At 31.5% G+C, this 72,089-nt stretch overlaps 4 protein-coding genes and 1 pseudogene across 5 annotated transcripts in view; 1 reads left to right on the top strand and 4 right to left on the bottom strand.

Moving 5' to 3' along the window:
- Positions 1–33, bottom strand: part of MP (Transcriptional factor B3 family protein / auxin-responsive factor AUX/IAA-like protein) — a 5,795-nt gene extending 5,762 nt beyond the window's left edge. Inside the window, exon 1 of the mRNA XM_088490160.1 lies at positions 1–33. This exon is cut by the window's left edge and continues 800 nt beyond it. The gene's annotated coding sequence lies outside the window, so the exon portion shown is untranslated.
- A 26,896-nt stretch (positions 34–26,929) lies between these two features.
- Positions 26,930–30,810, bottom strand: LOC148554391 (uncharacterized). Its single transcript, XM_088489727.1, has 4 exons — positions 30,511–30,810; positions 28,976–30,406; positions 27,633–28,036; positions 26,930–27,155 (listed from the first exon to the last, which is right to left on the bottom strand). The coding sequence occupies exons 1-4, from the start codon at positions 30,808–30,810 to the stop codon at positions 26,930–26,932; spliced, it is 2,361 nt and encodes a 786-aa protein (XP_088345853.1).
- A 25,867-nt stretch (positions 30,811–56,677) lies between these two features.
- Positions 56,678–57,928, top strand: LOC107645302 (SAUR-like auxin-responsive protein family). The gene has a single exon (XM_016349295.3). It carries the CDS (start codon positions 56,787–56,789, stop codon positions 57,255–57,257), a length of 471 nt encoding a protein of 156 aa, XP_016204781.1. The 5' UTR covers positions 56,678–56,786; the 3' UTR covers positions 57,258–57,928.
- Positions 57,929–59,067: 1,139 nt separating this feature from the next.
- Positions 59,068–60,767, bottom strand: LOC107646225 (uncharacterized). Its single transcript, XM_021103626.2, has 4 exons — positions 60,499–60,767; positions 60,151–60,219; positions 59,858–60,043; positions 59,068–59,724 (listed from the first exon to the last, which is right to left on the bottom strand). Exons 1-4 carry the CDS (start codon positions 60,598–60,600, stop codon positions 59,467–59,469), a joined length of 615 nt encoding a protein of 204 aa, XP_020959285.1. The 5' UTR covers positions 60,601–60,767; the 3' UTR covers positions 59,068–59,466.
- Positions 60,768–61,543: 776 nt separating this feature from the next.
- LOC107645301 (pentatricopeptide repeat-containing protein At1g71460, chloroplastic pseudogene) lies at positions 61,544–63,794 on the bottom strand (annotated as a pseudogene). Its single transcript, XR_015886059.1, has one exon. The product of XR_015886059.1 is annotated as a pentatricopeptide repeat-containing protein At1g71460, chloroplastic pseudogene (transcript).
- Positions 63,795–72,089: the final 8,295 nt, after the last annotated feature.

Below are 72,089 nucleotides of genomic sequence, written 5' to 3'. Positions count from 1 at the left end.
TTTTTGCTTTTTTCTTTCTTCTTATTAGTTACTACTCAATTCTCAAGCACTCATACCAAAACTCAAACACTATGATACGTGGACTATTCCTGTAGAGACATTTGACCCAACCAAAACTTTTATATTTTTTTAATTCATATTCTCTACTTCAATTTTACTGGCTAAAAAATTTGGATATGGAAGTAGGAGTAGTGTTATACCTTAATGTGATAATTTTTGGTGTTTTTTAAAATTAGGGGAGGTACATAAATCGGACTCTTCGATTTGTGTTTAAAAATTTTAAAAAATTTGGGGTACACAAATCGGACAGTCCGAATACAGAAATCGGACGGTTTAATTTCTGTACCTCTTAAAAATCGGACGGTCTGATTTGTACTCCATAAATTAAATCATCCCACATTTTTTTAAAATACCACAATAAATCACAATTTAAAAAATACCATTATTAACCCAATATTAAAATAAAAATGTGCAATTTTACGATACAAAATATTAATGTCATTAAGTCAGATTTTTACTCTTTATTAAAAATTACTCTTTTGTCTTCTCTATTTTAATTATTGGTTCAAAGAGGTACCATATATTAATGCATGCCTCCTGCTATGTCCTTTGTGTTGTGTATATTCTGCACTTTGCAGCTTTAGAAGCTAAGGCCATTTTTATATTACTTTTTAGATATAAATATACATATTCTTTTAGTTTTTAGAAATAGTATTTAAAAAATACATCAATTTTGTTAATTTTAGAATAGGAAATTTATGTTTTTGTTATTATATTTATAATTAAATATTTTCTTTTTTATTTCAATTTTAAAGATATTATTCAAACAAAATCTTAAGCTTCCTTTATAATCGAACTGAGTTATTTAGGGCTTGTTTGGGTGAGTTTCTAAGAAAAAAATCTGTTTTTGAATTATCTTATTTTAAAAGATCTTATGAAAAAGTAAAAGTAATTTTATGTTTGGGTATCTCATGTAAAAAGATTTTTTTTATTTATCAATTATGTTTGGGACTTTGGGTATAACAATATAAAAGTACTTTTTTGTTTATTTATTATATGAAAAACATCTTTTTTTAAAGAAAAAATATCTTTTAAAAAATATGTAAATTACTGCTTCTCAAAAAAGATATTTTTTTATTTTTCTAGTGCTTTTACTTTTACTACTAGAAATTTGCCAAACACGCTAAAAAATAAAAAAAATCTTTTTTTTATTAAAAAAAATCTTTTTTTATCAAAATAATGGCGCCCAAACAAATACTTAATCATCTAAAATTAAGAAACTAACTGAAGTCAATAATGTTCAAAGCTGAACTACTAAAGTAAGGAGTTGTGTTAAAATCAAAGGTTGATGACAAAATAAACATTCACATAAATGCAAAATATATATTATAATAATATTCTACCTTAGTTTAAAATTAAATGTCATTTTTTAGATATACTTAAATATAATTTAGAAGTATAAATACATTAAAAAAGTGTAATATTTATTTATGCAGATAGTAAATGTATGTAATAATATGATTATGATTATGATTATTGTTGGTATTTGTAATAAATGAAAATAAGAAATAATGTAAAGAAAAAGAGCGAACCAAAGAAACACGAAAGCACAGTACACCTACAGACTATGATATGCAGAGAGCTTAGCTTAGTTGGGAAAGTAATATTTAAAAACACTCTTTAAATTTTCTGAAAAAGGAAGCAGATGAACCCTGCCACAAGTCATTGCCTTCATACTCCCCCAAAGAATCTTTATTTATTTATTTATTTAATAGTCAAATTTATTTGGGAATGATCATTTGTTTTTTAATTTTGTTTTTAAAAACAATTAAATTAATCATATTAGTCCCTAAAAAAATAAAATATAAGTGAAATTATTCCTGTCATTAATTAGATAATGACTTATCATATTAAGTATTATGTGATATAATGATGTAGTAGATTAATGACACATATCACAAAATAATTAATTAATGTGTCAAGTCAGGAACACATGCCACATGGCATGTCTAATGTGTCACATATTATCTGATATATCATAAATTTATTTAGAGTCAAATTAATTCTTAAAAATACATATATAAATCATTTTTATCATTAAAATTTAAAAATTAGTCAAATTAATCTTTATATAAATTTTTTTTTTTGTTTACAATATTAAATTTTTAATTCTATTAATTTAATTTTATTTTTTATACCTTAATAAATAATTTTTTTAAATAAAATAATTAAATTATTACAAAATTATTTTTTTATATGTATTTTTAGATTTTACATTTTTAAGTTTTAGTTTTTTTGTAATGAATTTTTTATATAAATAAATTATATTTTTAAGTATATAATTAATAATAGTTTGATAAGATTATTTAAATAAAAAATTAAAATTTAAAAATATAATATTTTAAAAATACAGTTGATAAAATAATTTTTTTTATTAATATCTAAAAATTGTATTAAAATTAGTAGTATTAAATAATATTTAAAAATTAATATTATGTCAAAAAATAAGAGATTTATATAAGAGTTAATTTGATCAATTTTTAAAATTTTGAGATAAAAATAATTTAGTATATATTTTTAGGAATTAATTTGACTCTAAATAAATATATGGCCTATCAAATAATATATAATGTGCCATGTATCACTGATCTGATACGTCAATTAATTATATTGTAATATGTGACATTAAGAGAATTTTTTTTTATCAAATCGAACTTAAGTGAATTATAGTGTGAATTTTGCTAATAAAATCAAGTGTTTGATTGCAGAATATTTGTTGGCTAGTATTAATTTTGTGTGTATACATATATTGTACTTAATCTCAAATAATTTCACTCAAAACTTATAAGTCCAATGAATTACATGAAATAAAACTCGTTTATCGATAATAAGCACATTTGTACTTCTTTTTGGGTTACAATTGTAACTCATTTCTTTTTTCATCATGTAGTCACATCTGATTGTGCCACTTAGATACATTTTTTTTAAAGTAAAAAATAAAAACATGCATGTACCTAGCAAGCATTAATTTTGGCATACATACTAGAAAACAAACTAAGATGATTTATTAATGTATCGCCAATTTGTCACATCAATTTTGAAGATGTTCCAAATTTGCTTTGCTATTGCTGTTAATTTCACCTGCCCCCATTAGCATTTTCTTTGGGATACCCCCATTAGCATTACATCATCCTCATAATTGATTATAATTATATTTACTACTCTATTTCTTCGTGCCTTTTAAGGTATTTCATGATTATTGTCTTGGTCCAAAGTTATAGACCTTTTTACAACAACATTATTGAATTTACAGAAAATTATGTACTAATAACCAAGGTTATTAAGTTGTAATATTGAGAGTGAAGAACTTTTTGTCTATTTTTAATAAAAGATAACGCAACTGTTTATCAAATTAAAAGAGGATATTATAATATTCTGAGACAATGTACATTTTTTTATTAAAAAATCTGTTAAATATTAATAAAAATTAATTTTATAACAACTTATTTATAATTTATGCATATTTTATTAACAAAAAGGTGAATGTTTTCTGGAAGTAGTATTGTTTGTTTTGTGAAAAAAATTATTTTGTTCTATACATTTTTGTAATTTTTATATTGTCCTTCAATAAAAAATTATATATATATGGAATGATTATCTCAAATATTCTCCATTTTGAGATTCACATTATATACTAATTTAATTTTTCAGATTTCAATTATAGTATTATTTTTTTGAAAAATTAATCTCTATGCATTATAGTGTTTTTTTATTCATCAGTGGTGATTTAACAAATAAGATAATAAATCGACACTCTAATATTGTACTAGATACTAATAAAATAACGTCATTTATTTTTTATGCTCAATAAAAACAAATACAACATAATTTTAATATATATTAAAACGATATCATATATATTTTTATTGAACACAAAAAATAATAGACATCATTCCACCATGTCTAGCATGGTAATGGAATGCTATTTATCTCACTTTTTTTAATAAAGAGTGAATACTTCATCCGATGTTTAATAATTACTTTAAAAAGAAAACGAAATTTTTAAGAAAAAAAAATTTAATCTGGCCTCTGATCCTTTTTTTTTAGGATTGGATTAGTTTCTGTACCAAAAAAAATAACATTCATTTTTTTTTAGCACAGACACCTCATTGTCCTTTCGAATAATTTCAGAGATTGGGTTAAATTTTTTTTTATTAAGAATCTCGTTGTCTTTTGAGATAATTATCAGGGTCGCTTTTAAATTTTTTTCCTTTAATAAATCATGATTAAAAAGGGTAAAAAGATTATGGTATTTTGATATCAATCTTAGAGATAATAATAATAAATTAAAATTTTAAAAACTAAATCAATACATAATGCAAATCTCAAAAACTACTTTAAAATTAGTATATCTATTTCATAAAATTAGTATCACCACGGTTTATTAATATAAAATCCATCATATAATTCTACTTAACCGTTTATATTTTTAAAAAGTATAATTTCATGATATAATATTACAACTTATTAAAATTATAAATTTTAAAATTCAATATCTCTATACAATTTTTGCACGAGAAGATATTATTATTATATATAAAATCGAACATATATTTTACTTAATTTTTAAATATTTAAGAAGAATATATTTGCCTCGTAGCAAGTTTTGGTAAATTCAAAACTGAATAGATTTAGACAAGACATGAATTATATAATTGAATTAGAAAATATGAGAGAGAGAGAGAGAGAGAGAGAGAGAGAGAGAGAGAGAGAATGGGGGTGGGTTTACGTAGTTGTGATGTTTGACTGTGAATCACGCGTGTGGTTCACGACAAAGCTAGTGGGAGTGGGGCCTTCACTCATATGCGACACGTGGCACTTTTATGTCTATTCACTCACGGCGCCGTTTTCCACATTCCTCCCCTTTTTGACCCACCTTTTTCTATTTTTCACCTTTCACACCATTTCAAACTAAATACTAATATTAGCAAAACTGCTTTTATTACAATACACTATTATATTTGTTTTCTTAAATTATTAGGGGAAAAAAAAAAGTAAACTCTTAATTCTCACGCATTGTAAGTGGTTTTATTAAATCTAAGCTTTAAGTAAACTGTTCAATTGAATTTCATTTAAAAATATGTTACGCCCTAATAAAATAAGATTCGAATTTCTAACACTTATTTAAACAGATAAATAAATTAATTACTAGACTAATTTAAGTTAATTTTTACAATTATGAACTACAAGCAAGATTAATCAATTTGCTAAGATTCATATATAATTCACTTAAATTATTTAATGCTTGATCGTTTATTATAGTACAATGAAAGTACTATGATTTAAGGTGAACTCACCTGTAATATTAGATATTTAAATATACAGTACATACCATATAAAATCTCCACTTTAAGAATTGTGTTGGCATATATATATATAGGGGTCTGCTACACATACAAGTAAAAAGGCCGTACAAGTTTTACAAGTTATCAGCCCAAATTTCATTAACACGCGCATTAACTCATTTTGAATGGAGTGTAACTACATGCGCCCCACTCAAACGGTTCCTCTTCGTCTTCTTCTTCTTCTTCTTCTCTTCTTCTTCTTCTTCGTCTTCGTCTTCTTCTTCTTCCTCTTCCTCTTCCTCTTCCTCTTCGTTTTTTTTTCGATTTTCATGGTTTCTGAAATTCTTCTTGCTGCACATTCTTCTTCCTCTTACTCTTCTTCTTCTCCTTTTCTTTCGTTTCTGCACGTTCTTCTTCCTCGGTTTCCTCTTCTTCTTCTTCTTCTTCATTTACGTCTTTTTTCTCTGTTTTCTCTTTTTTTCGATTTTTCATGGTAAAATCGTTTTTGAAGAAGAAGAAGCAGCAGAAGATGAGGAGGAGAAAGAGAAAGAGTTCTGAATTTTCTTAAATCCTTTGGGTGTATTTTCTTAAATCCTTTGGGTGTATTCCTATAATCGTTTGCGTGAATTCTTGTAACCGTTTGAGTGTATTTTCTGTAATTCTTTGGGTGTATTTCTGTAATCATTTGGGTATATTTGAGTGATATCTGACTGATATCTATGGGTGTATCTGACTCATATCTATGGGTGTATCTTACTGATATCTATGGGTGTATTTTTCATTTCAGAAAAAATGGCAAGTATTACAGAAATACACCCAAACGATTACATAAAATACACCCAAGAGATTACAGAAATACACCCAAACGGTTACAGGAATTCACCCAAACGATTATAGAAATACACCCAAAAGATTACAGAAAATACACCCAAAGGATTTAAGAAATACACCCAAAATCATGCATAATTCAGAACTCTTTCTCTTTCTCCTCCTCATCTTCTGCTACTTCTTCTTCTTCAAAAACGATTTCAGAGCTTGATGTCAAAAAACAATAGAAATCGAGAATAACGAAAAAAGAAGAAGAAGAAGAAGAAGAAGGTGCAGCAAGAAGAAGAAAAAGAAAGAAGAAGAACGTGCAGAAGAAGAAGAAGAAGAAGAAGAAAAAGAAAAGAATGTGCAATGAAGAAGAAGAAGAAGAAGAAGAAAAGAAGAAGAAGAAGAGGAAGAGGAAGAAGAAGAGGAAGAGGAAGAAGAACGTGCAGCAAGAAGAAGAAGAAGGTGCAATGAAAACGTGCCGTAACAGTATGTGGAGGAACTAACGTCAACGACGAAGAACAAACCAGTGAGAAAGGGAGAGAAAAGAACGATCGAAAAAGAAGGAGAAGAAGAAGGGATGTAGCGCGTGTAAGGAATGTAGCACTTGCAGCGAATTTCGGAAATTAGAGTTTAATTGACTTGTAATACTTACAAGCCCTAATCGCTTGTACGCAGAGTTTTTCTCATATAACTAATATACCCCTTACATGACTAGTTATGACTTAATTATGAGTAACATACTATAAATTAATGAGTCTCGTTAACAAGTATATTATGTAAGAGCATTTTGAAAAGATATTACTAGTAAAAAAAATTGAATAAAAAAATAAATTAAATGTTATTTTTAAAGGCTTTGTATGCATTAAATACATGACATAGATTAAAAACTAATTATTTAATAGATGATATAAGTAAAGAACTTAAAAAAGAGGCATGAATATTTAAATAAGAAATAAAAAATATAACACACCCACACCAGAATACTTTTGCTTTCATCATTTTTCTTTGTTTCAGGATAGATATGAAGTGAGATTCAAATACTTAATGACACAATTCCACAAATTTAGTGCATAAATTGAAGACCAAACATACCCTTTTAGGGTTTCATGAAAATGACCTTATACTTACTAACCTATGTCCTAAGTATAGTAATAATCAGGATAACTTGTGCATAAAGAATTTATTTCTATTGATATTATATTAATATTTCAGTTTGCTTCATCAAGATTTGAGAGCATGCCAATCGTATACGCCAATCTTTTGTTACATTAGAAATGATAGGATTGTGCATAAAAATCTTTTCCTATATGTATTTATATCTAGCCCCTGCTTTTGGTCCATTTTTTATCCAAAATTAAACTTATTGTGTGATAAAAAAAAGTAGTAAAAATATTTGTCCAAATGCATGAAGATTTTCATCTTTATCCTATTTTCAAGTACCCTATATAAACCAAAAGTTACTTGTGAGTTAGATTCTACTATTGCTAGTTACATGTAATATACTAATATATCTAGGATCTGATAGCAATATTCCCTACCTTTTTTTGGGACAATTGGAAAGCTTATTGAGTAAATGCATGTTCTCATATATATATATATATATTCTGATTTTGGTTGAAATTAATGTTTTTAATTAAATTAAACCACTACACATATATATGTGCTCCTAGTTACTCTCTCTGGAAATATATGTACTTATATTTTTTAGGTTTTGTTAATAATAAGTATTCTTTAGAATTATACTTAAAGATACTGGAAGCAAAAAATTTTGAATTGAAAACAAAACTAAAGAATTTTTTCTCTTTATTATAAAATTATTTTTAACCTTTATTTTTAGAAAATTTAGTATTTAGACTTTAGAATTAGAATATAAGATATAGAATTTAAAATTTATAATTAAAAAGTTGCCTGATATTAGTTAAAAAATTTTTTAGTTTAACTCATATTAAAATAAAACAATTATGTTAGGTATATACCAAAGTTGGTTATTAAAATTAGTCAATGGTATAGAATACTGAATACACATTAAAATATAAAATACATATTAAAAATAAATTAAATTATACATATATTTATACACAAATAAATAATGACTAATTTTAGTGTACGAATAATATTCTTGAAAATAGAATTAGCAACACTTTTAAATTTACTTGGCAATTTTAATTTTATAAATACTACATATATGTTTTAAAGAGCTTTCTTTGGTAGAAAAGTATTTTCTGGTCCTTGATGAACTAGGTAATGAAATAAATTAATAAAAAATATTGGGATCGGTTCACAAATAAGTAAAAATAACGGTTGGGGATGAATATTAATTAGGATCTCCAGTAGTCAGGCTCTATCTCCAACATTCATCACATAAACATCTTCATCTTTCATTAACATCACAAGAACACAAGACCCCATTAGAGCAAACTCAGAATTCTCCTTCACCATCTTATCCGCCACGTCCAAGAAAACCTCCTCTGTCTTGCTAAGAGCTCGAGACAGAGCTTCCAACACATCCGAATGGTTCACCATCATGGATCCATTGGATCCAGTTAGCTGCTCCTTCAATCTCCGATCAAGTTTCACTCTTTTCCTGTCCCACTCGCACTTCCACCTCATCTTATTCTCCTCCCATTTCTTTGCAATGCCTCTGTACTTATTCTTAGAACTCCTTCCACTTCCACTTCCATTCCCACCACGCTTTTTTCTCTTCAAACCATGATCATCAAAATTAGAATCCCAGCACTACTTGTAGCACAAGATGATCCATTTTCATCATTTATATTATTATTCTGTTGATCAACACCGCTAGCACAATCATCGCTATCATCATTTTCAGTTGTCAAAATTGAATCTTTAACCCCCAAATTGAAATTTCTATCAACCCCATCATCCTATAGCAAACCCTTGAGCTCTTTGTGCACTGCGTTGTACAGATTCGAAAGCAAGTAATCAGACGCATCTGAGCCGTTGAATCCATCATAAATCCCCACACACACCCAACCGTGTTCCTCCAACACCATTACGTGGACACGGTCCTCCCTGCTTTCCCCTGACATTGGTGACCTTCCATCGCCGCCGCCGTTGAATCATTGTCTTCCAAGAAGCTCTCTTCGCTGCTGAAATTCACGTTGTTTTCTTTGTCAGGATTAGGACTAAAAGAGGCCCAAACCAAAGAACAGCACACCATGACCAACCCGATCCATCTCCCTGCAACTCAGCATCTATTACCGTGTGACACACCAAACTTGTACTTTTCATCCATGGCGGACTTTCAAAAAAGAGTAACAGCATTGAACCGGAATAAAAAAAGTAACTTATTTAGTCCAAAAAACAGCACACCATGACGAACCCAATCCATCTCCCTGTAACTCAGCTTCTACTATTTTGTGACACACCAAGCTTACACTTTTCATCCAGGGTAGACCTTAAAAAAAAGTGACAGCGTTGAACCGAAACAAAAAAAGTAACTTATTTAGTCTAAAAAAAAAAATAAACCGAATTTTATAACTCAAATCGAACCAAATTATGTTGAACCAATCTATAAATTTATTAAACTTTAGGTGAAATATAGAATTTCTAACAATTGGTGTACGGGAACCATCTTAGCCATTGAAATGATATCTTTTTATCTGGTCCATCAAGGTCCGAAAAATACTTTCCCCACCAAAAATATTCCCTTATTTTAACTTTACATTTAAATTGAAAAAAAAAAAGTTAAGTTTGGGGAAATAAAACTCCATCCCAGTCCAATGCTAAGGCATATTTCTAACTTTAGTAAACACTCTGCAAAGGTAGTACTAATTAAAATAAAGTAAATTACAATTAATCCTTTGAGTTAGATTCCAAATTGCTTTGCTACAATTAGATAAAAGAAAAAGAAAGGGATATTTACTATCACGTGTTTTCCACCATATACATAGAAACTATATATCATACATCTTTCTCTAATTTTCAAAGGAAAACACAAGTTAATATTTCTAAATTATACACTTTTATTAAAGAGATTCTTATGCTATTTGTACATAGTAAAAAACTAAACGTGATTAATGTGACTACAATAAGTAAAAATAAACATCAAATTATGTTCCTCCATGAAGTTTTCAAGGCGATGTATGTAGTAACTATTATACACCTTTATTGTTACTTTTATAACTATAGAGCATACGTATGTTTTCTTGTTAATTAGATAGAAGATTCTCTAAGTATATATATACTTATTCATTACAAAAATATATACTTTTAGTGACAATTTATTTATCTTTAGCAGCAGTAAAATATCATTAATACAATTACTAACGATTAAACATTTTTCATCTTATACTTTGTCATTAAAAAATTTTAATAACAATTATAACAATTGTCAATAAATAGTTTTTTAACGGTCTAAAAATCTTATAATTTATCATTATAATATATAATAATAAAATTATATAATTGTCAAAAAAGTAAATTAAATAAGAAATAGTAATAAATAATGCTAATATCACTAAAATTTACCACTGAAATTACTGGGGTGAGTACGGGTCGATTTGGTTGGGATTCATGGTAAAATTAGAACCGAACCAATCAAAATATAATTGGTTCAAATTTGTGTTTTTTTTGTACATGTACCCGAACCAAACCAAACCGATTAAGAATGGATTGGTTCGGTTCGGGTAATTGGGTACCCAATGACTTTGAAATTCATAAAAAAAAAAATCAAATTTTTATCTTAAAAATTCAACAAGTACAATAAACATGTGACATCAATAAAAATAATCCAAACATGTTAAACACCAAATACATTAAAAACTAAACTCATTAAAATCCAAACATATTAATAGTGAATAATCTTTGTCTAATGAAAAAGTCATATATTTTTTTATTTTTTTATTTAATTAATATATGATCGAATTTGCGGGTTGGTTCGGGTTTCACACCCTCAGAACCGATACCCGAACCAATCACTAACAAAGACCATCGGTTTGGTTCAATTGAACTCGATTATCCATTGATTTCAGAACCAATTTAATTGGTTCAGTTCGGATTCGGATAGGTAATCGGGTACCCGCTACCCGCGCTCACCCCTAGAAATTAGTTTTTCTTGCTAACTAATAATGGATGAAATTGTAAGGAGCAAAATTTTCAGTTTTTATATGAAAAATGGACAGCTTGTTTCAAAAGGTCAAACCAAATTAAAGAAATCATAACCTGCTTAAATTTAATTATCATATATAATTTTTAAATGGTAGCTACATGTCCTTATTTATTTATAATTAATTATTGTATAGTTGCCTATGAGAGAGGATCTATGAAATAAGATAAAAATTTGTATGTAGCACGATCCCACACAAATTAAACAACTTTTGAGTTAATTATATGTGTGACCAGCTAAAGTCAAGACCAAATCTAATCTAATCTATAGTTTGATAGAATGAGGGGCCATGAAGATAATTAGTGACCACACCCAATTCTCCACCGCATTAACCAATGATGTTGGAGCAACACCAACTTTCACCACCCTAATTAAACACAAGATAATGTTTTGATCCCTATTATTATTTTAATGCTACCTTAGAATATAGAGTTTATAATTAATTAAGAACAACAAAGGGCACGAACCTAGAAGTAATGGGAAAAAATATATATTAAAAGAAGAGAAATATAATATATATATTTTTTATCAATATTAATCTTCGACGAATATTTTATTTTTATACTATTAAAATTTAAAATTTAAAATTTATTATTTAAAATAAAAATAATAATAAATTTTATTGATCACGTATTATTACTATTAAAAAAAGTTCTTTTAGAGTAGAAACAAACTATAATTTGTTAGGCTTTGTGTAAGGTCCCACGTCGATTGGAGAGGAGAACGAAGCATGCCTTATAAAAGCGTGGATACCTCTTCCTATCATGACGCGTTTTGACGAGTGAGTGTGCGGGGTTTCGGTTATCATTATTATCGTCAAAAACAAAACTGTGAGGCCTTGTGTGTCAAAGTGGACAATATCGTACTAGCGGGTGGTCTGGGCTATTACAGATGGTAATAGAGCCGGAACCCAGATCAATGTGCTACAGATGGTATCAGAACCGGAGCCCAGATGGATGATTTTTTTTGGTAAAAGGTTTCATCATGATAGTCTTTGAAGCTGTTTAATTAGTGTTAATAATGTTGTCATGCGCACAAATTGGTTTTCTTAGAGATAATCATGTTTTTAAGTTGGTTTAGTTACGCCGTCTAATTAATTAGGTTATAAGGTAACAATTAAAGTGTAAGCCTTTGAAATAAAGGTAAGAAAAATACCCTTAACATGCACAACACTTGGAGTAGTGAAAAAAATAATAATAATAAAAAAAGGAGCAAATTAAGGACAATAAAATTTGGATTACATCAACAAATTAAACTTCACAAACCAAAACCAAAGCCAAATATATACGCATTTGTTAGTAACTTAGTTTACCTTTTTTTTTTCTTTTCCCTTCCAATTTCAGGTTTGTGATGATTGAGATTGTTGAAGATGTCATGCGTCCCAATCATGACTAATAATTTGTTGGAGCAACAAAAAGATAGGTCAAACTTCAGAATCAAGTGTTAATTCTTTTTTCTCTTTTTTTTAAAGAAGGAAATATTCATAGCTAAGGTGTAATCATCATCATCTCATTCCTTTATTTTTGGCAATAACCAACTTACACACCAATTACAAGATGTGATATATTCTTTTGTCTTTTAGTTGTTTCAAAGATATAATCAGTCAACAATAATTCATCTTAGCTTGAAGACTTTCAACTGTAACTACTATGTTCATGCATAGCAAAGTTTATTCTTGCATAAATTTCAAATGTATTTATATTTGCATTTACTTAATAGAAATTTTTTATCAAGTTTTCATAAGAAAATTTTATAAACCCTAAAAAATTTAATGCTATCCTACACTAAGCTACCACAATTTATTATCAGGGCAATTTACATAAATAAAATGAATAAGAGAAAGTATTACGCAAATACAACATTTTAAAAAATCAGATGAAAATGCAACAAACCCAATTATATGTAATCCGTGACACCCTAACGCGGAACCTGAATACATGTAATTCGCTACACCCTGTCGCGGATTAGTTGAGAAGCTGAAACACATAAATCGCTACACCCTGTAGTGGTTTATAAACAGATGGGCCAAAGCGTATTCTGCGAAACCCTGTAGCAGATTATAAAGGAGTTGGCTTATTATATAAACTGCGATACCCTACAGCGATTTCTTCACAACGTGGCTGCTTGGAAAATGTCTATGTGTGTGTTTGGCAAAGGCGTTGGGGAAAAGAGAAGTGATTCTTTCACTTCTGAACACACGTTCACGTGAAGCTAAAATTTGTCGCTTTTGCGTTCATGTTCATGTTTATAGGATGTAGCGGATTACGTGTATTCAGGTTCCGTATTAGGGTGTCACAGATTACATATAATTAGATTTATTGCATTTGCGTCTGGTTTTTCAGAATATCGTATTTGCGTAACACTTCCTTTCGTTCATTTTATTTATGTAAATTGCCATTATTTTCAAATACATATCATACATATTATTTCACTTCATTTAATTCAAAAAATATATAGTTGTCTATATTATTTGCACAAATTGAAGAGTGGTTTGAATAATTGAGACAAGAGTGGCTGAGTATATTGAAATTTGAATCAAATTATTGCTTGGAACTTATTAATGTGATTAAAGGAAACCTCCATCATGCGACTTTAATTTATTTCCACCGAGTCAAATGCTTAACTAGTTAGATATTTACTTGCATATTTATGCAACCTCTACCATACAACACTAGAAGGAAATTAAATAAGATAATGGCTCATAGCCTAGCAAAATTTGCTTATATTGTTCATGATTCTATATGACTTAATAAGGAGTATATACATTCCATTAAGACTGAATAATTCCGAGTAATTATACTAAATATAAATAAAGATAGAGATAAAAAAGTTAGATAATAATGCATTTAAAATATTAGAGATATAAATGTTTTGCTGTCTTTGTAATTTGTTTTTTGTCAAGCTATATAGCACTATATGAATGATCATGTTCGTTTACCTCTTCTAGTGGATTGAAAATATAACATAATAAGTAGTTAAAGTTATTATTAGTTTAAAATAAAATAAATTATATTACATATTGAATACTCAGATAATAAAAATATGTTCAAATAAAATCTTGATGCATAATACACATTAAATAGTTTAATCCAATATATTAAATTATTTTTAACAAAATTTAATAAAAAATGGAAATACTAGTGGTATATATCAGAGATGAGCACGGGTAGCGGATATTCGATTACCCGTCCGAACCCGAATCGAACAAATAAAATTGGTTTTAGAAGAACCAACAGATAATCAGGTTCGACCCGAACCAAACTAATGACTCTCTCTAGTAATTGGTTCGGATAACAGTTTTAGGGATGTGGAACCCGAACCAATTCGTAGACCCGACCATGTATTAATTAAATAAAAAAATTAAAATATATGTATGCCTTTTAAAATATAAAAAATTTAATGTGTTTGATGTTTAATATATTTGGATTTTAATGTCTTTAGTGTTTAATATGTTTAGATTTTAATGTGTTTAATTTTTAATATATTTAGTGTTTAATATATTTGGATTATTTCTATTGATTTTACATGTTTATTATACTTACAGAACTTTTAAGATAAAAAGTTCGTTTTTTTTTATGAATTTCTGTTTTATCGGATACCTAATTACTCAAACCGAAACAATCTGTTTTTAATCAGTTTGATTTGGTTTGGGTATATACACAAAAAAATATAAATTCAAATCAAATCAAACCAATTATAATTCAATTAGTTCGATTCTAATTTTACCTTAAATCTAAATCAATCTGACCTGTATTCACCTTAGTATATATAAATAATGAGTCCATTTTGGGAAGAGAGAGAGCATGGTATGAATTTGGATGCAATAATAATTAATGTGAAGTACATGTTGGTCAGAAACATAAGAATGAGAAAGAGATATGGAATGTAGGGTTAATACAAGTATAGAAGAAGAAGAACAATGGTGGTGTATATGGTGAGAACATACATAATAGAAGTAATAGTAGCAGTGTTGGGAAATGGCAAGAGTGTGGGGTCCACTTGTGAGAGGGCACAAAGTCCAAAGAAAAAGTGAGAGTGATGGAACCTAAGAAGGGAAGAAGAGAAGCGTGGTGTGAAGGAAAGAGCATGAATGAGTGAGTATGTAATGTAATGTAAGAAGAGCAGTGATTTGTGTTGGGATAAAAGGGGACAATCCCTTTCTCAACCTTTTCATCACACCTATCTTCATTTTGTCTTCTACTATATACCCTAATTCCTCTTACACATTCCAACCTCATAATATTAATCTAATCTAAACTCCTATAATAATCATAACTACTATCTTATTATCACACCTCCATTATTTTATCAATGTTACATACAGAGTAACTTTCTACTTTTGCCCTTGTCACAATTCTTTTTATCAGAAATTCATATCTTAGTATTCAAATAAAGAATACACAATTATTTATTAATAGAAGAAAAAATATATAAATAAATAAATATTACTATCTTATGATAAAATTTATATATTCAAGTTTTTGTTTATTCAAAATCTAAAAAAAAAAATAGAGATATAAACTAAAACAACTTACTGTCTTTATGATTTTAGTTTCTGAACATCTTCATTGTATATTTACAAGATAAAATATATGCAAAAAAAAAAAAATTTAACTTATAATTACATATCAAGGATCATTGTATATCTTTACCACTCATCAAATTTTACTACTTTAAATAAGTGTGAAACTATTTGAATAATTCAAATATTGATGGCTGATTTTTTTTGTTATGGATGCTGTGAATGTGTTGTGCATAGTTATAGATGTTAGAGGTGGTAGACCAATTTGTGGGACAGCTTTTGCTCAGATTTGGTGTTAAGAAATCGGACCTTCCGATTTCATTGTTGAAAATTTTTTGTAAGCAAATCGGAGGGTCCGTTTTGCATGGAGGGAATATCTGAAATTTACATGAAACTTATCAACCCTCCGAATTCTGCATGAATGAAAATTTTTTTTATTTTCCCTCAACAACTCACATGGTCCGTGTTGTAATTAACAAGTCGAACTGTCCGATAAGCCTCGCCCCACTCGCACCGTCTGATTTCTTACCTGCTGACACCACATGCAGGTAAAGCACACCTAATTTCCATAATGGAGCCCTACCCATTCTAACCTCCATAATAAAATTAAAAAGTGAATATTGATAGTGTATGTGATATATTTTCATTGAAATTCACAGAATAATATAGTAGGAAGCAATGAATATAATCCAAAATCCATGAGTAGTGATGTCTCTATCCCTCTTTATTTGTGGGTCTCATTTTGTTTCTCTTTGGTCTCTTTCTCTGAATAAGAGTGGGCCTTGTTTGGACTCAATTGCCCCTTTTAGAGGGCTTTCCACTGAAAAGAAAAGCAAAAAGGGAAACCTTTGCCCACTCTTTTTTTTCTCTTTTCTCACTCCTCCATTCATTCCTTACCCTCACTACATTCCTTTTCTTAATTTCTCATCATAATTCTTTCATTTTACTTTTTCCAAAAATGAAGGGAGAAAAATTTCAAAGAAAACTATATATTTCTTTGTTACATGCAACTAGGAAACTTTACAAAAATTATATATTATGATGGGGAAAGGGATTAGTTTATATCAATTATGAAAGGTTACATTGGGTGAAATTTAAAGGTTAATTGTGCTCTTTTTTTTTTTTTTTTACAATTAGGAGAAGATAACATGTGTTTAACACTCTTTTAGACAAGGTGGAAACTCAGGTACGGTCGACTTCACGTGAAGTTGATAACTAAGAGTCGTGAGATGATTTGATTGATTTGACTAAATTTTTATCTAACGGCTCTCAGTTATCAACTTCATGTGAAGCTGACTGCACTTAAATTTTCACCTTAAACAAGTGTCTCTTTTTGAGTTTGTTTTTATTTTTACATAGATATTTTTTTTATTTGACTTATGTTAGTTTTTTTTTATTTTTGGAATTTACTAAAATTCGAACTCTAGACATTTTAAATATAAAATTCTAATACCATGTCATGAAATCACTCATCTCAAAAAATTTAAACTAAAAGATAAAGGTAATATAAATAATTATATCTCTAATAATGGTGAATCAACTACTTTGTTGACATGCATTAATATAATACAATATTATTAAATGTTTGTGTAAACTTAAACATTTGTACATTAATAATGTGATGCAAATTAATGATAATAATTGTGATCTTTAAAATAATGAACACTAATATCTCTATTATGATAATATGAAATTGATGATGATGATGTGGGTTGTTAGGGGTTAACACAGGAGTAGGCAAGGCATGCAAATGCATTGCCCCTATAGTTATTAATTAGTGTGATTAATCAATTATTTAAATAATATGTGAATGCGATAATTGAAAAAAGATATTAGTCATAATCACTTGCTTCAACTTTTATGAAAAAAGTTGAAAAATTAAGCATGCATGCAAGCTAGCTACACACACTTAACACCAACCCCATTGGTTCAACTCAATCACTATCTTATTATGATTGTTTGATTTCAATTCTTATATTATTAGATTATTACAATTTCAAACCATTTACATCGCTTTTCTCCTTTCGGTGTAAGGGAAAAAAAAATTGTGAATTATTTAAGAAAACTTTTTTTAATGAGACTAAAGACAAAGTCAAAAAAGGTAACTGAAAAAAAGTGTATGTATTGTATGTTGTGTAAATAATGTTTGTATGCATATGAAGCCCATGAATACGCAAATTAATTAAGACTTGTATGAAAAAATTCGTCGTTGCATTAATTATTTTCCCAAAATATTAATAAGAGCAAAATAATTTCCTATATCTCTTGACTCTTGAGAGATAACTTAAGGAGATGATCCTCCTAATTATATTACTCCTTACACTCCTTTTTCAGAGAAAAATATTTGTAAATACTAAATAATAAATATTTATGTTAGAATATAATTAGGATAAATTAGAATTAATTATAATTATTTAGTATATTTAAATATTTATTATAGAATATTACGTTTTTATTATTACAATTCTCTTAGTACATATAAATACCCTTTTATATTGTATCTTTTTAGATAACTTGGATACATTCAATAATACACAAATTTTTTTTCTAATTTAGTCTCTTGTTTCTAACAATTTATAAGAGAACAAATTATTAAGAATTACAATAACACAATAATTATTTTTCTTGAAATTTTACACATTTCGCAATTATTAATTTAAAGTCATGACTCATGTATCTAAAGGTGAAAATAAAATAATATTATTACCACAAAGTTTTGAGAAAATGTATAACTTGCTTTTTGATCCATGATATTAAACCATTCTTCCTATGTCATCTTTTTTTTTTTCTATAAATAAAATTTGTTATACTTATCTTTTTTTTTTAAGTTTGTTATGCATATTTTTTTCTAACAGAATTATTTAATAGTTATTTTAATTATTTTAAAATTTATAATCAATTTAGTATACATTGTTTTTTATATCAAATACAATAAAAATATTTTTTTTTCTCATTCTTTCACAATTTTATTACATGGCCCTTACTTAAATACCCTTATTGTTAAATGTATAAAATTTATATTCAGAAACTAAAAAAACTAGAAAAACTCTATAATAAATAAGTTTAATTAATGTTTCATGTCTCATTCATCAGCAAAAAATCCTTGTTTTAATTCATAACTTAGTGTTTTCGTTCATATATTTCGTTTTTCCGGCCTATCAATAAAAATTGTATAGACATGAATGATTGAAAATCCTAATTTATCCTCTTAATTATCCTTCTAATACTTATTTAGGTAAAAATTCAAATTTATGTTATTTTTTAAAAACATAAAAGAGTAAAAAAAATTCAAAACCTTCTTTATTTAAAAATTTAAAAGAATAATTAAAAGATAAGTTAGGAGTTCTGATCATTATTCTTCATGAAATATTATCACTAAGAAAGAAGTACAACTTTTTTTTTTTTTTTTGGGAATAGAAAGAAGTACGTTTTATTTCCCTAATCAATACCCCTTTATTGAAATAAGAAAGCATTCTGTTTTTTCTCTCTCATGCCAAATCATGTTTTTTTATTTAGGGATTTTTCTTGGGTTGGGAAAAACACAAGAGGAGGGTTCTTTTTTTTTGGGCACACAAGAGGGGGTTCTTTTTTTTTGGACATCGGCCATTAAGGCCCAACTTACCCAACCAAACCCCAGCCCAATTTTGAAGTATATGATCTTTCCGAGTCCAAAAAAAAAAAAAAGTATAAGATCTTCTTCCTATCCTTTCCCTGCTCAACGCTCTAATTTACCACCGCAGGTATACTCTTCTAATTAGGCAATTAGTATGTTGAAGTCGTTGCTCCACTGTTGCTCTCTCCAAAACCTATATTGATATGTAATTGTGATTGAGACTTTCAGTTGGGTCTCCTCTACTGCCTACGCTCCGAATGAAGTTTCGACGCTGAGGATGCACAAACATGGAAGCTTCCGCTTCATCTCCTCTGAATTTGTAATTTTGATGATGCTGTGTTTTCCAATTCGCAGCCTATTTGCCTTGAAATTCGTTCCCTGCACCGAGCCTGCTCTCTTTTCTCTTGTAATCGACCTGCATTTTACACTTCTTCAAAATAAAGTTTGTTATATCAATTTGATTACATGTCTTATCTCAATTCAAATTGTTACTGCCGTTGAAATTTCACTCCCGCCGTTTCTGAATTATTGTGTTCCTAACTTATTTATTTATTTTTCTTTTCCAAGAGTTGTTGTCAACGTTGAGCTTCCATGTTGATAATACGCCGCATCTCCAGTGGTGGTTGCATACTCCAGTTCTGACGAAGGCAATCTGATGCTGCCATTTTAGTAACTGTGTGAGCAAGCTGGTTTTTTTCTCTGGGTGTCCAAGTTAGACCACAATTTGATAATCTTTTTATTAGCTCTCTAATATCCTGTAATATTACTTCAGTTTCTCCAATGGAAGTATTTGATTTTATGGTTTGGATTAGTTTTAAATTGTCTGATTCAATTAATGTTTTTTCCAAATCCAAATTATCAATAATAATAAGGGCTTGCCTAATAGTTATAGCTTCAGCTATTATACTTGAATATGTGCTAATTTTCCCAGAGAAGCCTAACATAATTTGGGCCATGCCGAACTGTGTTTTGCAAGGCCCAGTCTACTGAAATGAGGCCCAATAAGAAAGGAGCGACGAATTCAGGCCTTGGGCGCAGTTCTTTGAAAATGCTATTAGTGTTTTTAGTTTGGGCCTTCTCATTGAAAGGCCCATTAAATAATCATCCTTCATAAACAAAAAACATAGTCCAAAATAAAGAATGATGTCTTGCGCTCCATCTCTCCCCACAAAAATAAATAAATGAATAATAAAATAAAATAAAAATAGTAAAAAATAAAAAGAGAAAGAAAGAAAAAGAGAAAAGCAACACCATATATTCATAATCTATGACTCTATGACCTATGGCAAATGCACTATCATGTTTTAATGGGATTTATAAAGTTATCTTGCCATCTTTTTGGACCAGATTCATTGCTCCAAATTAAATGCGCATACTTGCATAAATATGAAAAAATATGTAAAATCTATTTAAAAAATAATACAATAATAAAAATAAGTCAAATATCTTTTGTTGAAAAAATTTGGGATAGTTAAAATATGACACAAATATAAAAATAAAGACTGAAAGATAAAATTTATAAACTCCATATATATTTATATATATTTCGACTTTTTGAAAAGATAAAAATGACACGAATTTGTATTTTATTAAGGCTGTTATAAATACTTATGTATAATTCCAAACATTACATGCAATATTACTAATTAAATACATTCATATAAATATATAATTATATTGCAAATTTATTTTGTGCGAGACAGCTACATGTTATTACAGATGTCGAGATTTGAAGAAAGTCTAATTTGCTTGCCAATCATTTTTATGAAAAAATTGAATAATAATGATGAGCATATTCTCCTATATGATTGGTCATTGGCCATTGCGGTTACCTTTTTATCTTTTCTTCAGCTCATGTGTGTCTCTCATTTTTTTATTTATCTTCATTTTCAGGTATGGGAGCTGTGATATCTATCTATCTATCAAGGGATGTTCGCGGTGCAGTTTAGATCGGTTTTGAGTCAAAAATTTATCCGATCCGAACACTATATTTATTTGCGGTGAGGTTTGGATTGGATAATTTTTTTAAAAAATCCGATCCGATTCGATCCAATTTTCGAGCAGTTTGTATTGGATTGGATTTACGGTTTTGTAAATTAAAAAAATTAAATATATATAACAAGTCTCAACATTAAATTTCAAATAACTAACAATGACATAACAAGTCTTAACAATATCTTAAAAAACCAACGATAACATAACAATAGAAATAAAATTATAGGTTAGTTAAAATAAATAAATAAATCACATTTTGAGCATAAAACATCTATTAAATAATAATAATAATAATACATGAAAAATATAAAAATGTACAACAAATTGAATATGTTATAAGTATAATTGTAAACATAATAATAAAATAATAATATTATAACACATTGTGCAGTTTGGATTGAATTGGATCGGTTTGTGAAAAGTAGATCCAAAATCCGATCCGATCCAGCGGTTTGCAAAAAATAATATCCAATTAAATCCGAATTAATTAGTATGGTTTTAATCGGTTTTCAGTTTAGATTGAATTGGATGAACGGTTTAATTTAGATCAATTTGAATTTAAACACACCTATATCTATCAATTAATCACACCCTCCCTCCTCTCATTATTTTTTAGATAGCTCTAATGTATCTGGGTATTATTATTTTTCAAAATTGGTGTTATTCGTTGCTAATTCTGTCATTTAGTTATATTTTTCACTAATTTATAAAAATTTATTAAAAAATCTGTCGCTAATTCAAAAAATTCTATTAATTAATAACTATACTTTGTGACACTTTTCAATGTTATATATAGTTAATCTTTTTGTTGTCGGTCAAAGCCCTTTACAAATGTTATTTATTTTCTCTTTTAATATAAGGTTTAATTGTTCTGTATCTATATAATTTTATTAAATTTATAATTAAATTTCTATAATTTTATTTTTTTAATTAATTCCTACACTATTTTAAATTTAGTAATTAGATTTTTTTGTCAAAAATATTAAAATTAACAGAATATTTTTCTAAAAAAATACGTCATTAAATATCTAATTAAGTTTTTAATTGTGAATATCTTCATACAAAAAAATATTCAATTAACTCCATTTTTTATACTAGAAATTACCTAATTACAAAACTCAAAGCAATGTAAGAACTCAATCGAAAGAAAAAAAAATATCAGAACATATAAAATTATAAATTTGATAAAACTGTAGAGATCAATAAAATAATTAAATCTTAATATAAAGCACTATTTATTTTACTAAGTATTTTTTATATGAATTGAATTGAAATTGAATTGCTTTTCATATGATTATTACTATATATATTTTATATGTTAATATTTGCATTAATTTATATTTGACGATAAAGAGTTAGAAAGAAGATGGTGTGTCTTGTTTGGGTTTGGTGAATTATTCTCTTGATCATCATCAGTAGCATCCAACCCCCATGTGAGGCCTTCAAATAAGTTGTAATTATTAATTAAAAATTAAGTTAAATTAATAATAGAAAAAGAAATTAAAGAAAGGACAAAACTTACTCCCTTATAATCCGGCATGGAACATGATTTGTATTTTGTAGTACTCTCTACAAATGCTATGTACTACGAAAAGCACCATTAGCATATATCCACCATTAATTTCCCACACTACACATTGTGATATTTGGTACAATCTACTAGCTACTATCTTCATCTCTACATGTATTATTATTTTTGGCCCTTTCTGCATGCATGTGAAATTAACCCACAAAAGATCCTCTATATCAATTATTCTACTTGTTTTTCCTTTTTCTTGTTGGGTTCACTTGTCGTTTTTCTTGTTCAATTTCTATATGTTTTTTGAGGTTTTGCTAAAAGTGCCCGTTAAAATTATGTACGAATAAAAAACTTTTATTAAAAAAATATAAAATTACAAGGTTTCCATGATATTAATAAATTAAACTAACACATTAAACGCTTAAAAAAATATTTAATTTTGTATTTTTAATGAATTGAAAGCAGAATTGTGTCATCAAAATTAAATCCAACGATAGTAAGAACCTCATTATTCTCAACTACCAATAAGATGAAATAAGCTAAAAATAAAATATTTTTAAATGTTCGGGATTTAAATTCCCAACACTTGTTTAAGTGGACAAGTGAGCTGATCACTCGACCAACCCAAGTTGATTGTTAGAATAATATGTTATTAGAAGAATAAATACTTTTAACGTGATCAAATAATATGATGGACTATCATTGTAGGTTCATTCCCAAGTTTTCTATCCTACGTCCTTGTAAGTCTCCATCATGTTTGTAGGTGTGAGTGAATTTTGTATATATTTTTTTATTTGTCTTGTACTAATAATTTTTTTTTTGAAACATAACAAGCCTTAAATTCTAGATTTTTAGGTGATAGAAATTCAAATATTATTACAGTTTACGAGAAGTAATTTTAATCTTACTTTCAAAATAAATACTATGTTATAAAATTATTTGTCCAAAAAATTAAGTTGATGAAAAAGAAACACATTGATTTTTTTTTGTCTACGGTATTTTTTAACTCGACAGGCTAAGAACTAATCCGTAACTCTATTTAAGAGTATGTCGTTGGCTAATGAATTGCTGCATATGCACAAGACGGAATTCGAACTCCTAACACTTGCTTAAGTGGACGAGTGAGCTAACAACTCGACCAACCCAAGTTGATTAAAAGAAACACATTGATGATCATATGTCTGATATTGAAGTTCTATATTGGAGGTAACTGATTAAGTAACTTATGTCGGTACACAATGTAAACAACAATTTATTTTCTAAGTGAATTTGAATGGTTCATTGATGTGGTAGTTAGTGCATGCCAATCATTTTCAATCATTTGATGCACTAAAAAAAATAGAATTTAAAGTGTTGTTAATGGATATGATTATTAAGGAATTGAGTTAATTAGGATGATGCCCCCACCCACCAAAATTTGTTCATCGCACATAAAATCGCTCTTCTAATGCTATTCAAGTCTCCTCTCTTCGCATCTCATAATATTTGTTAGCTTGTCATTTGTCAACCATGCCTAATAATTAATTCTTAATTAAAATATTATATAATTCATGTCAAAAGAGATATTCCGTAATTATCATTTTATACTTCATTAAATAGTTAATTATGTGGATTTAGAAAGAGAGCTAGAACGCTTGCAAAAGTAGATTGTGTGCATAGACAGCTAGCTAGAGCAACGTACTAATTCTTATTAAATATACAAAAATAAAATATCACTTTGAATGGTTATTTACCTACTATATATAGGAAAATAAAAACTATTAACGAATAATTTACGGTGAAAATTCAGGTGAAGTCGACTTCACGTGAAGTTGATATCTTAGAGCAGTTAGATGAAAAATTTGTTAAATCAGTCAAATCATCTAACGGCTCTCAAATATCAATTTCATGTGAAGTTGACTGCACCTGAATTTCCACCATAATTTACTTACCATGAATATATAGTTCATAAAAATAAAAGAAATTGTCGCAAGACCACAAAGCTATTTTGCCATGCTCATTTCAACCTTTGTCATAAAACATTGCTAAAAGTCTTTAGTGACGCTCAAATTTCCAATGATAAAAATAATGGTGGCAAATTATTTAGCGACGGTTATAACTGCTGCTAAATGGTATACTACATACATTGTCAAAAAGAAGACTTGGGTTTTTAATTTCTCTTCAATAAAACATTATTTAAAAGGGTGAATCTCTTGATTTCACTCAAAAGATATCAATCTAGCCACACTAAATTTGTCTGTGTAAAAAGCATTTGCTAACAGCATGTAGAGATATACAATGTGGTTAAAGTATGTTCATGGATTAAAAAAAAAAAAAAAAGCTTGCTTAAAGTGGTGAAGTATTAAAAGAAATTAAAGTGGCTATTAAACAGAGTGTAATGATGAGAAAATGGAGGACAATACTAGGCTGGCATTTGATTTAAATTGGAGTCATGAATAGTAAGAAATTCAGGTAATAATAATTAATGCATATACTTATACTTAATTAATTAAAGCCATAACTAAAAGGCATTACTTTTTGGTACGGAAATTTTGTTTTGGATTAATTTGTTTGGTGGGATGCTGGTGCTATTGCTATATGCAGTCATCACCTCCCAAAAAGTTTGCAGTTAGATAATAAGAAAAAGAAAATAATAACCAAGAAACTATATTATATTATCTATATATATTAGTATATAAAAATAAAATATCCATAAAAAATAAAAAGGTAGTAACAACAATAATATATAATGTGTATGAGCAACTTTGCCAGCCAATCAAATTGGTTAGCGGGGTTCCCAAGATGACTAAGTGTAATAGGAAGAATCTTTGGCCTTTAATTTGTAGTTTATGTAATTTGAGGAAGTGATTAGTGATTAGTGATTAGTATACAAGTAAAGATTCTTATCGGATAATAACACCGTCCATGTTATATTATGACTCAGAAAAGCTGCTATATAGAAGAGACATCATAGAAGCTTTATTTTGTTTCTTGGGGCCTAAATTTAAACTAAAGGGAAGAATTTACAACTGGAGGATTTGGTAGGGTTTGGCCACGCATGCATTGACATCATATATCATTTCATGATGTGAGAAAAAGGTACTTATTATTTTAAATATTAGAGTATTAACAAGAGATATAATTATTTATGTGATTTTTTTATTATTTTAAATTTTTAAAAAATAATACTGTGACATATATAATACATACTTAACTTGTTAATAAGTTAAGTAATAAATGTGAGAGACAATTTTACTTTTGAATTTAGTTATGGAAAGAAGAATGGTATAGAATGTAGTTATGGAGTGTATGAGTGTTATATGTAGTTGTGATGTCAAAAATTAAAATTGGACCGATCGATTTTTAAGTGGTATAAAAATCAGACCGTCCGATTTTTTGGTACACATATCGGACTCTTCGATTTGTGTACTTTAAATTTTTTAGAAATTTTTAAACACAAATCGGAGGGTCTTATTTATATATTAAACACAGTCCGATTTGTGTACATCCTACAGTTTTAAAAAACACATAAAATTACAATGCTAAGGTATATCACACATTTTACCTTCATATCTAAATTTTTTAGCCGAGACAATTGTCTCACATCACAAAAATAAAAAAAAAAATTATAAAATGAGAGACCATAAATTTAATATTTTAAGTTTTAAGTTAGATATGAGATCTTTTTATTATGTGTTTTTCAATTGAATTTTTAAAATTATATATATTTCATATAATCTTTGTCAGAATCATCAAATTATTTAGCAATAAATATTCTAATAAAAAATTAAAATTCATGATGTTTTTTTTTCTAAAGAAATTAGCTACTTTATTCCTTTTAGCAAAAAAGGAAATAACTGTCCAAATGTGACTTAGTAAAGACAAAAGAAAAGAGAGGCAATAGCCTCTCTAACACTCAGGCACATAGAGCATTAACTTAAAATTGCAATACAGAGAGATAAGATAAAAGAAGACCCACTCAGAATTGGAGTTCGTTGGCAGCTGTTGAGACCTAGCTAATCATCCTTCTCGCGAGGCCATCCACTTCTTGGAGAGTCTTGGCAACCTGTCCGAATACGTGGTCATTGCGAGACCGCCAAATACACCAGCAGTAAATCCCTAATGAAGCTAGGTCTTGCTCTTCAGTTGAGTTAAGAATTAAGTACTTCTTCTTCGCCTCCCAACACTTGAAGAACATATTTTCTTCTTCACCAGCAGTAATACCACGATAAGGGCTCCTGTTTCACACTTTTTTAGCTTTCTCACAAGAGAATAGGCAATGTATGATAGTTTCCGTGGCTGCGTGGCACCGCGGGCAGGTAGCCAAATTTGAGGGGGTCCTTCGGTGAAGCAGTTCCATAGTCGGAAGCCTTTCATGCTGAGCACGCCAGAGAAAAAGGAGGATCTTTGGTGGAGCTTTAGTCTTCCAGAGGTCACGCCAAATCCCTTATCTTTGCTGGAGGTGTGGATGCAACTCAGTTGGTTCGTGGTTGAACGTAAAGGCTATTCTGTAACCAGACGAGACTTCATATCTACCTGATTTATGGAACAACCAAGTAAGCTTATCCTTCTATTCCCTAATTTTTATTGCTAAAATTTGCTGGGTGATGGCTGGTGGAAAAATTGAGGAAATGAGTTGTTGATTCCACTCATTATTTTCGTGCATCAGGTGGCTGACCCGTGAGACTGGTTGATTTGTGGCAAAGGAGTTTAACCTAACGGGAGGGGTAAATTGTTGCTGAGGCGGAATCCATGGATCAGAGAAGATGTTCACCTCAGAAGTAGGACCTATTTGCCAGATTAAGCCTTTCTCGGTGACTTTTCGCCCTTCCAGGATGCTTCGCCAGTCCCAGGATGGTAAGTTCCCTACCTCCGCTCTCATAATATCTGTATATCGAAAATACTTGCCTTTTAGGATTCTAGCCAATATTGAATTAGGCTGTGTTGCTATTCTCCAGCATTGTTTGCCTAGAAGTGCCAGGTTTTGTGCCTTTAGATTCTTAAATCCCAAGCCTCCCTCCAATTTCGGCCTAGTCATCATGTCCCAGCTGACCCAGCTAATCCTCCATTCCTCTCCCTTCTGACCCCACCAAAAGCGAGCTAAAATGCCGTGAATTTCCTAAATTAACGAGTCAGGCAGTTTGAAGCATGACAGTGTATAGATAGGAACAACTTCTCCCACCGCCTTAATTAGGACATGTCTCCCTCTAGCTAAGAGTAGCTTGCGTTTCCAGCCTTCAACTCTTTTTCGAACTCTGTCTTTAATAGCCCCAAATGTTACCTTTTTTGATCTCTGGATTGCAGACGGCAGGCCCAGGTACTTATCTTGGGTCCCAATATGTTGGATATTTAGATTCCCAGCCAATAGGCTTCTGGTATTCTGTGGAGTGTTTTTACTGAAGAATATAGCCGACTTATTTAGGTTGAATGTTTGTCCACTAAAGCTTTCATAATCACCCAGTAAATCCAAAATATTATCATAACAATTAGAAGACGCTTTACAAAAGAGGATAGAGTCGTCTGCAAAGAGGAGGTAGTTGACAGACGGGCACCTTCTAGTGATTTGGATCCCTTGTAAACTCCTGTTTTGCTCTGCTTTGTGTAGCAAGAAGGAGAGTCCTTCCGCACAGAAGAGAAAAAGATATGGGGAGAGAGGGTCACCTTGCCGGATACCTCTACTTGGCCTGAAATAGCCAAATGGTTGTCCTTCCACAACAACAGAGTAAGAAACAATCGTAACAACCTCTTTAATCCACCCAATTCATCTTGCATCAAACCCTAGACGATCCATCATAAACCAAAGAAAAGGCCACTCTACTCGATCGTACGCTTTGCTCATATCCAGTTTTATGGCCATCTCAAATACATTCCCAAATCTATTTATTTTTAGGTAGTGCATAACTTCATGTGCAATAAGAACATTGTCCGAAATCAGTCTACCTTTCAGGAAGGCACTCTGGTTCGGACTAACTAAGAGATTCATAAAGTGTTGCAGTCTATGGACAAGGATTTTCGAGATAATCTTGTATACTACTGTAGATAGGCTAATGGGTCTCACCTGTGACATATCTTTGGCACCGGGGACCTTAGGAATAAGACAGATATGGGTATGGTTGAAGCTTCTTAGTAATCTGCCTCCTAAAAAAAAGCTCTTCATAGCCGAGAAAACATCTCTACCCACAATGCTCCAGAATGTATGAAAGAACTTAGCTGTAAATCCATCATCTCCTGGGGCGCTCTGAGGATGCACACTAAATGCTGCTCTTTTAACCTCCTCCATAGAGACTGGCCGCAGAAGTTTTCGATTTATACTTGGGGTTACCTTCGGTACAAACTCTTCAAATTCCTGTCTCAGATCCTGAATAGCAGAGGCAGAGAAGATACTTTTGAAGTAGTCCTTTACTACTTTCGCAATACCCTCGTTTGTAGTTGCCACCACCCCATTTTCACCAACTAAACTCCATATCTTATTACTGCGGCAACTGACTCGAGCAAATTGGTGGAAGAACTTGGTGTTGCGGTCCCCTGTTTTTGGCCACTTTATTCTTGACTTATCTTTCCAGTAGCTTTCCTCATTTAGGTAGGCCACCTCAAGCTGCTTTTCAATCTCCAGAACCTGCTCACCCCCTTGAATTCCAGAGGATCTCAGCTCTTCCAATCGGTCCTTGAGCTCCCGTATTTGTTGCAGGGAATTTGACTGAGAAGTTTGTTGCCATCGCACGAGTGAATGTCTGCATTTCTTTAATTTTTGGGCAAGAATAAACATAGGGGAACCCTCAACTTCCACTTTCCACATCTCCTCAACTATTCCCCTTACCTCAGCATTCCAACACCATTTCTCCTGGAACTTAAATCTGCATTTTGTTTTTTCCATAGGAGGATTAGAGTCCAACAATAAAGGGGCATGATCGGAGCTATCCTCTTGTAGTCTGAAAACTGTAGCTGTAGGGTAAGACTCACACCACTCCAATGTTGCCAGTACCCTGTCAAGCCTCTCTTGAATAAGCTCTTGTCCTCTCCTTCTATTTGACCAGGTGAACGGTCTTCCAACCATTCCAAGATCCAGAAAACTGTTGTCATCTATAAAAGAGTTGAAAGCTGTCATCGAAGGTTCCGAAGTCAAACATCCACCTTCCTTTTCTTGGGTATTCTTTATAGCATTAAAGTCACCAAGAATGATGGTTTTGCCTTGAAATTGTTGTAGGACAGGTTTGATTTGTTCAAATTGCTTATGCCGGATCTGTTCTATGCTACTAAAGTGAACACCAATTAGTCCCCATTCCTCCTGTTTAGTAACATCCTTGATTTTTGCAGCAATAAAAAAATCACTCGAGTTCGTTACTATCACCTCAGTGCCTTCTTTCCATGCCAAAGCTAGGCCACCTGCTGTGCCATTAGGATTGCCCAGAAACCAACCGCCAAAACCACATGCCCTTAACTTGTTCTCCACACAACAAGGTTGGTTTTTTGTTTCATAGATGAAACCAACCTTGGGGGAGTGGGATCTACAAATCCCTTTAAGATTATGGAATGTCAGGGGTCTCCCCAAACTCCGACAATTTCACGTTAGAACTCTCATGGCTCTTGGGGCACCGTTTGACGGCCGGTGCCCTCCACCTCCTCGCGAGTGTTTTGGATCTCTTCCAAGCAAATCCTTTTGTGCGGTTCTATATTTTCTTTCTCATTGAATTTTCTCTTCACCCCACCTTTGATGTGAGAAACCTCTATTTTTCTTCGTGCCATCTGCTTGAGCTTGAATCGCTCCTTTCTTTGTGAATCAGATTGATCGACATTTTGAACCTCTTCTACAGCCATAAGGCCTTGCACTCCCTCTTGTGTTTCCTTGGTACTTGCTGAGGTTATGTCTACCAAATTCGCTCCCGAATTCTCCATCACCGAGTTGCTCCTACCGTTTCTTTCATAGAGAGACCTGAGAGGCTATTAAGTAACCAGCTAGGCATAGGTTTTTTCTTTGGTCTGTCCCCTTGGTCATTCAAGTTAGAACCAGGCGCGTTATAACCATTGCATTCAATTTCAATCCTCCTACCCATCTGGTCAGCTTTTATCCAATCTCCAATTTTGTCTTGCCGCACTGAGTTCATTGCTGAATCCGTAGCGAGTAATTCACACCCCTTTGACTCGTGCCCTATCCGTGCGCAATAGGTGCAGAATCTCCCAAACTTTTCATACCGCACACCGATTTCAACAGCCTGTTGTTCAGGGCCAATCACACAGACGTGATCTTTGAGTTTTTTGAATGCATCCATTTCCACCCTTGCTTTGAGTATCCTGGATTCTCCACCCTTCATTTCGTAGAAGCCAACCTCTATAACCGCACCAATTTTCTCAGTAAATTTTCTTCCAACTTCTATAGTTTTATAGCATTCTGGCAAGCCCCAAAATTGAGCCCATACCGGTAAGCCTTGCATCTCACTCTCCTCCCTTCGATCAGAGTCGTTTCATCTCCTTACATGAAGGATATAATCTTTAAAGAGTCATGGAGAACCTTTTTCAATCCGTATCAAATCCTTGTCATTGTCAAAGAAAAATTGAAATTTGTTACCTCCTCTATCCGAGACTCTGAATCCTTCTGGTCTACTCCATATGGATCTGAAGGCGTTCTCCGTAGTTCCCACAGAGAACTTTTTGTTCGCAAACACACGGCCTATGAGGCTTTTAGCGCATGCTTCTTTTCCTTTCCTGATGTCCTCTTCCTCGATTAGTACCTCATTGTCGCTCTCTCCATCGCTACCTGAATTTCCTCCTCTGGCAGTTCTCGTTCCTGCCTCCATAATCAATTGTGTAGTCTGATCACTGCACAGTTGAAAAATTTTGAAGAGCCACTCCAAAGGAGCACAAAAATCCTAACAGGGCACCAGTCAACCCTAGCAGCCACTTAGCGTTTCTAATTTTAAAAATTCATGATGTTTAATAATTATATGATCAGACACCATTATAACATAAGATAAAAAGTTCGAACAGACACTAAAAATTAAGAGTTAATATTAATATAAACTAATTTATTTCATCTAATAATAATTAAACATGTCATAAATAATAATTTACTCTTTAATTAAGAGAGTAGATAGAGTCGGTTAAAATTTACGTAAACAAATTTACATTATTAAAAATAATAAAAAAACAATAATTTATTTTGGTGTTGTTGAACACTACGTAATGGTGAAAACTGTTGCATGTTTCGTCTTTTGATCTGAGAATAAAAGAGAACAGATAAAAAGAAGATAACATGCATGCACTAACTAGTCCTTTTACTTTCCAATCATTGATTATGGCAAAACCATCTTTATAGGGTTAGAACCGGTAAAAGATGAAGAATATTTAAATGCAACGAAATATATATATATATATATATATATATATATATATATATTTGGTGATGACGACATAAAAACACAAGAAAGAAAAAAGTTTTCAGAGGTAAGGTGTGGCTTTTTTATTTCCCATAAAGCTAAGTCACAACCGTAAATTGTTTCTTTTTAGAACATATTCCTCACCACAAAAACTATTAGAGGTTCAACTTTCTTGCACGTTCATGTACGTACATTTTTTATTTTTATGTTTTTGGTACATTCATCTTCATTTAGTTTAATTTTAATGTGATTGAGTTGATGGTTAACTCAAAGTAAATAAAAGATAGAAAAGATACAAAATGGAGTTGCACACTGCTCTCACAACCGTCCAACCGAAAAGAGGAAAAGAAGTTATTAATAAGTTTTATTATTACAAATTTTATATTTGTCAAGAATATACTTTTTAGATAATTTTTAAGTATGAGACAACTCTTATTATTCTAGAGCTAGTTTTTAGGTTAATTAAACTCACTCAGTCCAATCAAAATAATCATCAACATAAAAATAAAATAATCATCCGCATACTTATTAAAATGACCATCTTAAATTAACCATTAAAATAGAAGAAGAAGATAAATAAACAGAAAAAATTATTATTGTGGTGAAACATAATTTTGAAGGACTAGTCATGACAAAAACGGCACAGTTGTGAAGTATAGGACTCAAATCATGAAAGAAGCTAACCATGCTTTGATCCAAATAAGAAGAAAAATATGGTGGTATCATCGGTGAGAAGAAACTTAAAGGAATGAGAAAAAGCGAAGCCAATTTGGAAGAGAGGCATGAAAACAACGTTAGGCTGAACGTCGGAGGATAAAGCACATCAAACTAACTGGCGGAGGTGAGGACGGTGTCGGTAGAAGGATGCGGCATCCTCGGTATGGCCGGAGAAAATGACGGTGAGTTTTAAACGTGTATTAAAAATTACGGTGAGATTAGAAATAACTAGATATAGTGTGAATGAATTTAAATACTAATTTTATTTTTATTTTTTTATTTAATTCATTATATACATTGTATACAATTAATATTAGTTCCCAATACTTTCTCATAGTATTAGCCTCTATTCAATCCATTATCGTTGGATTACCTACGTGTAAATGTCTAAGTTTTAAATGATCATTTTTAAGGATGTATTATAAATCTCACATCTCTTAGAATTCATGCTATAAATATTTACGCTTTAGACAATTATTTTTTAAAATATATTATAAATCTCATATTTCTTAAAAGCACAACTTCTAAATAGTTTATAAATTTTTTTTAAAAAAATTAATTTAAAATTAAGTTTTGACGTTAAATTAAATCATTACTCAACGTGTAACAAGAATAATAATTTGTTATTACATGTTCCTTTCTCATTTAGGTATTAAATTTTGAACAGTTGGCTCTGCCATCTCTGTTCTTCATATAGTAGTATAGTTGACCTAAAATATATACAATCCAAGAATTTCAAGTGTATTGAGAACACCGGTATTCTAGTATTTTAATTGTTTATCTAAATTATAAAAAATATATAATATATATATTATTTAAAATCAACTGTTAAAACAACTGGAACATCAGTGTTCCTCGATATACTTAAAATTTTTCCTATACAATCCCCCATAATTGTAATATATAGTAGCAGTTCAATTTTTGAACACGTAACTATAGCAGAAAAAATGTGACAAATGATGAGTTGGTCACAGAGGCCAACTTCAAATGTATGTATAAATAAGCTGTACCAATCATTGATAATATTTTTAAATATGTATATGTATGTTCATTGTTTTATTAAAATTGTATATAGAAATGCAAGTAAGTGTGAACTCGTGTTTGCAATCTCTATAGCAGTACTTTAATTAGTACCATTTCCATTCAATATTTATTCACTTATTTTATTATTTTAATTCATTTTCGGCTGCAATTTTGTGGTCTTTTGACAATTGATAGGGCCGCGATATGCGGATCAAGATTAAAAAAAAAAAAAGTAAAAACTTAGGTGTAGTCGATTTCACGTGAAGTTGATATCTGAGAATCGTTAGATGAAAATTTAGTCAAATCATTTAACGGCTCTCAGATATCAACTTCACGTGAAGTCAACTGCACCTGAGTTTTCACAAAAAAAAAATTGATTATAATTAACTTTGGACAAATTAATGGGAAGAATCAGATATCAACTTCACGTAAAGTCAACTGCACCTGAGTTTTCACAAAAAAAAATTATTATAATTAACTTTGGACAAATTAATGGAAAGAAAAAAAAACATGTTAGAAATTAAAAAATAGATATATTTTACTCCATATTATACTATATATAATTTTTTATGATGCATGGTGTAATAATATTTACCAGTCATTCCTAAATAATCAAGGTATTTATTCCTAAATAAAATTTTGGAATTACTACAACATAGCAAAAAAAAAAAAAAAAAAAAAAACAAATTATCTGTTTTGTGTTGACCACATGACTTCCTGAATTTGAATTGGTTATGTAAGCTGTGGGCTTTTTTTATTCACTAACTAATATGGTAGATGTGTCCATATTTGAATTAAATTCTGATTTTTAAAAGTCAAAATCCGTGAGCGAGAATATTGAAGAAAAAATAATATGTATGTGTCAATATCTACAAGATGCAAATTAAATGCCAGCAGCACTGGATTACTATAATAGCCAGCTAGTCTAATTAAGTTAATGGGAATGTTTTTGTAAAAGGTTATGCTAAGTGTAAATCAAAATCAGTCATTAAAGTTAGTCACCAATATAAAATATATAAAATATAAATATAGAATAAAAATAAATTAAATCACACATGTATTTATATATACATTGGTGATTAATTTTAGTGGCTGATTTTGATGTACAAATACTCAAATAGCATTTCTCTTTTCTAAATTGTGTGTATATAGACATCTTATTACATTTACTGTACTACTTAACTATCTGAATGTAAGTAATTGGATTGAATTATTTTTTTTCCTTCTAAAATTAGTCCGGACCTAAAATACCATAGGTGTTCAAGGCTTTTATTAGTTTCATTAGTTAATTAGTCAATTTTTATGATCATGAGGATGACTTTTATTAGTTCTCAGTTAATTTGGCTCATATATATTTTATGGAAAAATATATAGAACCAACTTTAAATTAGTTAAGAATGAAACAACTTAATTAATTATAAATATAGTAATTAGTTTTATTTTTTTATGATTTAAAATATTAGTTATTAAATGTTTTACCATATTCAAATTAGGAAGAGATACGTTCAGTATCATTGCAATGTGAATCACGAAAACTGATTCAATTAGCTTCCGTCTCTTCATTCTTCTTCCCTCTTCAAATGCCTAAAACATGATAAATAAAAAAATAGGTTCAGAACCATCCAATTTACAAAAAAAAGAAACATCCTAATGCCTAGCATAAACACCATTCACCTAGAAATTTTGGATTCACCCAAAAACATTTGGCTGGTAATTCTTGTTTCCTAGCATTGTGGATATTTTATACATTATTCTCTCTTAGCTAGTATACTGTTTCGAGATTATAAGACTAATTTAATATTAATTAATGTGGTTCGTTATGATGATTATGTTAGATTTCACTTTATTTTAGATAATTACAGGTTATATATATTTTTGATGAATTGAAGTTATAGACAACAATATCAAATTGGGAATTATGTTAAAATTATTGTATAATCAAATTTTATATTTGGATTTTGTGGAGTCTATAGTAAAAAACACAGGGAGAAAACGTGATGATTTTTAATTATTAGCGACGGATGCAAAATTAAAACGAAAATTGAATGTAATTATCGACGAATTAAATTCATCATTATCATAATAAAAAAATTGGCACGGTTTTTTTATTCAGCTTAGCAATGGATCGTGTAAAAAATCTAGCGCTAAATTTAGTCACAAATTAGTGACGGATATAAAATTTCGCCGCCAACTATTAGTGACGCCATTTTTATTGTTAGATATTATCATCATTAATTCTGTTACTAACTCATAAAATTCGTCGAAAAAATTCATCGTTAGTGCAAAAGATTTTAGTGGTGAAATTTATTCATTAATTGTCTAAGATTATGAATCAAGATGTAATCGCATCCAAATTATTATTATTATTATTATTATTATTATTATTATTATTATTATTATTATTATTATTATTATTATTATTTATTCCTCTCCAACAAATTTTACTCCAAATCAAAACGAGCCTAAACTTTTCTCGTTTAAATAATAGCTATATAAATAATATACTCTTAAGTTGAGGTATATATGGAATTACGAATAAATAAATATTTATATATATTCATATGAGTCATATATTTGCATATATAGTTGGCTTTAATTTGTGGTTGCTCATATATATGTTAAACAATATCTATGAGGCTACTCTACTACAACCGATTTCCATTTTGGTGCATCATATTCCCACAAATCCCTCGAACCCTAACATATAGACAGGTCAAGAGAGAGAGAGTTAGGCATCACTGATCTTATTAATAACATGATGGACCTGTACTAATTAATTATTATAATTTGATTTATTCATACCATCCATTTTGTTTTCTTACCAGTGACTACCAGAAATCATATCAATATTAAAGATAATGAAAGAATCAAATCTCAATATATATTGTTGTTTTTATCTATTCATTTAAATTATTGAATTTTTACTTTTTATATATATACTATTAGAGATATATCTATTTATATTAGCTCTTTCTATTAATTTAAATTTTTTTAAAAAATAGTATTATAATACGATATGAGAGTTTGTGTTCAAAAAATTAAAGTTCGATTTTTAGCGACACCAAAAGAAAAAAAATAGTATAAAATAAATAAAAAAATATTTATAAAAAAATAAATAAATTTAAAAAAAATATTAGATATATAATTATTTATATTTTTTCATCAATTTGAATTTTTAAAAAGGATAGTCATGTCCATATCAGCGTGGGTGCTGTAGCTTATTTTCTGACAAAAGATTGGGCAGTATCCAATCATAATAATAATGTGAAAGCTTATCCCTAAGTTTGTATTTGTTTTTATTTTAATTAAATTCGTAGGTACTACAACACATGCCTATACAAATTGAATGCATGCATCCAACCAACGAACCGTTCATTCAAATCTCTCAAGAGTGAAATTCAATTCCAATGAACACCTGCAGTGCCAGCGCATGTGTGAATTAAAGTAATCATCAATTAATTTTTTTTCTAAAATAAAAAAAGAAGAACATGGGCATTATGTATATTGTAGAAATTGATATAGCCTATGATGATGATTATGATGATTATATTAGCGGCAAAATTAAAAAAAAAAAAAAAAAAGAATCAGAAACGTGGCGGTCTCTCAAGGACTCTGGGTATTGTATGGCACGCATCAAAAGTGTATGATGACTAAATACAAAGCATAAATATTAATCATTAATCATAATAATGTATAAAAGGAACGTAATGCACTACTGTATATAATTATGGTGGAAATTCCGATGGAGTTGAGTTCACATGAAGTTGATAGTTGAGAGTCGTTAAATGTAAATTTAGTCAAATCAGTCAAATTATCTAACGACTCTTTGTTATCAACTTCATGTGAAGTCGACTGCACTTGAGTTTTCAACTATAATTATATATAAAATTAATTTGTGCATGGCAGCTAGCTAAGGAATTTGGAATGCTGGGTACTATGATAATATATAGTATATTAGCATATAAACTTAAGGAGATTAGCATGTGTCAGCTACGTACTTAAGGCGCCTATTAGCAATTAATGTTCTTAATAAAATTGTATTAAGGAAGAAAATTCATTCTAATTGAGAGATTATAATATTTACATATGGTTTGCATTATATTTTTTGTTGTTAGTATTTTTTGTTTTAAAAATTTTCATAAAAATAATAAAATCTTAGCTTATTTTTTTATATGCCTATTTTTTTCTTCACAAAATTAAAAATAAATACTGAAAATAAAAGTATAAAATGAAACACAACCTAAATTTTGGAGGACCAATTCATCAAAAATATTCCCTTTTAGTCTTTTACTTATTACTTATTAGTTATTTGCTACAAATTTCTCCGTCACGAAAGTTGCTATAATCATTATTAACAAGAAAATAAAATAGAGATAGTATTGAAAAAAATTGTGATGGGATTTTTTATTATATTATCTGTGCATTAATCAATATATATACAAAAGTTTTTTACAAAATGATGATGACTCACCACAACTATATTAGAAAAAATGGTGTTAGGTAATATATATGCACGAAATTTGTAATATACAATTTTATTTGCATTTCTCTAGAAAACTATATCATATTATATCGACAATTAGAAAATAGGTTACTTAAATCATAATACGGAGAATCAATATTAGAAACTAAACCTACAGAAAAAATTTTAAATGTACCAAAAATACCGATGTTTCAATTATTTTAACCGTTAATTTTAATTAATATATATTATATATATTTTTTTATAATTTAGATTAACAATTAAAATAACTGAAACACCAGTATTTCAGATACACTTAAAATTCTTCCAAATCTATATATATTATGAACAAAAAGATTGAGACTTGGTACACAAGCATGTAGCTAATAGCAAGTAGACATATGGATGTGTCAGGTGTTATTTGTTGGAAGCATTTTTTTTAAGAGGACATTAATCTTTTGTCTTTTGTTGGTAGATTGATTTACGTAATATAGTTAGCACATGGTTTAGTGTGCCTCTAGGCATGGTGCAATGTATCTTCTATTATCCCTTTCTGTGCATTAATTGTTCCCATAAAAATAAAAATAAGTGAGGAGGAAAGTTGATAAAGCTAAGATGCATGGAGTATGTGAGTCAATAGCAATTTGCAATGCAATTTGCCTCTGCTTATATATAGTAGCAGTGTCAAACTGTCACAAAAAGTTTCATTAATTTATAGATACCAACTCTACCCGATCTAATCTAATATGTAATAAGATAGATAAGGGTTTGAAAAAAAAAATTGAACTAGAGTTACATTAAAAATTTAAAGATAGAGAAATAAGTATAATTTTAAAATAAAATTAGGATTATTATTTAAGTATTTGTGTTACAATTCGACAAGAGTTTTGTAATGATGGTCCGAAGTTCAAAAAATAAATACTTTAATACTCAAGTTAGGAAATAATATAAAGGTAGAGATCACACTCACTCTCATATAAATTCAACCTAAACTTAAAATATATTTTGTCAAGTTCAATTTTGAGTAATATTTAAAAAAAAAATATGAATAATTATATTTATAACATTTGAACGGTATTTTTTTCGATGAATAAATTATCATTTGTATCCATAAAAGATACAAACGCTAATAAATGTATCCATATAAGAATAAAATAATAATTGTACTCACGGAAGATAGTTTCTGTGTGCCAAGAATATCCTAACGGACCAATTGTGTAACCAACGTCCGGATACTCTTAGTACATAAAAATTATCTTCCGTGGTTATAATTGTCGTTTTATTCTTATATGAGTGCATTTGTTAGCATATATATTTTTTATGGGTACAAATAATAATTTATTTTTTTCAATTTATTTTGCATGAATTAATTTCAGAAACCCTGTTTTTCTTTCAAAGCTGACCGTACCAAAAAGTAGAACGGGACCGTAAGTTTCCGTGACACTATTTTTAGTGCAACCGAACCGGGACGCTCTTCCAATAAACAAAAACCATATTGAACATAAAATAATTGTACCAACTACACTTTTTCCTTCGTTTTTTTTTTTTTTTGTTTAAGTTGTGTAGCAAGCTTTATTTTTCTTATTTAATCTTGGTTTATTGTTTCACTCTCATGGTTACTAACTTGGCTTATTATTCAAGAAAAAGATATATTAATCTTTATCATAAAACTACCCATCTTAAAATTTAAACTGATAAAAAAATAATATAAATAATTATATTTTTAATATTCTTTCTCAAACAATTTTTTTTTTAAATTTGTTTATTTTTTACAATCATCAATAAAAAAAAACTTATATATATACATATATATATATAACTATTTCCATTTTAAAATAACTGTTGTTTTGAATTTTTTATCAACTAAAAAAAATATATTTAACATCTAAGTACATTGGATTTTTTAATGTATTAAAAGAAATCAAACTAACAATTATTTTGAAACAAATAAAGAGATTATATATGGGTGAATGTTATTAAATATAAATTAATTAATAAAAGATGATTAAATAAAATATATATTTTATATGAATTCTAAAAATGCATATTTATGTGAAAAAAAAACACACACACAGATACACACATATAAGTTTTATTTTATAAAAATTTTATATCTAATAAAAACTATTAATTATTTTAATATACTATACAAAATATCTACTCTGTTATGGCAAATATAATTATGTATATATTTTTTATTAATTTAAATTTTAAAAAAAAGTGATATCATTACATTTATAACCAAATGTAGTATAAAAATTGTTTTCAAATAGCACTCGGTTGTTTCATTATTTTCAGAAATACCATTGTTTAAATCAAGCAAATATTCTTCATATCTTTCGTTGCGATTTTTTGTCTAAGCACAAAACCAACGAAACAAATTTCCATGGAAGCTAGCGAACACATACATAAACAAGACAACAAACTAAACGAATGTCCTAACATATAATTGAGATGGTACAAATCTCATTTGGTTAATGGGAACTGGAGATTTCATTGAAAACATTGAACAAGGCACATAAATAATGCCCATGACCCATTGATCCTTGAAGTTGCTAGCAGGTGGGGTTGGTCGTCGTTCCATGGTCAACACGAATTATGCGAATTGAATGAATGAATTATGAATTTCCTTGGAGTTTGCACCAAGCTTCACTAGTGCATATACACTAGGACAAGTGATGTGTGACCCTAAATCTTAGAAAACTTTTAAGTATATTAGTATCTCGGTATTTTATTAAATTTTAATAATTAATTTTAATTATATATGTTATATATATTTTATAACTAAAATTAACGAACGGTTAAAATTTCTTTTTATATTATATATATACTCTATTTTAGAAAAATCTTGATATATAGTAAGATTACGAGAATCGAACTGATTAATGAACTGATAAAATAATTAATTTAATAATTTAATGGCCTAATCAGAGTTGAACAATGATTGAATTCGTTTAATTAATATAAAATTTAAATATTTAAATATAATTATTATTAAATTAATAAAATTTAAAATTTTACAATTTTATAATAATTTGTCTATAATTTATTATTAAAAATTCACAAATATATTTAAATATCAAAATTTATGACCAACAAAAAATCAAGAGGTATATAATTGACAAACACATCAGGTACCACCAACAAAAACAATAACAAACAAATTTTCTACAAAACAAAAAACTCCACTCATCACAAATTATAATCATAATCACATATCAGAAACCACCACGATCCGTTAACAATAATCTATCATTGTTAACAACAACCAATAATCAAAACCATTAATAAAAAAAACAACAATTAGTTCATAAAAAAAAAACTGAAGAAGCAGTGGAGGATTGGAGGCTTATCAGCAGTGACATGGAGCAAATTCAGAGAGAGAGAAAAAAAGAGAGAGAGAGAACATCAGTGATGCATAAAAGAGAACCACGACGCATTGCCGGTGAGAAAAGAACAAACGCAAGCTACAGGGAGGGACAAGTTCGCGACATATCTGAGACGTACCGACGAGAGCCAGAAGCGAATGAAACTGAGCGATGCTGACAGGATGATGATGCTAGTTTGGTGGCGTTGTGAGTTTTTTTGTGAAAGGGGCGTGGCTTTGTTGTTTACTCTGATAGGATTACACAAATTAGGATTGGATTGGATTTTGGGAGAGAGAGAGAGAGAGAAGAGGGGTTATGTTATGCTTCTAGCCTTCTGCGGTTCTACCTGTTTGAGGTTTTTTTTTTTTGAATCAAAATGTCACTGTTTTGATGTGGAATAGCAAACAAACCCTTCAAAAGAATCGATCTAGTTCATTTGGTTCACTGATTAATTGTTAGTTCGACTATTTTTTATTAATTTTTTACAAGACAGTTTTGGACATTAATCGGACCGACTAGAATATCAGTTTCCAATAAACTTATTCGAATTGGACGATTTGGTCTGATTTTTAAACCTTGATATATACTATTATATATAGGGTTTTGTGTAAAATAAAAAAGTATAACGTTTTATAGATAAAATATATATAAACTAATAAAATAAGAAAAAATCTAAAATTTACTTTTGTAAATTGATTATATAAAATATTTTGAGGTAAATACCAAATTGGTACCTGAAAGATTTTGGCGTTGACAAAATGGTACCTGACTTTTGTTATTGACAAAATAGTCCTTGAAAGATTTTAAAATTTGACAAGCGTACCCACGAGTTCACCGAAACATATCTCCGACAAGTACAATGCTGACATGGCCACTACGTTTTGATGATATGGCAAAAACCCTCCCCCATCCTAATCTTTCCCCTCCAACGCACTTCCCCTTCTCCCTCCCCAACGCACTCCCCCCTTCCCCTTCCTGAATGCATTCTCCCCCTCCCCAACCCTAATCCTTCCCTCCCCCAACCTAACCCTAATCCCCTCTCCCCAACGCACTTCCCCCCTCTTCAATCCAAAATCTCCCCTTCTGAACCCTAATTCCTTTTCTTTAACCCTTTGAACTCTAATTCCCTTCCTAACACACTGTCTCACACTCTCAACTCACTCTCCCCCAAAACGGTAGTGGAGCTCAACCTTCTCAGTCTTACAGTGTCACCGATACCGCACTGTCGCCATCTCGTCATCGAGTCTTCTGTGTCCGCCAGCGTCGTCTGTCTCCTTCGTCGATATTGTGTCATCTGTGCGCCTTCACTGCTGTTGCCTTCCCTGCTTGTATCTGCTTGCTGCTCGCCCCCAGTTGCTACCCTGCCTCCTCTGTCTGTGTTCCATCTTGGCTCCGTCATTTCGTGTCTCTTCTGTCTCTGGTGTTCTTCTTCTGGCCTTGTCTAAATCTGTTTCTTGTTTTGGTGGTGTCTGTATTAAGCTTTATTTTATTTTAATTTATTTTGATTATTGTATATGTATTTGTTTATTTTCTCTGAGTTTTATTGTTATTAATCCTTTTTAATAGTAAATTAACCGAAAAATTTGGGACAATTCATGATTTGGGACAATTTTGTTGATGTTGAGGTTGTTGTTGCTATGAGTGGTGGTGTTGAGGGAGGGAGAGGAGAGTGTGCATTGGGGAAGGGGGAGTGGTGGAGATTGTTGTTGCTGTTGATATTGAAGTTGTTGTTGCTGCGAGTGGTGGGGTTGAGGGAGGGAGGAGTAGTGTGCGTTGGAGAGGGAGAGTGGTGGAGGTTGTTGTTGCTGTTGATGTTAAGGTTGTTGCTGTGAATGATGGTGTTGAGGGAGGAAGGGGGGAGTGTGCGTTGGGGAAGGGGTTGTGATGGGGCGAGAGCTGCAATGGGGGGAGAAGTGTGCATTGAGGATGGGGCTGCGACGGAGAGGGAGAGGGAAGGGGAGGGAGTGTGCGTTTGGGAAGGGGCTTTGGAGGTAGTTTGCTAAGTTACCAAAACATGGTGGTCACGTCAGTATTGTGCTTGCCGGATATTTGTTCCGGCGAGTTCGAAGAGACGCTTGTCAAATTTTAAAATCTTTTAGGGACTATTTTGTTAATAACAAAAGTCAGATACCATTTTATCCACGTCAAAATCTTTCGGGTACCGATTCAGTATTTACCTCAAATATTTTTAAATAATCATCAAATAATGGTTGGTGATGATATTGTTAAAATTATTTAACTGTCAATATAAGTATATAATATGAATATATTTTAAAATATTAAAATTATAAATGATAAGATTATTAGTTAATAAGTTTTATTTATGTACATGCAGATAATAATAATTATATTACAACATCAATAAAACTAATTAATTTTCTATATTATTCCTTACTTGAATAGTCATTTGTATAAAGTTATTTTTGTATGATGATGGGAATATATTTTTTTCGATAGTAATTTTAATGCATAAAGTTAAATGTTTACTTCATACATAGTATAAGATAATTTATATTACTAAAATTAAGTTCATAAACATATTAAATAATTAAATAAATTTAAAGTATGTTCTATATATATCAATATCAAAATCAACTTTGCAAAAGTATTATATATAAAAAAAAATTTATAAAGTAAACATCATAAGTAAACTTATTCAATATATTAAGGGAAATAAAAAAAGAAAGTTTTGCAGCCTTGGAAAAATATATATTTCTTTCATAATATCGAAAACGATTTGTCTTGATTGTTATATTGTTGACAAATGTATGTCTACATCGTATGTATTTGTAAGTAACATTAATCAATAAACAAAATTATCATGAAATAGGAAAGAAATTAAGTAGAAATAATCTGATTGGGTAAGATGCTAAATATTGGTGGCAGGGGAATTAGAAGGGTGATTTTGGCAGCTTCTTTGGAGAAATCATAAAAAAAGGTTGAGATGGGGTAACCCCTCACATGGGGGTATGGTCAGATTTGGAGGTTATATATTAGAAGTTCATATTCAAAATAAGGTTTCTTTTGTTGTTAGTTACCAATAATATTATATTATAGTAATAGTAATAATAATTAACTTGTATGTTTCTTTACTTCTATTAACTATTTTGTGTTTGGAACTGATATTTTGTTTTTTATGTATAACCTTTACTTGAAATTAAATTACTAAAAATGAGGCGATATTATGCATACCATTATTTTTTTGGTGTGCATACCATTATTTGATTATTCGTTTTTTCTTAAAAAAAAAGGAAATTAATAGAGGGATGAAGAAAAAGGCATCTTTTAATTAATATATAGTTTTGGCAGCTTAATGTGTTTGCATGTGGTGGGGTTTCGTGTTGTTTTTAATTAAGTTTGCGGTTTGGTTTCTAAGAAGGTATGAATGAATGTATCATAAGACATTCACTTCGTGTGCTAAAAGAAGCAGCCTACCGCACGAACTACGCTGCCGCATATGCTTCCTATTATACATTAAGTTGGAAATTTGAGTTCAGTTAACTTCACGTCAAGTTGATAGTTTAAAATCGTTAAATAATTTTATAATTTTAATTAAATTATTATTTAATAATTCTTAAGTTGTGTTTAATTAGTGTATTTGAGACACATAAACACATACATAAATATATAAAAATATATAAATATAATATACACAAATTTTATAATATATTTAATAATGATGTACAAGACACATATGTATAAACTAAATGTCAAATTTATTCTCTGTGTCTTATGTGAAAGATATCAGAATGTAGCAAAAAATAATTAAAAGAAGTAAAGAATCAAGAAAAAAAGAAGAACAGAGAGGAAAAGTTGGAAGGTAGAGAGAGAAAAAAAAAAGTTTTTGAAAAAGATTTGTGTAACTGAATTAGTTGCTCAAACTTAGTTAGTTCAGCTCATTACATAGTGTGTAATATATAGCAAGATGTAAAGACAGTTGGCAGTATATTAGAGTAATAGAATTTAGCTGAGTGCTATACTAACTAACTCAACTAGTGCTAACTAATTCAACTAGATCTCATAACCTCTATTATGACCCCTGCTTTTTGACCTTCTCCCTTTCTTTAGTTTCTATCTCTTTACACACATTTTCATGCTCTATACTTTTCAAATTTTCTATATTCCTCTCATTGCCTGCCCTGTTGAATCTGTCATCACTCTTGCTGAGAAACAACTTTATATCAGCTATGTTTAGTTTACTTCGAAATTCCAGGAAGTTCCTATTGGGCAGAGCCTTAGTTAGGACATCAACTACCTGTATTGATTATGGTTCTAAAAATCGAACCGGACCGGCTGGTTCAACCGGATTAACCAGAAACCGGTCACCTAGCCAGTCCGGGTAAAGTCAGAAACCGCTTAGCAAAAAATTGGTAAAAAAATTGGTCAAACCGGCGGTTAATTGGTGAACCGACAGAATCGTCCAATTTTTTAGCGGGTTTTTGGTTTGAAAATATAACCCCGATACGGCGTCGTTTTGCCTCTATAAAAAAAAAGAAGAAAAGAAAGGCTAAACGAACGTGTAAACAAGCTGAACCCTAATTAGAATCACCCCAGCACCCACAGCAACAATCTCTCCTCTGTTCGCAGCCCACCGCCATCGCCACCAATCGAGCAGCTCGTCACCATCGCCACCGCATCCCGCCATCAAGCAGAGACGGCAAAGGCACCGCAACCACCACCGCGTCCTCTTTTGTCGCTGAGCTCGTCTCTCTTCGCAGCCCACCGCTGTCGCCACCAATCGAGCAGCGCATCGCCATCGCCCACCGCATCCCGCCATCGAGCAGCGACGGCAAAGGCACCGCAACCACCACCGCGTCCTCTTTCGTCGCCGAGCTCGTCTCCTCATTCTCATAATTTCGTTTTGCTTTTATGCCCGTTACATACTTGTGTGTTTTCTCCATCTGATTCTGCTTCTTTTTTTTGTTAGTATATGACCCTTTTTTATTGATGTAGTTCTGTTTATTGGTTAATTTCTTAGCTAATTGGTGTTTGTGTGTTAGGGTAGATCAATATGAATAAGAATAACATGAAGGTTCCAAATGTTCCTGGTGGAGGACTTTCTGCTCTGCTCAAAGTTAGCATCTTTGGTGGTCTTGCTGTGTATGGAGCTACAAACAGCTTGTACAATGTTGAGAGAGGGCACCGAGCTATCGTCTTCAATCGCATTGTTGGTGTCAAAGATAATGTTTGTTTCATCTACAATCACTGTTCAATTGAAATGTTTGTGATGTGTTTTGCAACTTGCAGCACTTGTTCCATTCTGAAAGGGTATTATGTGGAAATATTTTGTTATGAATTTCTGGCTTGATGTAAAATTTTTATTTTGGAAACATTGGGAATGAACTTGAAGCTGTTTTGCTTGTCTTTCATGTTTTATGTATCATCTCTAGAGTCATATAGGTTCAAGGAAATATTACAACCTGGGTTTGATCTAGCAACATAGTATTTTACTATTTGTCGATAATTCATTGTTGAGCTGGGATAACAGGTCGATTCAGTTCATGATAAGTAGAAGTATTTGGCTTGGCTAGCCCTTAAATGCTTGCTTCTGAGTGAAGCACAGAATTGTTGGAACCCTGTCTCTCTTTATTGTATGCTTCTGTTCAGTTTTCAACTTTTCATGTCACATTCAACCTTCTAGGGTTGAAGGTGAAAAGCCTTATGGTAGACTAACAGTCTTCTTGTGAAGCATGAGTCAAAAATAGTGTCAATGTGCTTCTATATATCTGAATTAGTGTATTTCAAAGTCCTGCATATGGTAAACTGGTTGTTATGTATCAACAAACTATGCTTGAAGTTGTTTGTGAATCTCTAATATTTAAGTTATGGATAATTTATTATGTGAAATTTTAAATTTTATTAAGTTAGAAATTATTGAATTTATATATTTAAAATTATTTTTAGGCTTTTTAATAATTTTATTTAATATTTAATTAAACCGGTTGAATTCTGGTTGAACCCCGGTCGAACCAATGACCTCACCGGTTTATTGACCGGTCCGGTTCTCGCAACTTTGGTATTGATCATGAAACATGGCTCACCTGGATTGTTTTGTTAGTGACATAATCCCTGACAAAGTGCAAGTCTGTCTCAGAGTGCTTGGACTTTGAGTGTAAAATTGGGTTAGCTACCAAAAAAAAAAAAGCACTGAGGTTATCACAGTACATCATTGGAGCCGCTGCCAGTGGAATTTTTAGCTCATACAATAAGTTCTTGATCCAGATTAGTTCAGCTACCAAGTATGCCATTACTCGATACTCTGCTTCAGTGCTTGACCTTGCAACCACTTATTGTTTCTTGGAGCACTAGAAGATCAAGTTTTTACCCAAGAACACACAGAAGGCTCTAGTTGACTTGTGATCATCTGGATCTCCTTCCCAGTCTGAGTCACTGTAGGCTGTGACTTCCATGTCCTTAGTTTTATGCAGCTGCAGGCCATAAGTGGATGTCCCACTAATATATCTTAACACACGTTTCACTAATCTCTAATGCTCTTCCAAAGGATGCTGCAAAAATTGAGAAACCTTGCTGACACATTATGATAGCTCAGGCCTAGTGACAGTGAGATATTGTAAACTCCCAACAACGGATCTGTAAAGTCATGGATTAGTGAAGGCAGGCCCACTAAATGCAGATAGCCTAACAGAGGAGGGTAGTGGTGTGGTGCAGAGTTTGCACCCAGTCATGCCAGCTTTAGTAAGAAGGTCTCCAATATATTTTTCATGTTATAGAATCAGGCCTCCTTCCTTAGTGTTTGTGACCTGAATACCCAGAAAGTAGTGAAGTTCTCCCATGTTTTTCAAGGTAAATTTGGCATTTAGCTGTTGAATTAATTGAGCTATGGTTGAGCCAGAGCTTTCTGTGATAATTATGTCGTCTACATACACCAAGACAAAAATGCAGCCTTCTTCAGAGAACCTGGTGAACACATATACATCTGATTTGGTTGCTGTAAATCCAAGGTGTCCTAGAACAGTGGACAGTTTATAATACCAGGCACGAGGAGCCTGCTTTAACCCATTTAAGGCCTTTGTTAGTTTGCAAACCAAGCTGCCATCACCCACAGAATATCCCTAAGGTTGCTTCATGTATACCTTTTCACCTAAATCTCCATGGAGAAAGGTATTATTGACATCCAACTGTTTAATGCTTTAATCGTATGCTAGTGCTGCGGTCAAAACTACCCGAATGGATGTAGGCTTCACAACTGGATTGTATGTTTCAGTGAAATCAAAGCCTGGTCTTTGGGAGAATCCCTGAGCCACTAATTTCGCTAATACTTTTGCAATGTCCCATTAGCATTGTACTTCACTCGATATACCCACTTACTTCCAATTACTTCTCTGCCTTTGGGAAGTGGTACAAGCTTCCAGGTTTGATTCTTTATGAGCGCATTGTATTCCAGATCCATTGGTTCTTTCCATTTCGGTTGAGCTATTGCATCTTTTACTATTCTAGGTTCTACCGAGGCATGAAACACCCTTGGTTTTAGGCAACCCCTATTGCTTCTTGTATTCATTGAGTGTGTGTTGTCAGAGGAGGACGTAGCAGGTATAATAGGTGCTGCTGGGAGGACAATTTCTATATCAAAAATTGGAATTGGTGTTGGAATGCTTGAGGGTGCCACTGACTGGGAGGGAGAATTGGATTGAGAAGGGGGCACTGAGTTGGTAGTTGGCAGGATTGGAGATTGGACTCCTGAAGATGGCTGAGAGGCAGAGGGTGTTGCAGCAAAATTGGGAGGTGTAGGAGACGGGGGAGGGTTATGTCTGGAGAGAGCTGGTGAAGTCCTATGAGGAAGAACAATTAGAATTGTTGGAAACTGCTGCAGTGTGGGTGGTGGAGGATTTAAGTCTTCATGGAGAAACTTGCCATCTTTAAAAGGAAAATTTTTTTCATCGAACACATTTCTTGTAATTATAGTCTTACCATTAGAGGTTAAGCACCTATAACCTTTGTGGAGTGAACTGTATCCAATGAAGACACAAGGGGAGGATCTAAATTTCAACTTGTACTTGTTGTAGGGCCTTAAGTGAGAAAAGCACAAGTAGCCAAATACTCAAAGTCTAGTGTAATCATCAGGCCTTTTTTCGAAGAGCCTCTCAACTGGTGACTGATCTTCTAGAGTTAGTGTTGGTAACTGGTTGATGAGATTAGTAGCTGATGCAAATGCTTCTCCCCAAAAACAAGTTGGCATTCCAACTCCAGCCAGCATAGACAGTCCATTTTCTACAACATGTCTATGTTTTCTCTCTGCATTGCCATTCTGCTGATGCACATGAAGACAGAAAAATCTGTGAATTAAGCCTTGACCCTGAAATTCTCTAGACAAGCTTACATATTCAGCAGCATTATCCATTTGTAGCATCTTAATTTTCTTATTTAATTACAATTCAACCATGTTTTGAAAAGCTTTAAAAACTTACTTAAGTTGGGACCTTGTTTTGAGCAGATAGAGCCAAGTAAATTCAGAGTAGGCATCAATAAAATTGACAAAATAGAAATTTCTAGTCGAGTTAGGCATAGGGGCAAGGCCCCATATATCAAAGTATACAAGTTGAAGTGGTTCAGTATACACAGTATGAGAAATTGAAAAAAGTAGCTGGTGAGACTTGCCAATGCAGTAAGTTGGACATACTGACTTATTGACATTAACAGGAACATTACTAGACTTTAAAACTGCTGAAACAACATTATTTGAGGGGTGTCCTAGTCTATTGTGCCATAACAAGAAGTTATCTATATTGGATATTGTGGAGACATAGGTAGCTTTGGGAAGTGGAGTGAAATTGACAAACTTGTACATCCCTTTGTCAACTTTACCATGAATGACAATCTCCTTAGTTTTCTAGGTTTTGTCATAGCATACATCAGCATGAAATTCAAAAAATACTTCATTGTCACAACAAAATTGGTATGCACTAAGTAAGTTTTTGGTAATATTGGGAACATGAAGAAGTTTTTGTAACAAAAATTCTCTACTACTTAAATCAGATTTAAAGCTAGATTTTTCAATTAGGTTGATGTGCAAACCTAAATCATTTCCTATTATCACTTGATCTGTTCCTTCATAGGTTTCTCCTTCTGAAAGATTATGCTCATCTGAGGTCATGTGGTGTGTTACTCCTGAGTCCAGATACCAGTTTTGATCATGAATTGTTGAGGGAGTGGCTAGTAGTGCTTGAGGTGTTGAATTATTGTTAGAGTTTTGAGCTGCATACTGGGACCTTGAGTTGCTATTTTTTTCATACTTGTACTAACAAATTTTGGTTGTGTCCAATTTTGTCACACACTTGGCAGATTGGCCTTTCACTTGATCTTGCATTATTATTCATAAATCTTGAGTTATCACTTGAATTGCTTCCTTGTCTGCTATCAAAATTGTTGTTCTAAAACTGACCACCCTCAAATCTTGCATTATTTCTGTAGTTCTTATCTCTATTGTCATTGTGAGAATATCTGCCACCTCTTGATATTTCACCCCTGTTTCGGTAATCTCCTCCTCTATAGTCTCTTATCATGTTATATCCTTATGTGTGCTGGGCTAAATTTGTCTAAACAAAAGACTTCGATTTTCTGAATCTTTCTAACATGCTCTCATGAGTTAGAAGTAATGTTTTTAGTTCACCTACTGATATGCTTACTGATCTTGCAACTACAGATGTAATGACACTTGCATACTCTTCTGTCAGACCATTTAGTATAGCATTTACATAATCACTTTCACGCATTGGTTCACCAACAGAGGCAATGCATCTATGGTGCTTTTTAGGGCCAACACATATTCATTCACCGAATTTTCTATCCTGATGCTACTCAATTTGTGTTTCAATTGTATTATTTTTGCTCTAATCTGAGACAAAAAAATGATCATCGAGTCTTTTCCATACCTCATATGCATACACGCTTCCAACCATTCGAGTTGTGAACGGTCTGATCATTGAAACCAGCAACCATGACTTCAGTAATGAATCTTGTCTTTTTCACACTGCATATTCGGGATTTGTTTCTCCTGAGGACAAAAATCGCACTGAAATTCTTTCTCTAGTGATGTGGTGCAGCAAATTATGGCTTTCACTGGTTGATTCAGTTTGGTCCTTCCATTGCAGGAAGTTATCCTCATCCAATTTCATTGAAATTGGGGACGATATGAAACTTGGAGGTATCGATGTCTAAGGGACTGAGACGTTACTGTTTTAAGGTTCAGCAGCCATGTAAGTAGAGCGATCGTAGGCTTTGATACCATGAAAGGTATCAGAATATGGCAGAAGGGAATTGAAAGAAGTAAAGAACCAAGAAAAAAGAGAATAACAGAGAGAGAAAGTTGGAAGGTAGAGAGAGAGAAAGGGAAGCTTCTGGAGAAGATTTGTGTAATTGAATTAGTTGTTCAAATTTAGTTAGTTCAGCTCATTACATATGCTTGGTTTGGTAAAGTTTTTCGAAGAGGTGCTTGTGCTTTTTAAAAGTTCAAGCTCCTCGTTTTGTGTTTGGTAAATAAAAAATATCATGTGCTTGTGCTTGTAGCTTTTAAAAGATCGGGGTACTTTTGAAAGCACCTAAGATAGAGCTTTTTAAAGTTGGCTTGTGCTTTTCAAAATTTAAAAGTCTAATATAACCTCATATGTTAACTAATTTTCAAATTTAATGCTTGCATTTATGTCTATTATAGTATTTTTAAATTTTAAAAGCTATTTTACTAAATGCAATTGTTGTTGCTTGTGATTATTAAAAGCAATTTTTAATTTGATTTACCAAACATAAATGCTACAACTTTTAAAAAGTCATCTTTTAAAAGTTAGCTTTTATAAGCTACTTTTAAAAAGTAAAAGCTTTACCAAACTAAGCCATAGTGTGTAATATATAGCAAGATGTAAGGACAGTTGGCAGTGTATTAGAGTAACAGAATTCAGTTGAGTGCTATGCTAACTAACTCAACTAGTGCTAACTAATTCAACTAGATCTCATAACCTCTATCATTATGTATTGTTAATTTTAAAAATAATTAGAGATAAAAATATCAAATTGTGTGTTTTATGTATTGTGTTTTTGTGTCTCAGTTTTAAAGAAGAATACTAAATATATATATTTTGTGTGCATCTGTATTAACGTATCTATTCAAATTGGTGTCTCAGCAAACAAACAAACGATAAATGTGTACCACCGTGTGTATTAATTAGTGTCTATGTTTCAACAAATAAACACAATTTTAATTATCAATTTCACACGAAATTAACTATACCTGAATTTTTACCAAGTACAATAAATTTTAATATAAAATTATTGTAACAACAAATGTTTAATTGCTATCACCTTTAAAATTGGTTAAATATGTGTTAAATATAAAATATATATTAAAAATAATTAAATAGAATATATGTTTATACGGAGATAAATGATGCTCATTTATTATTATTTTTTTAACATTTTTGTTTTCAGTTTTGATCACATGTTGACAAATAAGTTGTCCCCATACCGTGAAGTAAATAAGACAGTACACATTGCTTAATTTAGTAACAAGTGGAGTGGAGCTGATTGAGATTTCCTTATCTCGGAATTATTATAAAATTATTAACCATTTTAATAAGTAAATGTATATGCATAAGTTGAGTCCCTTTCACTAGATATAGGTCATTTATCTGAGAGGTGTAACGTAACGAAAAAGATTGAGGTGCACAAAGATTTTTAGAGTCACCCACCGTTTTAGGATACTACCTTTCCATTATTTCAACAACGACGAAAAGGATAAATAAGTTTCTAATTTTTTGTCCTGCGGACATTTTTGTTCTTAATCATTGAAAAATACTTTTAAGTACCTAATCTTCACAAAACTTGAATGGATCAGTCTCTGACAGAGGCATTTGGATGAATCAGTCCCTGACGGAGACATTTAGACAGAGAGACTGATCCGTTCAAGTTTTGTGAAAGTCAGGAACTACTTAAAAGTATTTTTCAATAATCAGGGACGAAAATGTCTGTAAAACAAAAAGTCAGAAATTTATTTATTATTTTCTTTTTTTTTTTTTTGTTTAAACTCATTCTCCCATCTTACATTCTTGCTTCGACAAAGTTCAACTACATCCAGCAATTTTTGCCATTATGAACAACAGCTAATATTTTGGAGCCACTCATTTAATTAGAGTCATTTTGTCTCTTGTATTCCTTTTTTTTCCATTTATTTAAATGATGGAACAAACCAGATGATAATAATCATGATATACACTACTCATCAATTTAACGCATAAAATAATATTAAGGGTCAACACGTGAAAAAAAGAATGAAAATGAGCTCAAATGCAAATTAAATACAACTAGGAAAATATTGGTAATCTAATTATATATACTCTAATGAACTAGCTACAAAATGGCTATATATATATATATATATAATATCACTTTTAGTATATTAAAATAATTGATAAGAAGTAAAAAAATAAAATGTTTATCTTTTATATTATAAAAAATATATAAAAGGTAATATAAATATCATTTTTCGAATGATATATATATACAACCCAATCTAGAGTTGAAAGGAATGTGATAATTTTATATCATTTATTTCTTGTCTCATTTAATTTCCCCTTGCGTTCAAGTCTTGCCTATTAAATTTTACTGTTGACTATGCATGCGCATGCCATAAAACCAAAAGAAAAGGGGGCTACGATGACTTGGTGTTTTTCTTCCTCTTTTTTAAATGAAAATAGAAATATATTATTGAATGTTTATATATATATATATATATTATTACGATGGATAACCGGAGATTATTGGGTTGGATTAGTTTGGCTGGCCCAATCGTCAGAATGAGAAAGTATCCAAGCGGATTGATGATCCAAGGCCCCCGTTCGACTTCGGTATGAGAAAATGGGGGGTGGTATTTGGAAAGACACTCCGATGCCAAAGTCAGCGAAGGGAGCAAAACAGGTCTAGAGAGTATTGGATCTTCTGAGATACCTGAGAAGTGTCAGTTATTTATAGTGGTGAACCCATAACCACCGTTGGTGTAGTTCCGTTATTTATGGTGGATAACCGTCCCTTTATCTTAGGGAGGTTGAGATATGGCTCCAGGAAGTGGGTAGAGAGATTTTAGGGGCAGTTACTCATTTGAATGGGTGTTTATCTGCCAGCTAATCTTCGTCCCGACTTCTTTAGAGCAAGTCGTGGTAAAGACCGACTTCGTAGGGTGAAGGTCGGTGTAGGGCGAAGCTCAATCCTTTGGATTGGGTCTTTCGTTTGGGCCTGGGTCCATATATATATATATATATATATATGATATCTGTAATACTAAGGATAAAATGCTAAATAAGATAAATTTGAGTTGTTTGAGTTGAAATTTTTTTTCTTAAGTATTACCGATATAATATAAGATGAATACGTTTTTTATTTTCGGCTTGATTATCACAAAGATGGCCTCGTTAGTTATTCAATTTTAAGTTTTTTATATTTTAATTTCAAGCCACAACGATGCATGAGTACGGATAGCGCCAATTCACCTTCAATATTATTATGTTTATTAAGAGTCTAAGGGTAATAGTTATGTTAATATATTAGTACTAACTAAGAAATTAAAAAATTATAAAAGGGAATATATTAATGCCTAGTATTTGAAAAAGTAAAATATAATTTAATAATATGTATCAAGAAACCTAGAAAATAAAAAATTATCCGGTAGGTCAATCGGTTTAATATCATATTAAGTTTGGCTTAATTAGTCATCGACAATAATATCACCACATACCCGAAAGAGGTCACTAACCTCTTTATATTACATTCAATCTAAATGGTTAATGATGCATGTCTAACCTATTTAGCTCTCTAGCATCGCCTAACAAATAGATATGGAAAAAGAAAAAACAAATCAGTCTATGTTATTGATCGCTAACTATATATACTAAATATTCTAAACAATTATTTGATCAAATTGAATTTTTCGTTCATTTATTATTTTTTTAAGTAATAACTCATCAAAACAAATTAGCAAAATAACATTAAAAAAATAGGTAAATATGCCTCATATCTTGAATAAAGTTAGTAGAAATATATACTTTAATCATGATAAAATTATTTAAGAATCTTTTATGAAATTATTCTGTTTTTCTTATCTCTTCACAGCAACTGGAAACTAAAAAAAATGATAAATTATAGGGAGAAAAAAATAAAATAAAAAGGTGGGTTATGTTCAAGGGACTTAAGGGACTCTGATACTTAGTAGAAGAAACATCATAATGCTTAACATAAGCACCATCCACATAGAAGTTTTAGATGAATCTAAAACCTTTATGTGGATGGTGCTTATGTTAAGCATTATGATGTTTCTTCTACTAAGTATCAGAGTATTTCTTTTTTATACTAAATGGATGTTCTCTTATATGTTTTATAATTTTTTTTATATACTAAGAATCAAGATTGTTGGAAGTTATGTGATTCCCGCTCCTATTTCTTCAACATATTATTCAGAATTTTAATTTAGGGTAAGAAGCAATTAATATCAAATATTATAAATTAAAAATAAATAAAATTAATTAAATATAATTATAAATTAGTTAAATTGTTTATTTTTGGCTAATCACCTCTTAGTTTCGTATACTTTTTCAAATACAAATAAAAAATAAAAATAAAAAGTGATGGGAAAACTGGGAAAGTCACAAGTGAATTATCCAGCATGGATCTCTAATTCTCTATCTTGAAGGCTGAGCAAATCACAACCCTTGAACATGCTTCACTTACACCAACACCAGACACAGAACAGCATTTTCGTAATTATCTCCAAAAAGCAAGCCCACTTTCAAAACCCCGTCCCTATATAAACCCAAACACCCTCACAGCCTTGAAATCCCCGCTTCTCTAATTTCTTTCTCTCTTACCACAACAACAGAAACAACCTAACAGTCCCAACTCCCAAACTCAAATTCACTTGAAATTCAAATTCAAATGTCGTCGAAATGCAGCAAGATTCGCCACATTGTGAGGCTTCGTCAGATGCTGCGTCGCTGGCGCATCAAGGCGCGCATGTCCTCAGCTGCTATTAACCGCTCAAGCTCTTCTCCGCCGTCCGATGTTCCCGCTGGACACGTGGCGGTCTGCGTCGGCATCAACTGCACCAGATTCGTTGTGCGAGCTACTCACCTTAACCACCCTGTGTTCCAGAAGCTTCTAGTTCAGGCGGAAGAAGAGTACGGCTTCGCCAACCACGGTCCTTTGGCTATTCCCTGCGACGAAGCACTCTTTGAAGATGTTATCCGGTTCATTTCCCGCTCTGAGTCTGGATCCGGTTCGAACCGATTCTTGAACCTTGATGACTCTCAGAGACACTGCCACGTCGGAATGAGGAACAACCTTGATTTCTGGAAGCAGGAATCTCGACCGCTGCTCCACGCCTTCACTGACAAGAACATTTGGTAGTAAGATCTTTAAACCGAACGGACCGGACCGGACCGAACCGGTTCGGTACACGGGTTCTGAACCGGATATTCATTGGTTCTTTCTTCGGCTGCTACCTATTTTTTCGGTCACGGGAATTTGGAGCTAGTAGTAGTAATTTGGTAAAGTACTACTATTATTATAGACCGTACCACACGAAGTTCAGGGATTCGAACATTGACATTGTAAGTAAAATTTATTTTAGGGGGGTCACAATTTCACTTTTCCAATGACCAAATTACTTATATAAGGTCTGGGAGTTTTTTTTTTTTTTTTTTCAAATATAATTTTGGAGCTTTGAGCTAAGAGCGAGTTAAGCATGGTGGCGAATTAGGTTATTATATTATTTTTTAACTCCCCTGCCCAATTATGTAAAGGCGAATTGTGGGCCTTTGAATTGGACCGGCCCAACTCGCGTCAAATTAGTTGAAAGAAGTTAAAAAAAAAAAGGAATTGAAGATGCTCCGGGGAATGCTGTGGAGATGGCAAACAAGGGTGGGAGAGAATTAGTTACTATCGGCGACCACCGAGTCGTCCCCGGGTTCGAATCGGAGGGGAGTTACTGAGTTGACAAGCGAGTGAAAGTGAAAAAGTGTGTGGGTCTGGTAATAATTTTTGTAAACTATATTGTGTATGTACGTATCCTATTATTATTGAAGATGATTGATTGAAAATGAAACTTGTAGAGATATTTGAAAATTTGGAAATTATTGCGTTGTGTTATGTTATTTTTTGTTACTACATAATAATTGCTATAATGCTGCCAACTTTGATGTCAACTACGAACGTGATACGGAAACTATAGTAATTGATTTTTCCGTAGTGGTAGTAGTATAAAATTTCGCGATCATATATGGTTCAGTCAAATATGTTAATCTATCTAAAAGTGTGAAGACATCATCATTGAAGTATTTATCTTGTTTAATAAACCAAATTGGTTTTGGTTTTTGATTAAAATAGTAGTGTATGGTTGTTTGTATGTGTGGAGGGTTGCAATAATTGTAGCAGTTGTGGGAGTTATAATGACATCAACCCACGTGAATTGCATAGCAAAGTCTCTTGCTAAGTTTTTCACCTTATTCTCAATTTGTCCCACTTGATAATTTTATTAAAGTAGCAACTTTTCTCACTCAACTTCAAAATTCTTTAGAACAAAAAAAAAAAACTTTAGGTACATAACTAAAAAGAAATGTTTACTTTAGGTACATAACTGTTGCAATTAGTTAAACATAATTGCATATTTGGCAACTAATCAATAGTTAATAATGGAAGACATACATACATGCAGGATTAAGATGATAAACAAACCAACAGAATATATGAGCCGTTGACCTTATTATATGATTATGATTTGCATTTCTCAGTTTGGTGTTCCAGTTCATATATAGCACAATGGTTTTGAGTACAATTTTTTATTTTTAATAGCTTAATCTAATTAATGTAACAATCAATATCACTGGACTAGGCTGTCATGCAGAATTTCAGGCCGAAAAAAACAAAAGCTAAAGCCAAAAATTAGAAAGAAAAAAAAAAGTGAACATGATGACAACATACAAAATAAAGGTCTAAATTAAGTACTTTGTCACCCAATTAATCAAAGGTATCTATTTCTGATAATTGGCCCCTGTATTATATCTAGCATACAGAACAGCTTCCTTACAATGTGGTGAAAACTGTCATGGGATTCGGCTAAATTTTTATGTTGGTTGTCGAAGACCTAACACAACCCTCCTCCTTTATCCGGTCTTGGGACCGGATATGTACCGCAAGTGTAACATAGGCGGAGTTACACAAATAATCAAAAACCATAATAAAAGTACATTAACAAATAATCAGAAACCATAATGCAATGCATAGCATTAGAGTTACTCAGCTACTTCTACTTTTTTATACAGCCAGGAATAAAAAAGAACCAGCATAACCAAACCAACAAGAATCATAACAAAACCAAGAACACTTAAACATGTAAACAAGGTACCATGAATTCTAAATGTGCCACATATAACACTAGACCCTGATGCTGCAGCCACCAACACAGACAAAGAATACAGCAATGAGAGACATAACATTGAGATAATAGGCACTCTAAATCCCAAAGACCAAGCCACCATCACTGTGTATGCAAAGCTCACTATGAACATTCCTGTCCATATTGTCGCAGGTAAGAACCTTGTAGATGCTTGAAACAAGCTCAGTGGTACCTTTGAGTTGTTTCTTGTACTCCAAGCAACTTCACTGCCAAGGCGGCTCGGTGTTCTGGTGGACAAATTATCTCTGCTGAACAGAATTGCATGAATGTTTTTCTTGTAGAATCAGTTTGTTGAACCTTTTTGGTTAAGCCTTGGCCGCGATCCGAAATCCGGCTTGTGTCTTTTAGGTTTACCACCACATGGGAGGTGGAAGAAGAAGATACATCACATTCCTTTTTTGTCTGTTCATTTTGAAAGATCTACTGAAAATGTTACTCAATGTATTTCAAGTTAAAGGCACTGCACTAAAATTTAACACAAGTTATATTGCATAGACAAAGAAGATATGAGAAAGGAAGATAATCACTATAATCATATATTCCTTTTCTTTACCTGCTTTCTAGTTAAGTTGTAGCCAGAGTTCTTATTAGGTTTTTGCATTGACTTGTCAAGTTCTTGTTTTCTCTTTTCATCATTATGCAGAAAATTGTGTTCCTCATCATCTTCTGTGACCCCCTCTTCATCATCATCATCCTCATCATGATTATAGGCCTTGTTATAAGGCAACATTCTATCAGGCTGCATAGATATCCAGATACAGAAGTCATAAAAGTTATATAAAGAACTTTGTTTTGACATTCTTTTAAAGTTTTGAACAAAAATGATGAAGATAATCAATCTCTCGCCTCATAAAATACTAATGTAGCATTTCTCAAGTATGCAATAGTTCTCAATAACTCCTTATTTGTAGGGTACTGCAAATTCAAACACAGAAAACATGTATGTCAATAACAAAAAGAATAAAAAGGAAGTGTCAAGCAGTGTCTTGCCTCAGTTTGTTTGCCTGAATTTGGTTGTCTTGCCTTTGCTGTTTCAAGATATTGCAAACTAAAATGAAGAAGTCAGTGAAACAAAAAGTCAACTATTGCTACCTTACCTAATCAGAACATATTTAGTGGTACAGTTTTTGATGCTATATATAATAAGATTCAATTATTCAACTTTGAGGGAATGCAAATAATGCATAAACTTACAGGGTTTCTTGGAAGCAAAAACTTGTTGCTTATGCTATTGTTCTTGTTGTTGTTATCATCTCTGCTCTGTTCTGAAACAGAAGGCATACTCAAAGAAGCCATGATCAAACAAGTGGATCACTGGATTGGTATAAGTTCAAATATGGCAATTTACTCAATCAGCAGTTTCAACACAGGTTCTTATAAGTCAGTGTTTTGTGATTAAAAGGATTACTGTGGAAGAAAAAGGTCAGTGAAGAGACACATGGAGGAAGTTGTAATTCTCCATTTTTGACTTTGTAGAAGAATATCTTGTTATATCATACTTTATTGTACTTACCAGTTTTTGTATGCAAAAGTCACTGCTCTAGAATACACTAACAGTTCCTTTTTTTTTTTTTTTTTTGTGGGATGGAAGCTTCTTCTACACATAAATTTTTGTAGAATATTCAATTTAAGACAATATATGTTTTATTCTTAATGATGTGAAAGAATGGTGAGAAAAAGATGAATCTTTTGGTAAGTATGCTGTTAATTAGTAATTCGGAAGAATTAATATAACTATACAAGCACTTCACAAAGGTAATTTGAGGATAATAGTCTTAAATTCATATATGAGTAACATGTTTTTTATATATATAATTGGTTTTACAACATAAAAATAAAATAAAATGTTCTAAACAATAATTTTTTTCTGATTATTATTATTATTATTAATTTATTATTGTGAAAATACTTCCTCAAATACTAATAGCTCTTAACATAAACTTGATTCGAAGTAATCTATCAGTTGGAACAAAGCTTTATTATTGAAAATGTTTTGAATTATTTTCACAGTAAAAAAAAAAAAAGAATAAAGGGCAACTCGGTGCATAACCATCCTGCATTAACATAGAGTTTGAAAAAGGGTTGCATCCAAAGGATATAATGCAGGCAGCCTAACCTGATATTTCATTTTTGGACAAATATCATGCAGCTTCCTTAGTCACTCACTCCATTCACAATCCAAATGCCCCTCTAAACTCAGAACATACCGGTAGATAAAATATAACTTAAATACATGAACTAAATTAGATAAGCAATTATATTTATATCTTGAATTAAACAAAAAAATTTGAAATATAGTTATTACAATGAGTATGGTATAAAATTTTCAAATAAATTACAACTTATGGATTCTGAACTAAAAGTACATGTCTCTAGTTAATCTACATTCAAGAATGTTAACAATATGTAAATCTTTCATATAAAAACTGTGATGTTGCCTTCTCTATACAACAGAACTCATCTCTATAAGTCTTTGAGCTTTCTCCAGTTGATCATCATGGGTAAGAAGTCGAACCATTATATCAAAATGTTCTTTAGATGGTTCAATTTTATATCTAGTCATTAACTTGAATATCCTATAAGCATCATCAACAAATCCAGCTCTGTCGAAGATAGATAGCATGGCATCGAAAGTGAAATGCGTCGGAGTAGAACCTCTCGATGTCATCTGATCGAAAAGAGCAATTGCATCTTCATACAGTTCATTATTTCCATAGGCCCTAATAAGAGCAGTCCATGTCATTGAACCTTTAACAGGGACAGCATGAAAAACCAACTTTGCCTTGTTAACCTCTCCAAAAGTCCCATACATATTGATAAGTTCTGCAGAAACAAAAGGGACCTTTGCAAAATCCTTTTTCAGGAGCTGTGCATGAATCTCTTTTCCTTGCTTCACAAGTTTTAGCTCACCACAAACACTGAGCATCCTTGCTATTGCAACTGAGTCTGGCCTATGCTTTGAGGATTGCATTGACCTTATCACATCAAGTGCTTCATGATGATACCCATTTGCTACATATGAATCAATCATGGCTGTCCATGAAATAACTGTCCTTTTCTCCATACTATCAAATAGTCTTTCGGAATATTCAATCACACCACACTTCGAGTACATTACCATCAAAGAATTAGTTATGGATGCGTTAGGCAAAAACCAATGCTTCAAAGCATAAGCATGAACCTGCTTCCCCTGTTTCAAAGCCCTCAACTGAGCACATACTGGAAGAACAGTTGCGACTGTCACAACATCAGGCCTGAACCCTTCTTGCTGCATCCAGATAGTCGACCTTAGTGCCTGCTCCAACCTACCATTCCAAGCATAACCTGACATTAAAGCCGTCCAACAAACCAAATTCCTCTCCGCCGAGCTATAAAAAACTCGCCTAGCCGAATTCATATCCCCACACTTGCAATACATATCAATCAAGGCAGACTGAATAGGCACTCGCCTATAGTACTCCTTCGTCTTCACCACATAAGCATGAACTTCTTTGCCCAATCGCTGCTCATAAACTTCCCCTATTGCAGGAAGAACAGACATCACCACAACCGAATTCACCTCCACTCCTTCCTCCACCATCCACCTCACATACTCCAATGCCTCCCTCTGCCGCCTATTATGCACAAAACCCGCCACCATTGCGCCCCAAACCACAACATCCCTATTGGGAATTTCGTCAAACACGCGGCATGCAAGATTGATCCTCCCACACTTGAAGTACAAATCAATCAAACTTGTCCTAATAATTGAACTATCAACCAAACCATTCTTGATCAACAATCCATGAGCCTTGAGCCCCTGGAAAAGCGCAGGCGCACCGGCAAAACTCTTGATGACAGTGGTGAAAGTATACACATTCAACTCAACACCCAAAGCCCTCATCTCAGTATAAGCTTTAAGCACATCAAGGTCGTGCTTTTTACCCGAAATCACAGACCCTCTTAACAAGGCATTCCATGGGTACACGCTGGTACACGGTAAATCGTTAAAGATTTGTTTGGCTTCTTCGAAAGCGGCGCAAGAGGTGTACATGTGAACAAGCTTGGTTCGCAAAAACTGGTTGTTTTCGAAGCCGTTGATTCGGATATGGACGTGGACTTCTCTAGCGTGTTGCAGGGACTTGGTGCGAATGCAGGCGGCGATGAGAGCGGAGAAAGTGGTGGCGTTGACAGGGATTCCCTGTTGGTCAACGTAATCGAGAATGGTGAGTGCTTCTTTGAGTTTGTCTTGGCGCGCGAATCGTTTGATGTCCTTGTAGATGGAGCGTGGATTTTTGGTGTGGATGGGTAAGGAGGATGGGAACGCATCTTTGTCCTTGAAATGTTTCAGCTTCTTGTAGTGGTGGTGGGATTTCTCTGGGAGTGCTGTTTTGAAGTTGAAGAATTGGAAGGTGGTTTTGGTGTTGGAGGATGGCGAAGCCGAGGTGGGATTTGGAGGGACCCTGTGAAGTTGGAGGGAGAGACAGCCTGCCATGCTTGAACAAGTTTGCAAGAACCGAACCCGTCAAGTAACTGGTTCACTCATCCAAATATTAATTAATACTTGTGCGTTTTTTTTTCTTGGGTTGAGGGGCAGGTCCGTTCTTTTCCTTCCCTTGTAGGGGTGAATACGGGTAGCGGGTACCCAATTACCCGTCCGAATTCGAACCGAACTAATTAAATTGATTTTAGAACCAATAGATAATCGGATTCAATTCAAACCAAACCAATGATTTTTGTTAGTTATTGGTTCGGATATCGATTCTGAGGATGCGGAACTAACATGCGAACCCGATCATATATTAATTAAATAAAAAGAATATATATATATATATATATATATATATATATATATGACTTTTTTATTAGACAAAAATTATCACTATTAATATGTTGGATTTTAATGAGTTTAGTTTTTAGTGTATTTGGTATTTAACATGTTTGAATTATTTCTATTGATGTTACATGTTTATTGTACTTGTTAAATTTTTAAGATAAAAATTTGATTTTTTCTTTTATTAATTTCAAAGTCATTGGATACCCAATTACCCGAACCGAACCAATCCGTTCTTAATCGATTTTGTTTGGTTCGAGTACATGTACAAAAAAATACAAATCCGAATCAAACTAAATCAATTATATTTTGATCGGTTCGGTTCTAATTTTATCATAAACCCAAACCAAACCGACCCGTGTTCTCGTGACTTAGCGCATTGCTGTTGAAAGTGTTTTTTTTTTTTGGACATGGGTCTAGGCCCACAAAGAGGGACCCAACCCCATCAGCTTCCCCTTCCACAATGTGACAACTGTATGTGGGCCACTACCTCAACTAATGGATTCTTAAAAAGCCTAAATATTTTTTGGCCCTGGAAAAGTAAAAGCAGGCCCATGTTGTGATACCAAAATATCGTCATATTGAAGATTCAATGAAAATAATAATTCCTCCCAAGCTGGCCGTTAACTATGAAAAAATATATCATGTCCAAAAAATATCTATGAAAACTATATGACCAAAACAATAACTGTGAAAACTATAGAGAGAAATGAGAGAAAATAACATTAACATTACACAAAATAAAACGTGGTCACTTATAACATATGTTCACCCATCACATGAAAGTGTTGGAACAGATATAAAATTGGGCCTAAGAATAGAATAGATCCGGCACAATCTTGAATATATTATACTTATCATAGAAGAATTTTGTATGTAATAGTAACACCCATTTTGCTACTTTAGGACCATCATGTACATTGTCGGTGACCAAAAACCAACAAAAGAATCGCAAAAATGTCAGACATGAATTGTGTGGGTAAGATGAGTTACCAATCCTGGTCCCAAACAGTTGACCCTTTCATGATAAGTCGCATTCACAAGCCCACAATTGACAATTGTGCCATCCATAATGTTACTTTAATTTACAATCTATAGGTTACCAAAAAATAAAAAAATAAAAATGAATGTAAAAGGATTATTTGGATGGTTTAATTACTCTTTTGCTTTTTATAGTTTCGTAAACTTTTTAATTAGATTTCTATATTTTTTTTTAATTGGGTCTCTATACCAATATTTTTTTCAATTAGGTCCCTTTTAATAGTAATCGGCTTAATTATGTAGGGACCCAAATAAAAAAAATTGGTGCAGGAATTCAAATAAAAGAAAAAAAAAAGTATAGAGACTCAATTAAAAAAAATTGATGAAAAGACTCAATTAAAAAAAATATAAAAACCTAATTAAAAATTTTACGAAATTATAAAGACTAACAGAATAATTAAACCTATTTGAATTTAATTTTGTGCACAATGAGTCAATGATGTAAATTTTTTCCATACTTTATCCACATGTTTGTTACTCAATTAATTTGACTTTAGTCGTGTATAAAAATAATATAGTAATTTTACATAATTCATCACGTGTAGTGTTAGGTAGATTTATATATTCTTTTCTTTCTTATTAGTATCCTAAGAGGACTGTGCAATAAGGCCATTACTTCCTTTTAAGAAATTTGTATTTTTAGAAAAGAATAAAAATAAGAAACTAATTTTTAATTAACTAATATTTATATTTTTTTATTATTAAATTATTTTTTTATTTTTGTTTTTTGGAGGATTTAAAACTTTAGTTATATTTAAGATTTAGAATAAAAAATAATTTTTAAAAATTAACTAATAACTAATTAAAATTTTTAGAAAATTTCATTTGAATTATACATATATTTGCAGTTATGTATGTTGTGTTGTGATATCGATGTCTATTATTTAATAATTCATGACTTCTTTATAATATGAGCGATTCAAAATCTGGCATTGATTGCTAAACATTGTTGGAACTAGCTATTCAACTAGATTCTCTTATAGGCAGGGTCTACAAAGGAAAATACTATAAATACAGTTCCATCATGAAGGCAGAGACGGGTAACTCACCTTCTTAGGAATAACGGAGTGTTTTAGAAGGTCGCTCAGTTTTGGAAAAGAAACTTATTTGGCGGGTTGGCAATGGCAACAACATCCAAATTTTCACTGACCTTTGGCTCCCTCCCAATCAGCTATCACGGAAATTTAGAGACATAACATTATGTGGGTAAAAGATTTAGTGCTATCCAATAGAAGTTAGAATCAGAATCTAATTAATCAACTCTTCTTACCTGAAATTAGTCAGCAAATTCTATCAATCACAATCTCAGAAGGTGAAGACAGACTTCAATGGAATACAATTCGAAGCAGGAAATATGAGGCAAGCTCTGGCTACCAAGTGGCATATCATTTCAAGCACTCTCCAATAAAGTTTTGTCCAAAAAATTTTCAACATAAAAAAAATTTGGTGTCAATTGTGGAGACTCTCTCTCTTCCACCAAAATTGAAAATTTTGTCTCTGGAGAAGCATTCACGAGAAGCTCCCTATCCTTAATTTGCTCAACCAACGCCTCTCTTCCATTTTCCTATTATGTCGCTACTGCCAATCAGATGCAGAATCGATCAATCATTGTCTACTCTTATGTGAGAAAGCAAAAGAGGTATGGAATAAAAGCCCCATCACCATAGATTTTGTCAACAACAACTTACCTTCTTTTTGGTCGGTCTAGTCAGAGAGATCTGAGCATTTCAAAGTTCGACATGGTTGGTCGTCGCAGTTGATGTTGTTAGCAACGTTGTATTGGAAAATTTAGAAATCAAGGAACAACATGATCTTTGAATAAGAATTGATTCCTTCAGAAGCAACGGTGGAGTTATGCTTGAAACTTGTGAATGAGTTGTTTTTTAATCCCTAGTTCTGCATTCACTTTCCTTTTTCTAATTTATTTTCTCTTTCATTCATGTTTTGATGCTGTATTCACGCTTTAGTGAACTTTAAAAATTTCCTCTTTCTTTTGCTATATGTCCTAACATAGATCCTATTGTATTTTGCTTCAATCAATAAATAAAATAAATCTATTTTTGAAAAAAAAAAGAATAAATTATCATTTGTATCCATGAAAGATACAAACACTGATAAATGTATTCATATAAGAATAAAACGACAATTGTACATACGGAAGATAGCTTCCGTGTACCAAGAATACCCTAATGGACCAATTGTGTAACGACAATTGTACCCACGGAAGATAGCTTTCGTGTACCAAGAATACCCTAACGGACCAATTGTGTAACTGATGTCCGGGTACTCTTGACACACGAAAGCCATCTTCTGTGGTTATAATTGTCGTTTTATTTTTATATAGATACATTTGTCAGCATCTGTATCTTTTATTGGTACAAATGGTAATTTATTCGAAAAAAATATAGTATTTAAAAATGATTACCCATAATAAAATAATTGTTGAAATTTTAAACGTAATAATTATGTTTTGAAATTGATAAAATATACTATATTAGTGATATAATTCTTATCTATTAAGTAACTCATTCTGATTTAAAAAATTAAATGATATATTTTTATCAATCTTAATTATCTAATTAATATAATTAGAATCTCAAAACTTATTATAATATGTGCAACTAATTTTAGAGATTATTTTAGAATTTAACTAAAAAATGATATTGTAATAATAAATAATGGAGGGAGATATATAGATATATAGGTAGAAACAAAAGAATTTATAGAAGCGGGGACGTTTTATTCAGCCAGAGCCAACAGTGAATTAACGAACAAAGATCCCAATGCAAATCTTTCTTTTCTTTCTACATACATTACACCTACTACTTCATATGACGATTGACGAGATACTTTACAAAATTCATATAATAGAAAGACCTTATTTTATGATAAGAAAATCTTAAAATCTCAAATACATGAAACTCTAACTATTGCTTGACTTAATTAAGGTGTAATCTATTATCTATTATATAATATTAATTTTACAGTAAAAATGTATTATGGGGTATTTTTTTATTATAATTAAAATTATTTTTTTTTAAATTAAAGAGATCTTTTTATTATCTTTTTTTTTATCTCTTTCATTTTTTTATATATTCTATTTCTTTTATATATCATTATCAATAACTAATTATAAATTTAACAATAAAAATATACAACATAATACTTTCTAATTACAATTAAAATTGAAATATAATTATATTATATTACTAATTTAATAACTAAAATGTATCACATGACACTCTCTATTAAAAATTAAGATAAAATATTTTTTTTCAAAATTAATAAACTCTCTTCCTCTATTATCTTATCTACCTCTCTCTTCTTTTCTATTTCTCTATACCCTTCTCACTCTATATATAACTTATAATTAATTTATAATACCAATTTAACAAACCAAAATATGTCACGAGATATTTTTTATTACAATTAAAATAAAATATTTTTCTCCAAATTTAACACACTCCCTCTCTCATTCTTTTTCTTTATCTTTCTCCCTCATTCTCTAGCTCTCTACTTTTTTATTCTATAAAAAATAAAATTAATAAAATAATATAATTCAAATAAATTATAAAAATAATAAAATTCATTAAATTTATAATTAAAAAATATTATTATATACAAAATTTTATATTTTTTATTTTATTTTAAATTTTCACCGCTTATCTTTCTAATATATATTTCCAGTACTTTTCTTCTTTCAAATATTTATTTCATATAATTTGGAGAGAATACTAATGTTATGATTAATAGTTCGAATCAAGATTCAATTGTTTAAAAAATAATTTATTTTAAATTAATTTTATAACTATTAACATAATTTTTTATACAAATATCTAATTATATATATATATATATATAAAATATTATTTTTAAATAACAAGCATAAGAATTAATAATTTTTATTTGTACAATAGACTTAACACCTAATCAAATGTAAAAGTATACACATTAAATTCTTTCAAATTTCAGATAATAAATGTTAAAATTAATTATTAGTAAAAAACTAAACTTACTCACATAAAAAATAACTAAAATGCTTATTATTTATTTATTTTATGTATGAAAATCCTAGTCCTATTAATTAGCGGATAACGACTTTTGTCTCTTATGATATTTTTATAAAAGTAGTTTGATTCTATAAATTTTTTGTGTTATAATCTATAATATCAAGATAAAACCGACGTAATTTTTAAAAATTTAAATTTTAGTAATGTTATTACAAAAAAAGGGGGGTAAAATGCATAATTAAATCAAACCCAAAGTCAATATTACACAATTCACTCAAATAAAAAAACGTTACATGGATCTCCAGTTAGCGCGTTTCTATATAAATCGAATGACTCTTATTCGATTTGCCAACTCTCATACTAATTTGAATCAGGGTAACTCGAATTACCATGAAAAAATGCAAATCGTAGCTAGCTAACTCGATTCATGCATGCATGAAATATAGCTTAGTAAATCGAATCACATTGATTTGAATTATGCATGCAATTCACGTCCCCAGTAATTCGAAACAACCTGCTTCGATTTATCCCTTGTGTTGTCCTTATATAATTCGAATGGGACTGATTCAAATTACCATGAAGTAATAAATCGAACTAGGAAAATTCGATTTATTGTGAGGCCAACGTATATAAATATGATATGAACGTGAATTCCTGTTGAGAGTGTTGATGCATTATAGAGGGTCGATTAAGAAAAAAACATTCTCTGAAATTAAGTTTACTGATAAGGAACCCTTTAGTGTTTTTTCTGAAACATACAACGAGCTTCACTGAGTTCCTAAACTCTATAATCCAAAAATTGGGGTTGCAAGGCATGAAACAGGTTGAGAAGTTATTCTATCGAATTCCGATTTCAGTTTTGCGAGATGATGTGAAATACGATTCGTTTGTCATAGGGAGTAACGAGGATTTGGAAGTTCTGTTCCATTGTCGTCGGCAGTTTTCTGAGGTTAGGACCCCTGAGCTGTTGGCCAAGCTTGTAGATGTGGTCTCCAGCTCAGGAGGTTCGAGGCCTGTTTGTGCCTCTTCATCCGTGCCTGTGATTGCACCTGAGACAATGGTGGTTGCCTTCCTGTCCGTTGCAGCTAATCTATACTGTAGTGGTGACGGAGAAGTAGGTATTACTGATACGGCGCCGGTTTCATTACAGGGTGGAATACCTGATGGTATAGACGATGTACTACTGGGTGATGATGACAATGATGATTTGGAGCCGGACATCATTGTCGATGATAGTGGTGATGACATAGCAGGGAGTAATCCAGCTGTGGGTGGTGGAGCGTTTAGCTCAGGGACCCAATAGTATCCCCCGCACTTTTCAAATTTGGACTTGGATGCCATGAGACAACAGGGGTTTCTGGCGAACCTGTTGGATTTGGTGCCAGAAATACACAGGGTACTGGAGTTTCAGGTTGTTCAGCAGTACCCACCCATGTCCTCAAGCCTGGCTACGTATGGCAGCCGCCGAATGTGAAGGCGAGTACCGGACTTGTCGCCAAATAGCTGAGTCTCCAAAAGCATCATGATATAGGCCTAGACATACCTCCTAACAGTGGCGTCGTTGGCGCCATCAGGAAGCTCTCTGAATGTGTTATGCATCCAACTGCATCTCACAGTGAACTTGTCGATGCAATTCGCATGAGGCAAAACACCCAGCAGCTCCTCGAACCACACCCAAGCTAGGTGACCATCCTCGATGTATCGCTCAAACTCCGTCAGGCATCCACTGACGTAATGTCCATCGATCGACAGCCCTAATTGGTACGCCACGTCCTGCAGTGTGATCGTGCACTCTCCGAACGGCATATGAAACACGTGTGTCTCCGGACGCCATCGCTCCACGAATGCACTAGCTAATGGCTCATCCAACCTAAACCAAATCTCGTTCAGTCTCGCAAGATGGTATAAACCAGCCATTTGCAAGTATGGAACAATCTTCTCGTCCAGGCGCATACCCTGCTGCCGTCTCATGCTGGTGATACATCGGTGGGCCTGCATAAACAACGTAACAGATTGTCTCTTAGGACCATATCAAAACATATTTATATAACAATATCAACTAATGCATCTCTTAATCCAAAGAATACAACTTGTTCACAACCAAATAATGTTACGCGTTCAAATACAAAATAATATCATATATTCATCAAACTGGGCCTAATAAAAACTAGTTTAATATTAATAAAATAATTGATTTAGTGTAGACGTCACATAAATTTTGAATAAAACATCAAGTCATTACCCATACTTTTTTTTAACAACAACCCAAATCACAACATAGACTCCAATCACTACTCTTACTCTAACCAAGTTTTACCCCCTATTATCTTCACTACTCATACTCTTCTACTTATTTGTAATCACTATCCAAATTAGAACTTACTCCCTCAGACCTCTAAAAATTAATAAATCACTAATATAACACTCTATCTAATTTAACAATTGTAAATAATAACTAGCGTTATAAGAGACAAAAAAAAATGTAACACATTAAATCCTATTTGCGTAAAAAATTGTACGCACTAACCTCTTCATTGATGACACCAGCTATATGGGCAACCCCATCCAAACAATAAAGACGATCTGGGTTATCCCCCATCAGCAGAATATCCGAATGTTGAAGTCTTTGTTGGAGTTTTAGGGAAGAGATTTTTCTGAAATTTGGTGGGGCAGGATTTTTGAATTGTAGTTTGAACGAGCTCAATTCGAATTCTATTTATAGGAAACCATTAGTAATTCGAATGAGTCAAAGTCGAATTACCATAGGCGCTCATTGGTAGTAATTCGAATAAAAGCAATTCGAATTAGTAGAACTATGGGTAAATCGAAACAGGTTGTTTCGAATTACTAGGTGCACAAAATTATGGGTAATTCGAATTGGTGTGATTCAAATTAGTAGGTATCACGTGCATGCATGCATA

The sequence above is a fragment of the Arachis ipaensis genome, chromosome B6, assembly GCF_059453495.1.
Source record: "Arachis ipaensis isolate K30076 ecotype BB chromosome B6, ASM5945349v1, whole genome shotgun sequence".
In the NCBI taxonomy this organism is placed as follows: domain Eukaryota; kingdom Viridiplantae; phylum Streptophyta; class Magnoliopsida; order Fabales; family Fabaceae; genus Arachis; species Arachis ipaensis.
This window is presented reverse-complemented; position numbering and strand designations above follow the sequence as displayed.

Excerpts from the sequence above, each read along its gene's own strand:
- LOC148554391 (XM_088489727.1), bottom strand. The coding sequence starts at position 30,810 with ATGGAGAATTCGGGAGCGAATTTGGTAGACATAACCTCAGCAAGTACC. Across the intron at positions 30,407-30,510 it reads AGGGCACCGGCCGTCAAACG|GTTGGTTTCATCTATGAAAC; the intron begins GTGCCCCAAGAG and ends CACTCCCCCAAG. Across the intron at positions 27,156-27,632 it reads CAATTTACCCCTCCCGTTAG|GAGCCCTTATCGTGGTATTA; the intron begins GTTAAACTCCTT and ends AGTGTGAAACAG.
- LOC107645302 (XM_016349295.3), top strand. The coding sequence starts at position 56,787 with ATGTCGTCGAAATGCAGCAAGATTCGCCACATTGTGAGGCTTCGTCAG.
- LOC107646225 (XM_021103626.2), bottom strand. The coding sequence starts at position 60,600 with ATGGCTTCTTTGAGTATGCCTTCTGTTTCAGAACAGAGCAGAGATGAT. Across the intron at positions 60,220-60,498 it reads TTTTGCTTCCAAGAAACCCT|TACCCTACAAATAAGGAGTT; the intron begins GTAAGTTTATGC and ends TTGAATTTGCAG. Across the intron at positions 59,725-59,857 it reads ACAACTTAACTAGAAAGCAG|ATCTTTCAAAATGAACAGAC; the intron begins GTAAAGAAAAGG and ends CATTTTCAGTAG.